At 34.5% G+C, this 72,089-nt stretch overlaps 2 protein-coding genes across 2 annotated transcripts; both read left to right on the top strand.

The window, feature by feature from the left end:
* The first annotated feature begins 8,645 nt into the window (after positions 1-8,645).
* On the top strand, positions 8,646-23,954 carry LOC138348910 (uncharacterized). The gene is made up of 5 exons (XM_069298508.1): positions 8,646-8,808; positions 10,868-10,942; positions 11,132-11,238; positions 11,298-11,750; positions 23,814-23,954. Exons 1-5 carry the CDS (start codon positions 8,646-8,648, stop codon positions 23,952-23,954), a joined length of 939 nt encoding a protein of 312 aa, XP_069154609.1.
* Positions 23,955-49,880: 25,926 nt separating this feature from the next.
* On the top strand, positions 49,881-54,869 carry LOC138348911 (uncharacterized). The gene is made up of 9 exons (XM_069298509.1): positions 49,881-50,172; positions 50,284-50,575; positions 50,643-50,718; positions 50,765-51,350; positions 51,525-52,007; positions 53,252-53,770; positions 53,918-54,129; positions 54,481-54,609; positions 54,690-54,869. Exons 1-9 carry the CDS (start codon positions 49,881-49,883, stop codon positions 54,867-54,869), a joined length of 2,769 nt encoding a protein of 922 aa, XP_069154610.1.
* The last annotated feature ends 17,220 nt before the right edge of the window (positions 54,870-72,089 follow it).

Below are 72,089 nucleotides of genomic sequence, written 5' to 3' on the forward strand. Positions count from 1 at the left end.
AAGACTTTGTTGACTACCGCACCCATTCTCACCTTGCCAGTGGAAGGTAAGAATTTCATTGTCTATTGTGATACATCTTATTCGGGTTTGGGTGCAGTGCTAATGCAAGAGAAGAATGTGATTGCTTATGCTTCAAGACAATTAAAAGTGCATGAACGTAACTATCCAACTCATGATTTGGAATTGTCCGCGGTAGTGTTTGCATTAAAGCAATGGAGACACTATTTATATGGGGTTAAGTGTGAGGTCTATACGGATCATCGTAGCCTACAGTATGTCTTTACTCAGAAAGATTTGAACTTGAGACAGAGGAGATGGATGGAACTACTGAAGGACTACTACATCACTATTTTGTATCATCCGGGGAAGGCGAATGTTGTAGCGGATGCTTTAAGTAGAAAGGCGGGAAGCATGGAAAGTCTAGCTCACTTGCAAGTTTCTAGACGCCCATTGGCTAGAGAAGTTCAGATTCTGGATAACGACCTTATGAGATTAGAAGTAAATGAAAACGGAGGATTGTTGGCTTGTGTGGAGGCAAGATCTTCCTTTCTTGACAAGATTAAGGGAAGACAGTTTGATGATGAGAAACTGCGCAGAATCCAAGATAAGGTGTTGCAAGGAGAGGCTAAGGAAGCACAAATCGATGAGGAAGGTGTTTTGAGGATCAAGGGAAGGGTATGCGTACCTCGCGTTAATGATTTGATCAACACTATTCTGACAGAGGCTCATAGTTCAAGGTATTCGATACATTTGGGTGCAACCAAGATGTACCGTGACCTAAAGCAACACTTTTGGTGGAGTAGAATTAAGCGTGATATTGTGGACTTTATTGCCAAATGTCCGAAATGTCAACAAGTAAAGTATGAACACCAAAGGCCCGGAGGAACACTTCAGAGAATGCCCATTTAGGAATGGAAATGGGAGAGAATCGCAATGGACTTCGTGGTTGGTCTTCCAAAGACAATGGGTAAGTACGACTCTATTTGGGTAATTGTTGATAGGTTAACTAAGTCTTCTCATTTTATTCCGGTTAAGGTGACTTACAATGCCGAGAAGTTAGCCAAGATTTATATCTCAGAAATTGTTCGATTGCATGGGGTTCCACTATCCATCATATCAGATAGAGGTACGCAGTTTACTTCAAAGTTTTGGAGAACATTGCATGCTGAATTAGGTTCTAGGTTGGACCTTAGTACCAGGTTCCATCCTCAGACCGATGGTCAGTCGGAGAGAACGATTCAAGTGTTGGAGGATATGCTTCACGCATGTGTGATAGTGTTTGGAGGCCATTGGGATAGCTTCTTACCCTTAGCGGAATTTTCATACAATAATAGCTATCACTCAAGCATTGATTTGGCTCCATTTGAAGCATTGTATGGTAGGAGATGTAGGTCCCCCATTGGTTGGTTTGATGCATTCGAGGTTAGACCTTGGGGTACTGATCTCTTGAGGGATTCGATGGAGAAGGTGAAATCTATTCAAGAAAAGCTTCTAGCGGCGCAAAGTAGACAAAAAGAATACGCAGATCGAAAGGTTAGAGACTTAGAGTTCATGGAGGGAGAACAAGTCTTGCTGAAGGTTTCGCCCATGAAAGGGGTGATGCGGTTTGGTAAAAGGAGTAAGCTAAGTCCAAGGTACATTGGTCCCTTTGAAGTACTTAAGCAAGTAGGGGAGGTGGCTTATGAATTAGCCTTGCCTCCAGGGCTGTCCGGAGTACATCCGGTATTCCATGTGTCGATGTTGAAAAGATACCATAGGGATGGAAACTATATTATTCGTTGGGATTCAGTCTTGCTTGATGAAAATTTGACTTATGAGGAGGAGCCTGTTGCCATTCTAGATAGAGAAATTCGAAAGTTGAGATCAAGGGAGATTGCATCCATCAAAGTTCAATAGAAGAATCGACCTGTTGAAGAAGCCACTTGGGAGAAGGAGGCAGATATGCGAGAAAGATACCCACATCTTTTTACAGATTCAGGTACTCCTTTTCGCCCTTGTCTTCCTTCTTGTGATCGTTCGGGGACGAACGACGGGTAAATTGGTATCTATTGTAACGACCTGTTTAGTCGTTTTGAGCAGCAGATTTAAATTCTGGAAAAACAGGCTGAGGCGACGGACCCCACGACGGACCGTCATTGGCACGACAGACCGTCACAGGGTCTCGTTTCAAAAAACTTAGAAAATCTGAAATTGGGTACTGAAAATTGACTCTCTGAACTTCGTGACGGAATGGCAAGACGGACCATCATAGGTGTGACGGACCATCACTGACTCTTCAAAGAAATTGAGTCTCTGAACTCTGTGACGGGCAGCAGGACGGACCGTCGCAGGCGCGACGGGCCGTCACAGACTACGAAATCCCAGTCTGGGTCGGATTTATTTTCACGTTTTAAGGGACGTTTTGGACTATTCCTACTTTAATTATAAAGTTAGAGGGTTAATGTTAATAAGTCTAATTACTTGGGGGTTAAAAGATGTAACCTTAAGTTAATTAGTGAGTCATTATTGCCACCTTTTATTCTTAATTATATACTAATTAGGGTAAAAGAAAGAGGGTTGGAAGAAGAAAAAGAAAAGAACAGAAAGAGAGAGAAGGGGAATCGATAGAGAGAGAGACGATCGAGAAGGGGAAAAACACAAAGCTTTGGGAAAAATTTGCTTGCTTGATCACGAATCTTCGGTGGAGGTAGGTTATGGTTTCTCTTATGATATTCGTAGTAAACTCTTAATAGCGAATGATATGTATTGATAATATTGTAAACCCTGCTATGTGCTTAATTGTATGCTTGCATGAATGTAATTATATAATTGTGATTATATAAGCATGATGAAGTTATTGAATCCCAAAATCTTGCAAAACCCTAATCTACTTTGTTAATGATGATGCCTTAGTATAAAAGAAGGCTTGATGAACGAAAGTAGTGAGATTAGGGGATCAGGTGCCACGTTCCGGTACCAGGATAGAATGAGGATCGGAGTGTCACGTTTCGACACCAGGATAGAATATGGATCGGGTGCCACGTTCCGATACCAGGATAGAATATGGATCGGGTGTCACGTTCCAACACCAAGATAGAATATGGATCGGATTCCACGTTCCGGTACCAGGATAGAATGAGGATCGGAGTGTCACGTTCCGACACCGGGATAGTATATGGATCGGGTGCCACGTTCTGGTACCAGAATAGAATATGGAACGGGTGTCACATTCCGACACCAGGATAGAATGAGGATCGGAGTTTCACGTTCCGACATCAGGATAGTATATTGAGGAGCGGAGTGTCATGTACCGACACGAGAGGAATAAAGATAATGAATCTTGAAAGATGTTAAAATATTCAACCTAATGAACCTAATTCCCAAATGAGTATGATGAGGAGGCGTGAGTCCTCATTGATGAGCTTGGTGTTGTAACCAAGGGTTATGGTAATTGTAAATGCTGCATGCTAAGGATATTAGTTGATTTTATGATATTATCTGATATATACTGTTTTCTATTTTGAGTTGGCCGATGATATCTACTCAGTACCCGTGTTTTGTACTGACCCCTACTTTTATGTTTTCTTCTTGTTTATTTGTGGAGTGCAGCAAACGTGCCGTCGTCTTCAACTCAACAGTAATTCTAGCCAGTCTTCGTCACACCGGATCTTCAGGGTGAGCTAATGCTTCTAGCTTGGACTGGATCTTCCTCTTGATGTCTTGATGCCTTGAAGTTCCGGCATGGACTAGCTTTTATGTATTTTTAGCTTCTTAGAAATACTCTTAGTTTAGTAATTTGATCATAGATGTTCTTGTGGTGATGACTTCCAGATTTTGGGGATAATAATAGTTATTGAATTGGTTTTTATTAATGAGTTTAAGTCTTCCGCATTATTTTATGATGATATTACATTGAAATGTTAAGGTTTAGATTGGTTTGTTCGCTCACATAGGAGGGTAAGTGTGGGTGCCAGTCGCGGCCCGGATTTGGGTCGTGACACCAATAGTAACAAATAAATCAAAAGAACTTCAAAATGAATTAAATTTGCATTAAAATTGTATCATCTAATTCAACTTTAATACATTTGCAAGACAATTTAATGTTATATTTAATTCATTTCAATGTAATATTTCTCCTACAATCAATTATAAACTTGACCAAACCCTCTTAAAATCGAGATATGAACTTCAAACGACATTTTTAATTATTTTTAGAATTACCTATTTAAAATTATCACAAATTCGTAAAATGCAAATAAATGAATTCAAAATTTGAAGCTTTATAATGACTATCATTGGTAAACTCGTACTTCTTTAATTTTAATGATTTAAAATTTTCGCTTTAAAATGTGATTTTATATAATTCTATGATTTTTTTTGTTCCTCTTTTCATCTTTTTTTGGTATAAAAATATTGACATGCACATAATGAAATATGAAAAATTAATTTGTTATATAAATAAAAATTAAAAGAAGAGGAATATTTTTTTAAAAAATAAAATAAAAGAAAATAAGAATACGAAGATATTAATGATAGATAGAGAAAGATAAGAAGAAGATCTTTAAAAAAGAAATAAAAACATTAAAAAGGCAAAAGGACCGAGAAAGGAAGCAACTATACATTTTTTTTTATTTCAAAAAATTGTTATATTTAGTATAAAAATTATATTGACATAAATGGTAAATATTTTTTAAATATAGCATATTTATGTGATTTATCCTTGAAGAAATGAGATAAAAGAAAAAAAATGATCCAATGACAATTCTAAAAAAGACATTAACAATGCGAAGTCTAGCGACATTAAAATCGTTGAAGGAGAAAGTAAGTGAAAAGTCATAAACAATGATTCAGAGGAGAGTGGATCTGCTTTATCAGAAATTAACAAATCTAGAGAATATTAGGAACATGATTTGCATGAAGTGTACACGTTATTTTCTACTTGAATCACATTTGGTACATTTATATTTATATATTTTGTTAGCTGAATACAATTTTTGATTTGAAGTTTGTACAATTTCTGTCTAAATCACATTTGTATATTGAGTTGTGTTTATACAAATTACATAAATTATATGTATATAGTGATTTGTATATTGAGTTAATATATACAAATATTGCTGAAGGTATTTGTGTATTTTGTATATTTAAGTACTATATTCACATACGCATACTCATATACATATAGATTTATATGTTATATACAATGTAAATGTAAATACAAATATAGCTTATTGATAGCTAAGATGCATAAGTACCCCCGTAGACTATGATCGAAATTCTAGAGTGTAACAACCTGTTTAGTCATTTCGAGCAGTAGAATCATCTGTGATAAAAACTGACTGGGTCGACGGATCACGCGATGGACCGTCATGGTCACGACGGACCGTGATGGCCTCCGTCGTCCCATACTTGTGAAATTTCTACTTTGGCTCCCTTCATTACCCTCAACGACAGGTGGGACGAACCGTCATAAGCACAACGGTCCGTCGAACGTTTCCGTTCCAAAACACTTCAACTCAAAAATCTGGGTACTCGGATCAACTCTCTGAACTTCATGACGGAACTGAAGCACGGGCCGTCGTAGGTATGACGAACCGTCACAAACCTCCTTACTGAATTTGACCCTCTGAACTTTGTGACGGACCTGCAGGACAGACCGCCGCAGATACGACGGGCCGTCACAAGTTGCATAACCCCAACTGGGTCGGATTTCTGCTAATAGTTTTTAAGGGGTGTTTTGGAATATTCATGATTATAATTATGAAATTAGTGGGGTAAGTTTAATAATTTATTTACTTGGGGGTTAAAGGAGATAACCTTGAAATAAATAGTGGGTTACTTTTATCATCTTTTATATTTGAGTATAGGATAATTAGGTTAAAAAGAAAAAGAATCTGCAGAGAAAAATAAAAAGAACAAGAAGAGGTGAGAACGAGCGAGAGTGACAAAACAAAGAGGAAAGCAAAGGCATTATGAAGTAACTTTCTTGATCACGATTCTTCGGTGGAGGTAGGTTATGGTTTGTTTCTATCTGATAGATAAACTCTAAATAGCGATCGATATTTGTTGGGTAGTATTGTAAAGTCTTCTATATGCTTGATTCTGTGTTTGTATGTTGTGATTGTGTAAGAGTGGTGGATTAGAATGAAGAGACTGATGAATCTTAAATCTTGGCCCTTTTTTATTAAGATAACACCTTGACATAAAAGAGGTTTGATGAACTAAAATAATGAGATAATTGGATCGGGTGTCACGTTCTGACACGTAGTATTAGGGGATTGGGTGTCACGTTCCGACACGTAGTATTAGGGGATTGGGTGTCATGTTCCGACACGTAGTATTAGGGGATCGGGTGTCACGTTCCGACATGGTAGTATTAGGGGATCGGAGTGTCACGTTCCGACACGGTAGTAATAGGGGATCGGAGTGTCACGTTCCGACACGGTAGTATTAGGGGATCGGAGTGTCACGTTACGACACGATAATAATGAAGAGGAGTAATCTTGAATTATGTTAATATAATCAATTCGAAGAACCGATTTCCCAAATGAGTATGGTGTGGAGGCTTGAGTCCTCATAGGTGTGCTTGGTGTTGTTGCCAATGGTTGTTGTACTTGTTGCTGTCACAAGTTAAGTATTGTAGTTGATTTTATATTATTATTCGATATATTTTTCTTTCTATTTTGAGTTGGCCGATGATACCTACTCAGTACGTGTTCCTTGTACTGACCCCTATTTGTATTTTTCTCTTTGTTATTTGTGGAGTGCAGAAAACGTGCCATCGACTTCGACTCGTCCGCAACTCTAGCTAGTCTCCAACATATCAGATTTCAGGGTGAGCTATTATTCCTAGCTTGGACTGGATTCTCTCATTCACGTCTTGATGTCCTTGAAGTTCGGACATGGACCATCTGTTTTACTTATTTTAGCTTCTTAAATACTCTTAGATTTAGAAACTTGAGGATAGATGTTCTTGGTGTGATGACTTTCAAATTTTGGGGATAATAATTGATAAATTTTAGAAGCTTATTTATTTGGTTATATTTATAAGTTTTGGGTCTTCCTCATTATATTTTGTTCATTATAATTGATATCCGGTAAATATCGGGGTTTAGATTTGTTGGTTCGCTCACATAGGAGAATAAGTGTGGCTGCCACTCGCGACTCGTTTTGGGTCGTGACAAACTTGGTATCAGAGCGTTAGGTTCGTTGCTCTCATCACACAAGAACGAGTCTAGTAGAGTCTTGAGGAACGTTAGGGGGACGCCCTTACTTTTCTTTTTGAGGCTATAGGACTTTAGGAAAATTCCATTCTTTCTTCCTTTCGTGCTATTACTTGGATCCAATTGGTATCTAGGTGATACAAATTGGTATCTGACATCCTCACTCTATTTCGCAGATGGTTAGAACTAGAGCAAGAACTGTGCCAACACCAACACCGGCAAGACAGGGTGCATCTAAGCCAACCACTGGGGCTGTAGCTCGAGGAGGAACAGTGGCAAGAAGCCGTGGTAGGGGTCGCAGGAGGACGCCCTCTAGAGGTAGAGGATGAACCCCTGGTCCAGCTAGTGATAGGGCGGTGACTCCTCCACCGACTGATGAGGTAGTGAGAAAGGGTGAAGAAGGGGAAAATGAGCAGGTGCAAGATGAGGAATTACCACCCCAACCTACCCCAGAGATGATTAAACAGGTTCTTACTTATCTTAGCGGGCTATCTGATTAGAGCCAGACACCTCCGGTGTTTTTTGCACCAGCACCTCAGGTTTCGAGGGTACAACATGCAGCTCCTGTGGCTCCCCGCATGGATGCCTCAGTGGAAGTAGACACGTTTCCTCGGTTGACTACAGGGCCTATTATGACTAGTGAAAGGCATGAACTTTTCACTAAATAATTCAAGTTGAAACCTCCAGTCTTCAAGTGTGCTGAATTTGAGGATGCCTATGATTTTCTGGTTGATTATCATGAGCTGCTACATAATATGGACATAGTAGAACGATTTGATGTTGAGTTTCTGACCTATCAGTTTTAGGGGAATGCCAAAATATGGTGGCGGTCGTATGTTGAGTGTCAACTAGCACAGGCACCACCTATGACTTGGACATCATTCTCTAGGTTATTTATGGAGAAGTATATACCACAAACTTTGAGGGACAAGGGGAGAGATGAGTTCCTAAGCTTAGAGCAAGGCAGGATGTCTGTTACTGCTTATGAGGCTAAGTTTCGTGCACTATCCTGGTATGCCACCCAGCTTTGCTTCAGTCCACAAGAGCGGATTCGCCGTTTTGTGAAGGGATGATTTGCAGATCCCAGCTTTACAGGTAGCTACAGCAGCAAAATGCTTTCAGGAAGTGGTTGATTTTGTGATAGAGGTGGAGGGGGTGAAGCCAGACGACTTCACCCTGACGTCGACATCTAAGAAGTTCCGTAAGAGAGGCGAGTTTAGTGGTTCTTACACCAGAGGACAGAGTTCAGGAGGTTACCCAGCCCGACCACCAATTCAGTCTTCACTGCAGGCTGTAGCTGGGGGTCCATCGTAGACCAGTCAACATTTCTCTGAGTTTGGAGGTTATCCCCAGACTTCGTCGTTCTCACAGAGACCTATGCTTGACTCCAGAGATTGTTATGGATGTGGAGTGACTGGACATATTAGGAGATATTGTCCAAACATGAGTTACAGACCCCCAATAGTCAGAGGTAGAGGTGGTCATGGGAGAGGCCGCCATTCAGGAGGACGTGGTAGCCATGGTAATGGTGGTCACCAAATCAGCCGGGGTGGCGGGCGAGCTGGAGCTACTACAGCGCAACATGGTAGGGGCAACAGGCAGACAGGTGATAGGGTTGTTTGGCTTTATTGGCACATCTCAAGGATGATACTTCCCAAGTACCTTCGATTGAGTCTGTCTCGATAGTCCGTGAGTTTCTGGATGTGTTTCCTGCAGACCTTCCTCGTATGCCACCAGATAGGGATATTGATTTCTGTATTGATCTGGAGCCGGGTACTTGCCCCATTTCCATACCCCCTTATAGAATGGCCCCAGCTGAGTTAAGGGAGTTAAATGCCCAACTTCAGGAGTTGTTAGGTAAAGGTTTTATTATGCCAAGTGCATCCCCTTGGGGTGCTCCAGTTTTATTTGTGAAGAAGAAGGATGGAAGTTTTCGGATGTGCATAGACTACAGGCAACTGAATAAGGTAACTATTAAGAACAAGTATCCTCTTCCTCGCATTGATGATTTTTCGATTAGTTACATGGTGCTTGTACCTTCTCAACAATCGATTTGAGATATGGTTATCATCAATTGAAAATACGGGCAGCAGATGTGCCAAAGACTTCTTTTCGAACCAGGTATGGGCATTATGAATTCTTAGTAATGTCTTTTGGGCTTACGAATGCCCATGCTGCTTTCATGAGCGTGATGAACGGGATTTTTAAGCCATATCTGGATCTCTTTGTCATTGTATTCATTGATGATATACTGATATACTCAAAGAGCAGGAAAGAGCATGAGGAGCATTTGAGAATTGTATTGAAAGTGTTAAGGGAGAAAAGGCTTTATGCCAAATTCTCCAAGTGTGAGTTTTGACTAGATTCGGTGTCCTTCTTGGGGAATGTAGTTTATAAGGATGGAGTGATGGTAGATCCTTCTAAGATTGAAGTAGTAAAGAGTTGGGTAAGACCTACTAATGTTACAGAGGTAAGGAGATTTGTTGGTTTAGCTTGCTACTACCGTCGATTTGTCAAGGGATTTTCTTCTGTTGCTTCCCAATTGACAAATTTGACAAAGCAGAATGTTCCATTTGTATGGTCGAACGAATGTGAAGAAAGCTTCCAGAACCTCAAGACCTTGTTGACTACTGCACCAATTCTTACCTTGCCAGTGGAAGGTAAGAATTTCGTTGTTTATTGTGATGCATCTTATTCTGGTTTGGGTGCAGTGCTAATGTAGGAAAGGAATGTAATTGCTTATTCTTAGCGGCAATTAAAGGTCCATGAACGTAACTATCCGACCCATGATTTGGAGTTGGCTGCAGTCGTGTTTGCATTAAAGCAATGGAGACATTATCTATATGGGGTTAAATGTGAAGTCTATACAGATCATCGTAGTTTACAATATGTTTTTACTCAGAAAGATTTGAATTTGAGACAGAGGAGGTGGATGGAACTACTGAAGGACTATGATATTACTATTTTGTATCACCCAGGAAAAGCTAATGTTGTGGCAGATGCGTTAAGTAGAAAAGCAGGGAGCATGGGAAGTCTAGCTCACCTACAGGTTTCTAGACGCCCATTGGCTAGAGAGGTTCAGACTTTGGCTAATGACCTCATGAGGCTGGAAATACTAGAGAAAGGAGGATTTTTGGTCTGTGTGGAGGCAAGATCTTCCTTTCTTGACAAGATTAAGGGAAAACAATTTACTAATGAGAAACTGATCCGGATTCGAGATATGGTATTGCGAGGAGAGGCTAAAGAAGCAAAAATTGATGAGGAAGGTGTTTTCAGAATTAAGGGAAGGGTATGTGTGCCCCGCGTCGCTGATTTGATTCACACTATTCTTATAGAGGCTCATAGCTCAAGGTATTCTATACATCCTGGTTCAACCAAGATGTATCGTGACCTAAAGCAACATTTTTGGTGGGGTAGGATGAAGCGTGACATTGTTGATTTTGTTGCCCAATGCCCGAATTATCAGCAGGTAAAGTATGAACACCAGAGGTCTGGAGGGACACTTCAGAGAATGCCCATTCCTGAATGGAAGTGGGAGAGAATTGCAATAGATTTAGTAGTTGGTCTTTCAAAGACATTGGGTAAGTATGACTCCATTTGGGTAATTGTTGATAGGTTAACTAAGTCTGCTAAATTCATTCCGGTAAAGATGACTTACAATGCAGAGAAGTTAGCCAAACTCTATATCTCAGAAATTATTCGATTGCAAGGAGTTCCACCTTCCATCATATCAGATAGAGGTACGTAGTTTACTTCTATGTTTTGGAGAACATTGCATGCTGAATTAGGTACTAGGTTGGATCTTAGTACTGCATTTCACCCTCAGACCGATGGTCAGTCTGAGCGAACGATTCAGGTGTTGGAAGATATGCTTCGTGCATGTGTGATAGAATTTGGTGGTCATTTGGATAACTTCTTACCATTAGCAGAGTTCTCATACAATAATAATTATCACTCAAGTATTGATATGGGCCCATTTGGGGCACTGTATTGGAGGATATGTAGGTCTCCCATTGGTTGGTTTGATGCATTTGAGGTGAGACCATGGGGTACCGATCTTTTGAGGGAGTCGTTAGATAAAGTAAAATTCATCAGGAGAAGCTTCTAGCCACTCAGAATAGGCAGAAACAATATACAGATAGAAAGGTTAGGGACTTGGATTTTATGGAGGGTGAGCAAGTCTTGATGAAGGTTTTACCCATGAAAGGGGTGATGCGGTTTGGTAAGCGAGGTAATCTTAGTCCGTGGTATATTGGTCTATTTGAGGTTCCAAAGCACGTGGGGGAGGTGGCTTATGAATTGGCATTGCCTCCAGGACTCTTAGGAGTTCACCCGGTATTTCATGTGTCTATGCTGAAAAAATACCATGGGGATGGAGACTACATTATTCGTTGGGATTCAGTTCTCCTTGAAGAGAATTTATCTTATGAGGAGGAGCCTGTCGCTATTTTAGATAGAAAAGTCCGCAAGTTGAGCTCAAGCGAGATTGCATCCATCAAAGTCCAGTGGAAGAATCGACCAGTTGAAGAGTCCACTTGGGAGAAGGAGGCTGATATGCAAGAAAGATATCCACATCTTTTCACAAATTCAGGTACTCTTTCTTGCCCCTATTTTTCTTCTTGTGATCGTTCGATGACGAACGATGGGTAAATTGGTATCTATTGTAACAACCTTTTTAGTCATTTCGAGCAATAGAATCATCTGTGATAAAAGCTGATTGGATCGACGGATCACGTGATGGACCGTCATGGTCACGACGGACCGTGATGGCCTCCGTCGTTCCATACTTGTGAAATTTCTACTGTGGCTCCCTTCATTACCCTCAACAACAGGTCGGACGAACCGTCATAAGCACAACGGTCCGTCGAACATTTCCGTTCCAAAACACTTCAACTCGAAAATCTGGGTACTGGGATCAATTCTCTGAACTTCACAACGGAACTGCAACACGAGCCGTCGTAGGTACGACGGACCGTCAAAAACCTCTTTACTGAATTTGACCCTTTGAACTTTGTACCGGACCTGCAGGACGGACAGTCGCAGATACGACGGGACGTCACAAGTTGTGTAACCCCAACTGGGTCGGATGTCTGCTAAAAGTTTTTAAGTGGTGTTTTGTACTATTCATGATTATAATTATGAAATTAGTGGGGTAAGTTTAATAATTTATTAACTTGGGGGGTTAATGGAGATAACCTTGAAATAAATAGTGGGTTACTTTTATCATCTTTTATATTTATGTATAGGATAACTAGGGTAAAAAGAAAAAGAATCTGTAGATGAAAAATAAAAAGAACGAGAAGAGGGGAGAACGAGCGAGAGAGAGACAGAACGAAGAGGAAAGCAAAGGCATTGGGAAGTAACTTGCTTGATCAAGATTCTTCGGTGGAGGTAGGTTATGGTTTATTTCTATCTGATAGATAAACTCTAAATAGCAATCGATATGTGTTGGGTAGTATTGTAAAGTCTTCTATATGCTTGATTGTGTGTTTGTATGCTGTGATTGTGTAAGAGTGGTGGATTAGAATGATGAGACTGATGAATCTTAAATCTTGGCCCTCTTTATTAATATAACTCCTTGACATAAAAGAGGTTTGATGAACTAAAATAATGAGATAAATGGATCGGGTGTCAGGTTTCGACACGTAGTATTAGGGGATCGGGTGTCACGTTCCGACACGTATTATTAGGGGATTGGGTGTCACGTTCCGACACGTAGTATTAGGGGATCGGGTGTCACATTTTGACACGGTAGTATTAGGGGATCGGAGTGTCAGGTTCCGACACGGTTATATTAGGGGATCAGAGTGTCACGTACCGACACGGTAGTATTAGGGGATCGGAGTGTCACATTCCGACACGGTAGTATTAGGGGATCGGAGTGTCACGTTCCGACACAATAATAATGAAGAGGAGTAATCTTGAATTATGTTAATATACTCAATGCGAAGAACCTATTTCCCAAATGAGTATGGTGTGGAGGCTTGAGTCCTCATGGGTGTGCTTGGCGTTATTGCTAATGGTTCTTGTACTTGTTGTTGTCACCAGTTAAGTATTATAGTTGATTTTATATTATTATTCGATATATATTTCTTTTATTTTGAGTTGGCCGATGATACCTACTCAGTATGTGTTCCTTTTACTGACCCCTACTTGTATTTTTCTCTTTGTTATTTGTGGAGTGCAGCAAACGTGCCATCGACTTCGACTCGTCCGCAACTCTAGCCAGTCTCCAGCATATCAGATTTCAGGGTGAGCTATTATTCCTAGCTCGGACTGGATTCTCTCATTCACGTCTTGACGTTCTTGAAGTTCGGACATGGACCATCTGTTTTACTTATTTTAGCTTCTTAAATACTCTTAGATTTAGAAACTTGAGGATAGATGTTCTTGGTGTGATGTCTTCCAGATTTTTGGGATAATAATTGATAAATTTTAGAAGCTTATTTATTTGGTTATATTTATTAGTTTTGGGTATTCCGCATTATATTTTGTTCATTATAACTGATATCCGGTAAATGTTGGGGTTTAGATTTGTTGGTTCGCTCACATAAGAGAATAAGTGTGGGTGCCGTTCGCGGCTCGTTTTGGGTCGTGACATAGAGACACACCTAAACTTAACTAAAGAACTATTACCCCACAAATTAATTTAAACTGGAATAAATACACCACAAGCGTTGACATGTCATAGAGAGTGTGCGCACTCTCTTGAAGGCAAGTGATGAGTGCACAAATTGAACACATATCATTTTTTAATTGATAACTTTATTATTAGTTAGTACACACATTTATGTAAGATAAAGTTTATAGATATTTAATTATTTTTATTTCTTTCTTAGTAAAATATTTATTTTAATTTCTTTTCACTTTAAATTTTTTTCAATTAATTTATTATCTTTTCACTTTTATTTTTTTAATATATTGTGTGTATTTAAAAAAAATTGAAAGTGTCCTTTACTTTGAATGTTTAATGTTTTTATGCTTTATTTGATTTTCTTCACTTCTTTTGATATCGTTCAAAATTAACTTATTTTAAATACAAGAAATTCAAAATCAAATCAAAACGAAAGATAAAGAAAATAAACTCATAGAAAAATAATAGAGAAAAAATGAATATAAGTAAAAAAAAATAGTTTTGATACAAGGTAAAAAAATGTGTATCAACTTAATTTAAATAAAGATAAAAAAAATAAGACTTTTTTTTAAAAAAAAAATTTAAAAATAAAATTACGGAATAATCTTTTAACAATTAAGAAATATTTTTTTATGTTTTTTATTTTAAAAAATAATTTACACACTTGGCGGACGAGTGTGTACAAACACAACCAACTAGGTGGTTGAAGGTGCCACATCAGCACAAAAGGTGCACAAAAGTATGAATAAAATGAATTCAAAAGGTAATAGGATAATTATTAAGTTTAGGTGTGTCACTGGGATTTTGGTCATAGGCTAGGAGAGTAATTATGCATTATCTGTTATTTATCAAATGTTTTAGTTTTGTATAAAAGCATATAATAGTAAGCAACACTTAACTGAAATATTTTGTATCTTTAATTTTTTTTTTATAGTGAATTAGATTCATTCACAAACATCCAATTTTGTATATTGATATTTGTATATTTTGCTAGTTATATACAATTTTTATTTTGAAGTTTATGTATAGTTTCTTCCAAAATCATATTAGCATATTGATATGTATTTATACAAATTTTTTGAAATATATATGCATACAAATAAGTAATCATATAAAATACAAAAAATTATTCGCATTAAAGAACAAAATTGTATTCGAATTATATACAATAAAAATATATAAATCGTATCATTCAAATTTTTTTTCGAACAAAAAAATAGAATTTAATTGTTAATATATGATTTCTCTAACCTTGTATTAACAAATACATTTTTTTGTGGAATCATCAAAATCAACAAAACAAAAATTATTTGTTATTCAGAATTCTAATTATATAACATACAAATCAATTGTATACTTTCTTGCCGCTTAAAAACATGAAGTTTTCTTGAAAGAAACGATTACATGGCGTTGCATATATAAAATTATTGATTAAGGGGATACTTCAGTCATTTGAGGAGACATGATGTTATAGACTGTAAAATTCTTTTCGGAAAAGGGCCTAAAATATCCTCAAAGTATTGGAAATGGTATAAAATTACCCTCCATCCACCTATTGGCTCCAAAATACCCTTGTCATCCACCTTTTGGTTCAAAATTGACCACTTATTTAACGGTATTAAATTTAAACTATTTAAATATTTTTTTAAATATGTGGCGCTAAATTAATTATTATAATTTAACTTATTTGATAATTTATAAATCAATCCACTACCCATCCATTACTAATTAATCTTCACCAAATTAATAAACTCGCAACATTATTAATTGAGTGTTTTTAAAATTTGAGGTGAAAATATCGATAGAAGTAAACTATCATACATTCAAGTTTCTAAATAAAAATTATCGATAAACTTAAAAGTCTGACTATGTTCATCTTAACTATCCTTACGTCTCAAATATGTGATGTTACTTCATAGGTAAATTTTTTTCAAAATAATATATTAAAGGTTTTAAAATAACTCATAAATATTTATAAAATTATATTTAAAAAAGGTGCATGAATTAATTTGGGATGTATTAATTCTTTACCTTTAATCATAAATTTCTAATTCAATCTTGAAAGAGGATCCTATTAAAAGTGTCGTCCTAAATAAGCGGCTCAACCTAAATTTAATTGGGGTTTCGATTTGGACTCGAATAATTTTGGATGTCATTTTTAAGAATCTATAATTTCATCGTGTTTTAGTAGTGTTTATGGCGATTTTGATATCATAATCGAATTATTAATTGGGTGGCGTTTAGTTAGTAATGAGTGGATAGTGGGTTGATTTATAAATTATATTAATGAATTAAATTATAACCAATAGTTGAACGCCAAGTATTTTAAAATATTTAAAGAGTTTAATTTTAAAATAATTAAACAAGTGGTCAATTTTGAACCCAAAGGTAGATGACAAGGGTATTTTGGAGCCAACAAGTAAATGAGAAGGGCATTTGAAGCCAATAGGTGGATGAGAAGGGCATTTTGGAGAAAATAGGTGGATGGAGGGTAATTTTGTACCATTTTCAACACTTCAAGGGTATTTTAGGCCCTTTTCCGAATTCTTTTTTGAAAAAAATATTTAATTTTTGACATTTAGCTTAAATCATGGGATTACGTAGCACTCATGATTCAATTTACTTAAAAATTAAAATGTTGTATGAAATTTAACTTTAAAATGTTATATACAAAATAAATGCTTAATAGCATATTAAATTATACCCATAAAATGTAATTATATATATTATACCCATGGAGCATTCTTTTAAAAATCTGCTTTCCATAAACAAATCTCCCCGTCTTTTATAGCATAGGGTTTGAGAGAGAAAAAGGGCTAAAATACACCCATTTAACATTATTCATACCATTTTTTGATTTAGGACGAGGCTTGGTAAGAATGTGGATTATGTATTGGAGCTACCCCAAGAATTAGCGGCGGTTCATCCGTTTCATAATTCTATTTTGAAGAAATGTTTGGGTGATCCTTCATTCATTGTACCAACTTAGAACCTAGGGATTAAGGATAACTTATACTACGGGGAAATTTTGGGTTAGATGTTTGATCATCAAGTTCAAAAGTTGAGAACAAAGGAAGTTGCATCAGCTAAGGTCCTTCGGAGGAACCAATTCGTTGAAGAAATTACTTGGGAAGCTAAGGAGTATATGAAGAAGAGATATCTACATCACTTTGAATCTGGAGAGAATGTGAATCAAGGTACTAAATTCACTTCTTAGCACTTAAATAGACTGTGTAAACATATATTACTTGTGTTTGTTGCTTGAGTGCTGAAATGATGTTACTACCCTAGCTTAGTGAAAAGCTCTCATTCGAGGACGAATATTCCAAGGGGAAGATATTGTAACATCTCGTAACTTGAAATAATTAAAAATAAGCTAAGAAACCATGAATAATCATTTTTTGAAATAAATAGTGATATATGAAAAATTTCTAAGTGTAAAAGTGAGTTTTTGGTCATTTTCAAACGGTTAGAACTCCCAGCTCAGGAAGATTTAGTGTGAGTTCTTTATATGATTGTAAATCTCTTGGAAGATCTTACCAATGGAACCCAGCTTGCGCATTTTCAACGTTGTATAAGGGATATATGCCTTTCGGAAGTTGGAATGCTGGACTGAGGAAAGTCCAATCCGGATTTTAGTAAGGGTAAAGTAGTCTTTTTATCCTACGATTTCCTAATTTTTTTTAAAGGTTTGATAGGGGTAAAATACTTTAACGCTTAGGGTTTGGGATAAAAGAGAAGAGAAGAAGGAAAAGGGAGAAAAGAGCAAGATTTCACCAAGAACACCAAGAGATTCTAGTGGAATGCATGGGGGGTGATCTCTATCAAGGTATGTGAAATCTTTTTGTGTTGGGTTCGTTCACCCACACACCAACATGTTTAATTCAGCACATTTTTTATTGATTGAATTATAAATCTTGAAGTTCTTGATGAACAATTGTTGAATCCTTGTTGGTAGAGTTGTAATGTACCTTTAGTGACTTCGGTTCATATTTCAGGACTATTTTATGAGTCTAAACTATTCAGTATATTAGGGAACCTAAGTATTTGAGGGAATATCCATGGAAATTTGGGAGGTTTAGAGTTTGAAATTGGAGAAGAAAAACCCGTCTGACAAGCCCTAGGGTGCCACGCCTACTAGAGCCTCTTAGGACAAAATCTGTTCATTAGGCTCTGGCGCGCCGCGCTAGCCAGAGCGCCTGAGGAAAATGTCCGTTAAGCTATGGTGCCCTGCACCTCTCTGAGCGCCAAGGTCAGATGGAGTTCCCATTTCTTCCCTATCTTTTAGTACTAGTTCCTAAGTGATGTACCTATAATTCCTAGTTGATTCTAACACTCTAAAAAAGTACATATAAACATCATAAAATCATTCATAAACATGAGATCATGATCCTTGAATCCATAATCCAAATCAAGGAAAGTTAAGATCAAAGTCAAAGAAGGTAAGAGTCAAGTCTAAAAATCAAGAAGCAAGTCAAAGTGAGTTCTTAATGTTTCCAACAATTTTCAACAAACCATTTTAACTTTGTTTAAAGACTCAAGTTACAAGTTAAGTGAGAGTAAAGAGTTGAGTTCATTCTCAAAAGTTATAAGGGTACTAAGTTATCCCTAAGAGTTACAAATGTTTTCACATTTAACAAGCAAAGAGGCTTTCTGCTAGTTTTAATACAGAAGTAATTGTTTTTATGAAATGAAACAAGCAGGGAAACTATGATATCCAAGAGAGATTTTTAAATCTAAGTTTAGATAACTAATTTCAAATCACAGAATTAGTATGTTTTAAAAACATAAGATCCAGTATATATTTTTAAGAGTACTATTGAGCACTTATGTGGGTATGCGAGTTCATTGTAACTCATGTCTCCATGTTAACCATTTAGTCATCATGGGTAGAAAGGGGTCATACTTTTTAGATGAACCCTTTTCATAGTATACTAGTGGATCCATTAGGCTGTTCAGATCCTATACTCTGGCAAGGTTAGGATGACCGGACAGCATGGACCGAGTAACACTGTATCATCATATAGCTCTTAAGTCATGATTGTCTATTACAAAAACTCCCACAGAAGTATTGTATATTCATATACACCAATTATATTGTATTTTTAGTTACATTTCAGCCATTATTTGTATACTTGTATACATTCAGAATCTACAACATGTTTCAATCAGTCTTTCTTTATGTTGCATTTACTTTTAAACCGCATATGTAGAATAAGAATTAGTAAATAATGAGTTGAACAAAGCCAAGGTAAATTTTCTTTCTTACTCATTTTCAAGCTTAAGTGTCCTTTATCATTCATACTCGCGTACTCGTACATTCAATGAAGTTATGTAAGTTGTCCTGCATCGTATAATGATCTAGTTGCGCATCCCAGAGTCCGTTGGTGAGCCTCCTTGTTTTTCGGAGGACATTTTTATTGCTTTCTAGTTAGTTCAATAGAACGTTGTGATGTTTGTCCCAACATTCATATCATTCAGTTTAGAGGCTTCATAGATAGATATAAGATCGGTAATCTTCAACTTTTCATTCTTATATTAAAGACACGTGTTGCAATTTTTTCCAAACTAAATTTCCAAAGTTATAAAACATTCCAGATAGTATTACTAATCAGTTCAATTAATTTCTTTTATCCTTATAAGTGTGATTGTTGTCTTCCGCTAAGTTAAGTAATCCATGCCAAAGGTTTGCTCGAGGACAATAATGGTCACCGAGTGTCAGTTGCGCCCAGGGTGTAGGCTCGTGGAGTGACAAGAAACTCAATAGATGTAATTTGGAAATTCTTAATCACGTATTTCATACTCCGTAAACCTTTCCCGATTATAATCGTGAATTTTATTCATCTTAGCATGGGAAGTACTCCTCAGCTAGAGATTCTTCCTCTACTCTATAAACTTTGTGTGGTTAGCGCAAAAAAGTAAAATATTACTTTTATTATGTGCCCTAGTATAAAATTTTAAATGAGATTGGAAAGATGAGGGAGGAGAAGGAGAAGGAGGAGGAAACAACTCAAATGTTGACATATTCTTTTGGAGAAATTTGTTAAGGATTCGAAGAATTTTCAAGTCCAAAAGTGGTAGTACCATAAAACTGATCGTGTGGTGGTGGTTGTAGTTGAGGGTTACAAGTAATAATTATCCAATTACCATCAGACCGATTTGAGAGTCCTCCCTTCCTACACGATCCAATATAAATTGTTTCTTTCCTATTTAAAAAAAATTCCTAATACTCCCTCCATCCACTATTGTTTGTCAGGATAAATCATGTACAACTCTTAAGAAAAAATTAATATAAGGTGTAATTTGATTAATATAGACCTACTATCAATCATTATTAAAATGGTTTGTACCTTTTGAGAACTGTAAAAATAACTTTTTTCACATTAAAGTTTGCAACTTTAAAATAACTACTTTTTGAAATCATTAGTAAGGTGATTATGAGGATAGAACTAGAAAAAGTGACTAATCATGAAAAAAAAGTGACTAATCATTTCTTAATTGTTTAAATTTGACAAATAATTTTGAGACAACAATTTTTAGTACACCTGACAAACAATAGTGGACAGAGAGAGTATCATTTAAGGGCAAAGGACAAAAAAAACAAACTTTTAGGGAAAAATGATCATTTGTCCCTTATAAGTTTTTAAAGTAAAAAATCCCTCAAGAATATAAAAAACGAATATAATAATAATAGGTACTGATACATTAAAAAAGATGGGGCAGATACATTATTAATCAAAGTCGGCATATAAAAATGGAAACTCAAAAATTGAATCCCTTAAATCATGCCAATCAATTTCACTAACGTGATTCCCAATCTTCATTTTCTTCTCTGTTCCAACAGATCAAATAAAAATTGAAAGATTGAAATCGTGTTCATCTTCTTCTCTCTTTAAACAAAGAGAACTTCGACAGAGAATCTTGTTGTTCTAAGTTTAATCGGATAGTTAATGAATATATCAATTTTTTTTGGAATTCTTGAGTTTGGGAGAGTGAGAGATTAAATATGAATGATACAAGATTGGGATATTAGTTGGTGAACATGTTTCATTCATGAATCTAGTTTTAACAATTGCGACTGAGTTGAATATTGATGAGTCAAGAAAAAAATTTGAAATAAGATACATTGTAGATGGAAACTCCTCTCCGAGTAGTATAAGGACTGATATGGAAGCAATATTGTATGTAGAGGTGAAGAAACGCGAGATTGGATTGGGAACGTATCCCTTTGTATTGATACAATTGATAAGGATGTTGGTTGATGTATCAATTGGTTCAATTGTATGTGTTCAAGGTGCTAAACATGATACACTCGCTTTAAACTTGGTAGAATAAAAAATGGTGATTTGTCTTATTAACAGTGTTAGAGGTGATGAATTACATATCTGATACAAAAGTACTGACGTGAAAGTGGATCAATTGTACAAAGTTAAATTCATTTTGATATTTGTAATGGCAAAATACAAGACAAAACATGCTTCAGTTTCAGAGTAAAGAGATCTGATAACATAAGGTATGTAACTTTGTCTCGTTTATTTGATATGTTAATGTATCAATATATGATTGTTCTGATTAATGTATCACTACAATTTGTTGAAACATTATGGATACATTACAACCTAAATTTATAATATAATAATTTTTTCTAGTTTATTTGATGTGCTAATGTATCAACATATGATTGTTCTGATTAATATATGACTGTGATTTGTTGAAACAGTAAGAACACATTACTGGCTAGAATTATGATACAATAATTGTGTCTAGATTATTTCATGTGTTAATGTATCAACATATCATTGTTTTGATTAATGTATCACAAGCAATTTGTTGAAACCATAAGGGTATATTATTGGCTAAAATTATGATACAATAACTTTTTCTAGTTTATTTGATGTGTTAATGTATCAATATATGATTATTCTAATTAATGTATCACTGTAATTTGTTGAAACAGTAAAGACACATTATTGTATAGAATTATGATACAATAATTGTGTCTAGATTATTTCATGTGTTAATGTATCATCATATGATTGTTTTGATTAAAGTATCATTTGTTGAAACGGTAAGGATACCTTACTGGCTACAATTATGATACAATAATATTTCCTAATTTACTTTATGTGTTGATGTAACAATATATGATTGTTCTGATTAATGTATTCCTAAAATTTTTTGAAACTATAGGACACATTACTGACTAGAATTATGATACAATAATTGTCTCTAGATTATTTCATGTGTTAACGTTTCAGTATATAATTGTTCTGATTAATGTATTGCTGCAATTTGTTGATACATTAAGGACACATTACTGGCTAGAATTATGGTACAATAATTGTGTCTAAAGGATTTCATATGTTAACGTATCAACATATGATTGTTTTGATTAATGTATCAGCATAAAGTAACTGACACATTTTATTACTCTTTGTTGATGTTTGATATGTGTATAATAATGATGATACATTATCGTAGTAAAATTGATACAAGTATGCATTCTTCTTATGTATTTGGATAAATACAGCTACAAGTTATTCTGTTCATCGGATGATTGTTGTTGGAGATTCAATTCAACTGTTGGAAGAAATTGGATTTATTTAAAGTGAGGTACTTCAATAGTGAGTATACATGTCCGATAAAGTATAGGTTATTAACAAATTTTCAAGCTACAGTTGGGTTTATAAGTCCTATGACATCGCCTAAACTGCACAATCATAAAAAATTAATATAGGAAATGGTGTTATTGAGGATATAAGAGCACTGTATGGGATTTATATTTCATACAAGCAAGCATGGCATGACAAGGAGCGCGTATTAGAGATGATACGAGGGAAATCAGTGAATGGATATAGACAGTTGCCTAAATATCTATATATGTTGGAAACCATATATCCAAATTATTTTATACAGATGCACAAGTCGGAGGAAAATATGTTCATGAATCTATTCATATCATTAAGGCCACTAATATGGGGGTTTGACTAGTGTAGACCAGTAGTTGTTGTTGATGGTGCACATTTTTGTGGAGGTTACAAAGGAACTTTCTTATCAGCAAGTACGCTTGATGGTGCATGTATGATTTCAGTATTAGAATTTATATGTGGAAATTTGTGTACATAAAAGTAACAAACTTGTGCACTATTTCTGAGTAGAATGAATATTGTCGTTAGCTTATGAAGTGGTGGACAGTGAAAATGATTGTTCATAGACATGATTATTTCAACAGTTTAAAAGTGCATTTGGGGAGAGGGAACAAATGTTTATTGTATCAGGTATAAATGAAAGCATAATTAATACTGTTAGAACTATTTTTCCAAATGTTCTTCATTTTTCATGCATTTGGAACCTTTGGAAAAATATCTGTACAAGATTCAAGAGAAGCAAAAACAAACGTACAAAGTGATGTGTTCTATTCAATGGCCAAGTCTTATAGGAAAGAGGATTTTGAGAAATTGATGGCTAAAGTCCTTAAAATTGACAATCGGGTTAAGATGTATCTTGAGATTGTTAGGTTATTAAAGTGGTCAATTGTTCATGCAACAGTAAACAGGGGGAGAATGATGACTTCTAAATAGCAGAATGTATCAATGGTTACCTTGTTGAAGCGCGACTACTATATATAATACAATTTTGGAAGAAGTCAGAGTTCTATTCGATTGTTGGAACTCAAAAAATAGAGAAATAACATCCTATACAAAGGAAACATTGGATAAGAGATTTGAAGAGTTGTTGATTATCAATGCTTCTAAATATTAAAAATAGAGGTATATGCCTACATATAAACTATAATGTATCTGCAATTTTTTGTTCTTTGGTTGTTTATGAGTATAAAGTTGATTTAATTGATATGTGGTGAGCGTCTTGCATAATGTTGACAGGTTGTGCAATCTACAAAATTTATAGTTTTTGAATGTGGGTGAAAACACATTGTTTGCCTTGAAAGAAAGATATGTAACTGTGGGAGATTTCAGGTAGACGAGATACCTTGTGCACATGCATTTGCTGTTTTCAAGAAGAAAAACATTATAGATATACATCCCTACTATAAACCAGTTGCATTGGCAAACACATATGAAGTTCTAATGATTCCAATGCCTGATAGGGAGGATTGATCAGCACAAGAGGTTGTTTTGGATGAAATCGTGTTGCCACCAAGATACAAAAGGCTAGCTGGAAGATAAAGGAAAAAGAGAAAGAAAAATCTAGGTAAAAAGATAAGTAAAAACACAAATCATTGTGAAAATTATGGATAGGAAGGTCATAACAAAATGACTTGTACTTTTTTCCCAAAAGAAGACTGATGGAATTCTTTGTTAGAGCTGCTTTTATGTTTCTGATACATTATGTTTTAGATTACTATAATTTCGCTATGCTTTTAATTTTTCAAATTAACCTTGATATAACATTACAATTCTATTATTAGCCGGTGAAATCTCGTTATAATAATTTGAATGTTACGATTTTCTACATTGTGTATGATTTTATAAAAGATTATGTTCCAATATACGTATTGAAATAATGTATCATCACTTGTTTGTTAATAATGTACAATGTATTCTTATTATGGAAATTGTATTAATCTACGTATTTCAAATTGTAAGAACCTGTTTAGTCGTTTCGAGCAGTAGAGTTATTTTGATAAAAACTGACTGGGTCGACGGATCACGCGACGGACCGTCATAGTCGTGACGGACCGTGATGGACACCGTTTCCCATACTTGTTTAATTTTTCCTTTGGCTCCCTTTATTACCTTGAAAGACAAGTTGGACGAACCGTCATAAGCACAACGGTCCGTCGAGCGTTTCCGTTCTAAAACACTTCGACTCGAAAATCTGGGTGCTGGGATCAACTCTCTGAACTTCACGACGAAACTGCAGCACGGACCGTCGCAGATGTGACGGACCTGTAGGACGGACCGTCACAGGTACGACGAGCCGTCACAAGTTGCATAACCCTAACTTGGTCGGATTTCTTCTAAAAGTTTTAAAGGTGTGTTTTGGACCATTCATGACAAACTTTATGAAATTAGTGGGGTAAGTTTAATAATTTATTTACTTGGGTTTAAAGGAGATAACCTTAAAATAAATAATGGGTTACTTTTGTCATATTGAATTATTTGATAATTAGGGTAAAAGAAAAAGAATTTGGAGAAGGAAAATTAAAAAGAACAGAGAGAGTGAGAACGAGCGAGAAAAAGGAGAAGCGAAGAGGAAAGAAAAGGCATTGAGAAGTAGCTTGCTTGATCACGATTCTTCGGTGGAGGTAGGTTATGGTTTATGCTAGTTCATAGTAAACTCTTAATAGTGATTTATATGTATTGGGTGGTATTGTAAAGTCTTCTATATGCTTAATTGTGTGGTTGCATGATGTGATTATGTATTTGTGATGGATTAGAATGATGAGGCTGTTGAATCTTAAACCTTAAATCCCTTCCATTAAGATGATGCCTTGAAATAAAGAAGACTTGATGAACTAAAGCAATGAGATAAATGGATCGGGTGTCACGTTCTGACACGTAGTATTAAGGGATCGGGTGTCACGTTTCGACATATAGTATTAGGGGATCGGGTGTCACATTCCGACACGTAGTATAAGGGGATCGGGTGTCACATTTCGACAGTTAGTAGTAGGGGATCGGAGTGTCACGTTCCAAAACGATAATAATAAAGAGAAGTAATCTTGAATTATGTTAATGTACTCAAATTCAAAGAACCTATTTGCCAAGTGAGTATGGTGTGGAGGCTTGAGTCCTCATATGTGTGCTTGGTGTTGTTGCCAATGGTTCTTGTACTTGTTGTTGTCACCTGTTAAGTATTGTGTTGATTTTATACTATTATTCAATATATATACCTTTCTATTTTGAGTTGGCCGATGATACCTACTCAGTACGTGTTCCTTGTACTGACCCCTACTCGTATTTTTCTTTTTGTTATTTGTGGAGTGCAGCAAACGTGCCATCGACTTCAACTCGTCCGCAACTCTGGCCAGTCTCCAGCATATCAGATTTCAGGGTGAGCTATTATTCCTAGCTCGGACTAGATTCTCTCCTTCACGTCTTAATGTCTTGAAGTTCGGACATGGACCACCCCTTTTACTTATTTTAGCTTCTTAAATACTCGTAGATTTAGACATTTTAGGATAGATGTTCTTGGTCTGATGACTTCCAGATTTTGGGGATGATAATTGATAAGCTTTAGAAGCTTATTTACTGGTTATATTAATAAGATTTTGAGTCTTCCGCATTATATTTTGTTCTGTATGGTTGAAATATTGGTAATTGTTGAGGTTTATATTTTTTGGTTCGCTCACATAGTAGGATAACTGTGGGTGCCACTCGCGGTCCGTTTTGGGTCGTGAAAAACTTGGTATCAGAGCATTAGGTTCGTTGGTCTCATCACACAAGAACGAGTCTAGTAGAGTCTTGAGGAACAGTAGGGGGACGCCCCTACTTTTCTTTGAGACGCTATAGGACTTTAGGAAAAATTTCATTCTTTCTTCCTTTCGTGCTATTACTTGGATCCAATTTGTATCTAGGTGATACAAATTGGTATCTGACATACTCACTCTATTTCGCAGATGGCTAGAACTAGAGCAACAACTGTGCCAACACCAACACCGGCGAGACAGGGTGCGTCTGAGCCAGCCAGTGGGGCTGTAGCTCGAAGAGGAGCAATGGCAAGAGGTCGTGGTACCGCGACCTCTAGAGGTAGAGGACAAACACCTGGTCCAGCTAGTACTAGGGCAGTGACTCCTCCACAGACTGATGAGGTAGTAAGAAAGGGTGAGGAAGGGGAAAATGAGCAAGTGCAGGATTTGGAATACCACCCTAACCTACCCCAGAGATGATTAACCAGGTTATTACTTATCTTAGCGGGCTATCCGATCAGGGCCAGACACCTCCAGTGTTTTCTGCACCAGCATCTCAGGTTCCGGGGGTACAACATGCAGCTGTTGTGGCTCCCCGCATGGATGCCTCATTGGAAGTAGGCACGTTTCCTCGGTTGACTACAGGGCCTATAATGAAAAGTGATCAGCATGAACTTTTCACTAAATTGTTGAAGTTGAAACCTCCAGTTTTCAAGGGTGCTGAATCTGAGGATGCCTATGATTTTCTGGTTGATTGTCATGAGCTGCTACATAAGATGGACATAGTTGAACGATTCGGGGTTGAGTTTGTGACCTATCAGTTTCAGGGAAATGCAAAATTGTGGTGGCGGTCGTATGTTGAGTGTCAACCAGCACAGGCACCACTTATGAATTGGGCATCATTCTCTAGCCTATTTATAGAGAAGTATATACCCCAGACTTTGAGGGATAGAAGGAGAGATGAGTTCCTGAGCCTAGAGCAAGAAAGGATGTCTGTTACTGCTTATGAGGCTAAATTTCGTGCACTATCCAGGTATGCCACCCAGCTTTGCTTCAGTCCACATGAGCGGATTCGCCGTTTTGTGAAGGGATTAAGGTCAGATTTGCAGATCCCAGCCTTACAGGTAGCTGCTGCAGCAAAATCCTTTCAGGAAGTGGTAGATTTTGTGATAGAGGTGGAGGGGTTGAAGCCAAACGACTTCACCATGGCATCGACATCTAAAAAGTTTCGTAAGGGAGGTGAGTTTAGTGGTTCATACTCCAGAGGGCAGAGTTCAGGAGGTTACCCAGCCCGACCTATTCAGTATTCACTGCAGGCTGTAGCTGGGGGTCGATCGCAGACCAGTCAACATTTCCCTGAGTTTGGTGGTTATCCCCATACTTCGTCATTCTAGCAGAGACCTATGTTTGACTCCAGAGATTGTTATGGATGTGGAGAGACTGGACATATTAGGAGATATTGTCCAAAACAGAGTTACAGACCCCCAATAGTTAGAGGTAGAGGTGGTCATGGGAGAGACCGTCATTTTGGAGGACGTGGTGGAAAAGGTAATGGTGGTCACCAAATCAGCCGGGGTGGTGGGCAAGCTGGAGCTAGTGCAGCACAACATGTTAGGGGCAACGGGCAAACAGGTGATAGGGCCCATTGTTATGCTTTCCTCGGGAGGTCTGAAGCAGAGACATCTGATGCTGTTATCACAGGTAATCTTTTGGTTTGTGATTGCATGGCTTCTGTATTATTTGATCCTGGATCCTCATTTTCATATGTATCTTCCTCATTTGCTAGTGGTCTTGATTCACATTGCGATTTGCTTGACATGCCTATTCGTGTCTCTACTCCTGTGGGTGAGTCTGTTATAGTTGAGAAGGTGTGTAGGTCTTGTCTTGTGACTTTTGTATTGATCTCGAGCCGAGTACTCGCCCCATTTCAATACCCCCTTATAGAATGACTCCAGCTGAGTTAAGGGAGTGAAAGGCCCAACTTCAAGAGTTGTTAGGTAAAGGCTTTATTAGACCAAGTGCATCCCCTTGGGTTGCTCCTGTTTTATTTGTGAAGAAGAAGGATGGAAGTTTTCAGATGTGCATAGACTACAGGCAACTGAATAAGGTAACTATTAAGAACAAGTATCCCCTTCCTCGCATTGATGATTTGTTCAATCAGTTACAAGGTGCTTGTACCTTCTCAAAAATTGATTTGAGATCTCGTTATCATCAATTGAAAATACGGGCAACGGATGTGCCAAAGACTGCTTTTCGAACCAGGTATGGGAATTATGAAATTTAGTAATGTCTTTTGGGCTTACGAATGCCCCTGCTGCTTTCATGAGCCTGATGAACGGGATTTTTAAGCCATATCTGGATCTCTTTGTCATTGTATTCATTTATGATATACTGATATACTCAAAGAGCAGGAAAGAACATGAAGAGCATTTGAGAATGGTATTGGAAGTGTTGAGGGAGAAAAAGCTTTATGCAAAATTCTCCAAGTGTGAGTTTTGGCTAGATTCAGTGTCCTTCTTGGGGCACGTAGTTTCTAATGATGCAGTGATGGTGGATCCTTCTAAGATTGAAGCAGTGAAGAGTTGGGTAAGACCTACTAACGTTACAAAGGTAAGGAGCTTTGTTTGTTTAGCTAGCTACTACCGTCGATTTGTCAAGGGATTTTCTTCAGTTGCTTCCCAATTGACAAATCTGACAAAGCAGAATGTTCCATTTGTATGGTCGGACGAATGTGAAGAAAGCTTCCAGAACCTCAAGACCTTGTTGACTACTGCACCAATTCTTACCCTGCCAGTGGAAGGTAAGAATTTCATTGTTTATTGTGATGCATCTTATTCTGGGTTGGGTGTAGTGTTAATGCAAGAGAGGAATGTAATTGCTTATGCTTCGAGGCAATTAAAAGTGCATGAACGTAACTATCCGACCCATGATTTGGAGTTGGCTGCAGTCGTGTTTGCATTAAAGCAATGGAGGCATTATCTATATGGGGTTAAGTGTGAAGTCTATACAGATCATCGTAGTTTACAATACGTCTTTACTCTGAAAGATTTGAATTTGAGACAGAGGAGATGGATGGAACTAGTGAAGCACTATGATATTACTATCTTGTATCACCCAGGAAAAGCTAATGTTGTGGCGGATGCTTTATGTAGAAAAACAGGGAGCATGGGAAGTTTAGCCCACCTACAGATTTCTAGACGCCCATTGGCTAGAGAGGTTCAGACTTTGGCTAATGACCTCATGAGGCTGGAAGTACTAGAGAAAGGAGGATTTTTGGCCTGCGTGGAGGCAAGATCTTCTTTTCTTGACAAGGTTAAGGGGAAACAGTTTACTGATGAGAAACTGATCCGAATTCGAGATATGATATGATGAGGAGAGGCTAAAGAGGCAAAAATTTATGAGGAAGGCGTTTTGAGAATTAAGGGGAGGGTATGTGTGCCCCGTGTTAATGATTTGATTCACACTATTCTTACAGAGGCTCATAGTTCAAGTATTCTATACATCCTGGTGCAACCAAGATGTATCGTGACCTAAAGCAACATTTCTGGTGGAGTAGGATGAAGCGTGACATTGCTGATTTTGTTGTCCAATGCCCGAATTGTCAGCAGGTAAAGTATGAACACCAGAGGCCCAGAGGAATACTTCAGAAAATGCCCATTCCTGAATGGAAATGGGAAAGAATTGCAATGGATTTTGTGGTTGGTCTTCCAAAGACATTGGGTAATATTGATTCTATTTGGGTAATTGTTGACACGCTAACTAAGTCTGCTCACTTCTTTCTGGTTAAGGTGACATACAATGCAGAGAAGTTAGCCAAACTCTATATCTCAGAAATTATTTGATTGCATAGAGTTCCACTTACCATCATATCAGATAGAGGTACGCAATTTACTTCTAAATTTTGGAGAACATTGCATGCTGAATTAGGTACTAGGTTTGATCTTAGTACTGCATTTCACACTCAGAGCGATGGTCAGTCTGAGAGAACGATTCAGGTTTTGGAGGATATGCTTCGTGAATGTGTGATAGAATTTGGTGGTCATTGGGATAACTTCTTACCCTTAGCAGAGTTCTCATACAATAATAGCTATCACTCAAGTATTGATATGGCCCCATTTGAGGCACTGTATGGGAGGAGATGTAGGTCTCCCATTGGTTGGTTTGATGCATTTGAGGTGAGACCATGGGAGACCGATCTTTTGAGGGAATCATTAGATAAAGTAAAATTTATTCAGAAGAAGCTTCTAGCAGCTCAGAACAGGCAGAAAGTATATGCAGATCGAAAGGTTAGGGACTTGGATTTTATGGAGGGTGAACAAGTCTTGCTGAAGGTTTCACCGATGAAATGGGTGATGCGGTTTGGTAAGCGAGGTAAGCTTAGTCCAAGGTATATTTGTCCATTTGAAGTTCTGAAGAACGTGGGGGAGGTGGCTTATGAATTGGCATTGCCTCCAGGACTCTCAGGAGTGCACCCGTTATTTCATGTGTCTATGCTTAATACATACCATGGGGATGGAAACTACATTATTCGTTGGGATTCAGTTCTTCTTGATGAGAATTTGTCTTATGAGGAGGAGCTTGTTGCTATTTTAGATAGAGAAATCCGCAAGTTGAGATCAAGGGAGATTGCATCCATCAAGGTTCAATGGAAGAATCGGCCAGTTGAAGAGTCCACTTGGGAGAAGGAGGCTGACATGCAAGAAAGATATCCACATCTTTTTACAGATTCATGTACTCTTTCTCGCCATTGTTTTCTTCTTGTGATCGTTTGAGGGCGAACGATGGGAAAATTGGTATCTATTGTAACAACCTGTTTAGTCGTTTCGAGCAGTAGAATTATTTTGATAAAAACTGACTGGGTCAACGGATCACGCGACGGACCGTATAGTCGTGACGGACCGTGATGGACGCCGGCGTCTCATACATGTGTAATTTCTCCTTTGGCTCCCTTCATTACCCTCAAAGACAAGTAGGACGAACCATCATAAGCACAACGATCTGTCGAGCGTTTCCGTTCCAAAACACTTCAACTCAAAAATCTAGGTGCTGGGATCAACACTCTGAACTTCACGACGGAACTACAACACGGACCATCGCAGATACGACGGACCGTCACAAACCCCTTTACTGAATTTGGCTCTCAGAACTTTGTGACGAACCTGCAGGACGAACCGTTGCAGGTACGACGGACCGTCACGAGTTGCGTAACCCCGACTGGGTCGGATTTCTACTAAGTTTTAAAGGGGTGTTTTGGACCATTCATGACAAACTTTATGAAATTAGTGGGGTAAGTTTAACAATTTATTTACTTGGGGATTAAAGGAGATAATCTTGAAATAAATAATGGGTTACTTTTGTCATAATGAATTATATGATAATTAGGGTAAAATAAAAAGAATCTGGAGAAGGAAAAATAAAAAGAACTGAGAGAGGGAGAACGAGCGAGAAAAGGGAGAAGCGAAGAGGAAAGCAAAGGCATTGAGAAGTAGCTTGCTTGATCATTATTCTTCGGTGGAGGTAGGTTATGATTTATGCTAGTTCATAGTAAACTCTTAATAGTGATTGATATGTATTGGGTGGTATTGTAAAGTCTTCTATATGCTTAATTGTGTGGTTGCATGATGTGATTATGTAATTGTGATGGATTAGAATGATGAGGTTGTTGAATCTTAAACCTTAAATCCCCTCCATTAAAATGACGCCTTGACATAAAGAACACTTGATAAACTAAAGCAATGAGATAAATGGATCGGGTGCCACGTTTCGACACGTAGTATTAGGGGATCGGGTGTCACGTTCCGACATGTAGTATTAGGGGATCGGGTGTCACGTTCCGACACGTAGTATTAGGGGATCGGGTGTCACGTTCCGACACGTAGTAGTAGGGGATCGGAGTGTCACGTTCGAACACGATAATAATAAAGAGAAGTAATTTTGAATTATGTTAACGTACTCAAATTCAAAGAACCTATTTCCCAAATGAGTATGGTGTGGAGGCTTGAGTCCTCATAGGTGTGCTTGGTGTTGTTGCCAATGGTTCTTGTACTTGTTGTTGTCACCTGTTATGTATTGTGTTGATTTTATACTATTATTCAATATATATCCCTTTCTATTTTGAGTTGGCCGATGATACCTACTCAGTACGTCTTCCTTGTACTGACCCCTACTTGTATTTTTCTTTTTGTTATTTGTGGAGTGCAGCAAACGTTCCATCGACTTCAACTCATCCGCAACTCTAGCCTGTCTCCAGCATATCAGATTTCAGGGTGAGCTATTATTCCTAGCGCAGACTGGATTCTCTCCTTCACGTCTTGATGTCTTGAAGTTCGGACATGGACCACCCTATTTACTTATTTTAGCTTCTTAAATATTATTAGATTTAGATATTTGAGGATAGATGTTCTTGGTGTGATGACTTCCAGATTTTGGGGATGATAGTTGATAAACTTTAGAAGCTTATTTAGTTGTTATATTAATATGATTTTGAGTCTTCCGCATTATATTTTGTTCAGTATGGTTGAAATATTGGTAAATATTGGGGTTTAGATTTGTTGGTTCGCTCACATAGTAGGACAAGTGTGGGTGCCACTCGCGGTCCGTTTTGAGTCATGACACAAATTTACAATTATTAATGTATCACAAGTTAAATGAATGAGCCAACAAGAAATTAGAATAAATTGATATAAACAACCCCCATAGTAAAGTTGTGTTTCCTTATAAATTATTGAATCTGATACGTTGAATTATTAAAGTGCAAAGGAATCAAATGATAAGTTTGAGCAGAAAATATCAGAGCATGAAAAAAGTGCCAAAGTATAAGTTCCTAAAAGAAATAATGAGCATAAATGTTATAGTGTGTTTAAGGATTAATAAAACTAATACATGAATGCTATCTAATATTTATATCAAATTATATACGACAAGATTGTACATAATTGTGTTTCACATATAACACGTAAAAAATTGAAAGTTGATGTCAAAAGAACAAGTTTTAAGATAAATAGTAATGCTCTGGTGCAAACATTTCGAAAAAATAAAAATAAAAAAAGTTTAAAGCTAAAGTTAATATATCTCAAAAACAATAACACTATAAAAAAATGTCTAAGATCTAATCAACATTGACCAAATCTTCTTGAGTTGGTCACTTGAAATGACTTCTAGGCCATGTGAGATCATCATTTTCACTAATGTATCCTGCCTTAGCCTTTTCAGTACCATATTGCCACAAATTGGCTCCATATCTTGTACACAGATAGTCTGAAGGGAAACCAATTTTGGGAACAGGGATCCCATCGCTAAGGTACTCAGCAAAGACTTCAACAGACATTTCACAAATCCTTAAAAAAGTGGGAAATATACATTATAAATAGAAATTATATACATTATAACTTTAATAAAAGACATGCTAATACTTACAAGTTATCGCGTTGTTGTTGCATGATTTTTTATGTGAATTCAATTTAAAATATGATGTTTGGTTACAAAAGCATTCCAGTTTGAGTGTCTTTGTAAGCATCCAATGATGACCATCCAGTTCGCTCAGTTTGATCGAAAAAACCACTATCGTGAAGGAAAAATGACAACGTAATCGCCAACTTTTTATCTCACCACGAGAATCTTTTACTCTTGTACCCATTAATAAATTATAGATGCGAATGAGCCTCTCTTTTAAAACAACAAAAACCAACTTATAATAGAACTCGGCATCTAAGTTCACCAGGATGCATATGTTGACACCCAATTTTGACCCTCCCTGACATAAATTAATTAACGAGCTTCTTATTTTCCAAAATATTTTTAAAAAAATTAATTGTATAAATTTTAAAAATTTAAAGATTGCGTTATTTTGAATAGTTTTGACATTTCTTATAATTTTAGATATTACATGTGACCTACATAATTATGTATATAACTAATATATTTTATGATTATTCTAAATTCATCTCAACAGATTTTATTTTGTTTAAATTTTACTAATTAGTTTAGTTATATAATGGTTTACTTTTTTATAATTAGGTCAATTGTTTTATTTCGTTAAAATTAAGAAGCTTGCTTAATTAATTTATATTAATTCATGTTATCTAGTTACCAAATATTTTAGATATATTTGGAAAGAATGAATTTCGGGCTGTGGATTAATATGGAATTTTTACCCAACACTCCAATTTTATACCTCAGCCCGTTATGCAATTCCTGTCCCTGCCCAAAACAGAAGTACCCATCAAAAGCCTAAGCCTTAAACCCAAGTCCCACGTTCGTTCAGCCCACTCCAAATAAATTAGCATCCCCTAATTCGCAAATCAATTAGCCCAATAACTATTTCCAAATAACCGAGAAACCCAACCCGTCCATCCCACCTTATTCTGCTATCTCGACCAAATACTTTTTTCCCAAAAAGAAGCCATTCAACGTTGTTTCAACTTTCCAACATCAAAACCTCAGAAACTCACCGCGTAAAGCAACGACAACACACGTGAGCAACCACCAAACCTCCATATTTCGGGACGCTCCTCATCACTGTCACGCGGTGTCAACTTCAACGGCGATAGACAGAAAAGTAGCAAGGGGGCATAAGCCTATGCGCTGGAGTTTGTCTTCTTCCTCCGCGTTCTTCTCTGTTTCATACGATTTCCAGCAGCCTACAACCTTCGAATCGTCCTTCATCCTCCAGGTGTCGCAATCCCAAGCCGCCTTTGTCCTTGCCTCGAGATCGAATGGTTTCCCTATTTTTCCCGTTGCATTTGTGAGGATAGATGAATTCGCACTGTAGGCTCTTATCAATTAAGAGTTTGACTTTTGAAAGGGAATCGAGATTTTTTCATTTTTTCCCTCCGCTTTTCCCCCCAGATTCAACCCTTATTTTCTAGTATATAATATCCTTTTATTTACCGTCAAGGGGGTCCTTTTTATGGTATTCTGGAAATTCTTAGAGCAAGAGTACAGAAAAATAGAGAACAATATTTATATATTCTTTAAGGAATACAGTAAGGTTTTGAAGTGGATGTGGGTTTTGGAGTTTATTTCCATAAGATATTAGATTAAGGAGTCTTATTTGTGAGTCGACACGAGTATTTCCGGTACTCTGCTTTCCCTAAGCTTGAAGATCTAGATCTTTTCTCTTGGTGTGAAGCCGTGGTATATTCCTCGCTCTCCATCTCTATTTGCTGCTTCAGAATAGGTAGAAATCCTTTCTTCCAATATTTTTGTGTGCGTTGATTGAATGGAAGTGACGTGACCCCCTTTTTCCTTTGTTTGTCCCTATTTTCTTTCTCTTTATTTGTGATGCTCGTTGGTATATTGTTTCAATCCAAGTTGGATAAGTCTTGATACTTTGAAGTCTAAGAAATTTTCTTGTGTGTACTGCTGTATGTTGGCATATGTCCCTGCTTGGTCGTAGGGCAAATTCCATATTTGGCGATCTTAAGGTTGGAGCATGTTGATCCATTCTTTTTTGGCGTTTGAACTAGTTTGACCTTAGTCTCGTACGCTTGATATTCCCATTGTGTTAAGTTCTTCTCATTTTGTTAAGTAACAACCTTCATTTGACATGTATATTATTGCAAGTGCGACGGCTAAATTAGCATTTTGTTTCATTTTCAGTAAGGCCTTATGCAAATCTGTTTATATTTGTTCCATGTAAGTTATTCCTCACCAAAGATGTTATAATCTTTTATTGTTGATTCTTATGTTCGAACCAATGAGTGTGTCGCTTAATATTCTCCAATCACTGAAGCATGCTATAATAAACAAGGTTTATTTATCTCTTTTGCTTTTCATTTTTGTCACTAAATTTGTGTGTCATTGACCGGTAGAGTTATCTAAATGCATATTGTGATTTCCTTTATTTTTACTTCAGGTGATTTGCTGCCCCATTATCTTTGTTAGATTCTCTAGAATTAGATTATGTGTTAATCTCCATCTTCTAGTTAAAATTCATATATACTAATAGATTAGTTTACATCAATTGGTATTAGCTTTTCTTATTTGTTGCATGTGATACCCTTCAAGTTTATCATATTAGGTGTTTTATTAACCCTCGAAGACCATGCATACCTAAATTATTGCTTGCATTTGGTTTTACCGACATACGATTATTTCCTATCTTAATTTTCCTATCCGACTTAATTTTCTTCCCATTAGAGTTTTTGCAAGTTTCGCGGCTACTTCAGATAGATACTAATTTTAGTTCTCTTTATTTTGCATATAAAATATCTCCGAGTTTGTCTTGAACTCCTCTCTCGCATTCTTGAGAGTCGTAAAGGCTCAACATCCCTTTGTCTGAGTCAAGCCCCCTCCAAAATTGACGTTACAGGCTCCGGAGTTTAAAGAATTGAAGTGGAAGAAGAGGAAGAGATTGAGCCTTGAAAACCCAAATTTTATTTTCAGAAATTTGTATTCCGTTGTTGTAGGACCTAATCTCATGTAATTATTTTATTTCGTTGCATCTTTAGAAGAGGACATGTACAAGGAAATTGGGCCTAAAATCCCAAAACAATGAAATGGGCTAAAAAACCAAAATCAAAATGGGTCCAAATACCGATCCAAGCGAACAGATAATCCGAATTGGGACCCTACTCTCTCTCTCTCTCTCTGTCTAACTTTGTTTGTTTATTTGCTTTATTTTCTGTTAGTTGTAAGGTTAATGAATCCATATCCCCGCAAATATCGTAAACGTTTTATCGACTTAAAATTAATTTCAAACCGATTAATTACTTTGTTTCAAACCACTCTAAACAATATTTTATTTCAAACAAGTTTAGCCAAATGGTTAGTTGTTGGGTAACCGCGTGTTAGCGGAAGTATTAGGTGCTTTCATAACCTTCCTAAGACTATAATAGGAATTCCCGAACCCTTAAAGTACTTTCAGTTGATTTTTCTGTTATGTCTTTTGAAAATAGAAGTTAGTGGCGACTCAAAAAATTCAAAAAATTGCAAAAATAGTTTTTCGATTAAAACAGTATACCTCATTAACTAGATTTCATAGTAAACAAGACAAGATGGAAAATCCTTTGAGTATGTTCTTAATTGACCCCTCGATTCAAGATACAACAGCACCACACTTTTGTGTACTTAAATTATCATCAATAGGGCCGCAATAGTACCTATTGTATACATCATTAATAAATGTCTTAAATAAACAATTGATTGCAGTGAATCTGTACTCATTAGGGTTCTGTAGTTTTGACTTCTTCCTTAAGTAATACAAAACTACATCGATGTTCTTGAACATAAATTTAAAAATGTTAGACAATATGATAAATGTATGTGATATGATTTTATATCATATACACATTTAAGATAATGTATATGGTACAAAATAACAATGTATCATAGATATGATAATGTATTTTTCTATCATACCTGATCTGTCCAACATTGTTTTAGCTGAGATAAGACATAAAACCAATTTTTATTGCTAGTAAAGGCAACTACAGAGTCCATGTGTTCAAATCCAAAAAAAGTTGCTTTGACTCTGTATTAATTATCCATTGGTTTCATATCTAGAAAAGTGAAACAGTCTGATATTTTACTTTGTGACAATAGTAAATTGGTACGCACATGTTGGCATGAGATTTAAGGAGACCTTTAGAAAACCAATTGGAATATTCATCCAATAAATTAAATGGAAGTTGGTAAGAAATACCAAATCAATCAAATGGGAAGATCGGACGAACTTTTTCTTCAACCTTCTGTTTTCTTTTGTCACTAGAATCTCATTACCCAATATTTCAGTGGGTGACATATTGTCAGGTACAAAGTGATGTGTACGGTTAATGGGTGTGACTTGACAACACTAGATGGTTGAACACACAAAGGAGTGAATGCCTGCAATCAGTACGCCTATAGCTTCTTGGGTTTTATCAGAAATGGATGTCGATGTGGTAGAATCCTATATTTTTAAATCGATAATAAAAAATTTGTATCATTCAATAACCAGTAACCAACCAAAGAAAAAATTTAGAATTTACGAATGTATCAATGTTTACTGGAACTTCGTCTGGAAGAGGGATGTTATGTTGTGATTTGTCAGAAATATCTTGAACCGAAGATGATCGCTCAGTTTTTTTGGTTCTAATATCTACTACATCACCCTGATAAGCAACATGATATTTATACGTAAGATTATACTTACAATAACTTCCTTGGATGCATCCTCACCAGTTCTTTGATCCTTTATTTTATCAACATAATATAAATATTACTTAATTACAAAAATAAATGTATCAAAATGGAACAAATACTACATTATATGTGAATAAATTATTATATGAATAAACTAATATATTTATACATAAACGTATACTTACAACTTCATCATTTACTTCCTCACCAGCTTGTGGATCCTTTACTGTATCAACAAACTATGAGATGAAAACAGGTAACTAATTCAAACAATAATATATCAAGATCAATAACTTAAACTAAATGATCAATTTATGATACATTAAATGATTAAACTATGTCATATACTTAAACTTAAACTTACAGAAATTTTGGCTGATACAATTCCTGCAAGAGGAACCTCTACTGTAGATGATGCTTCAAATATATCATTGTTGCCTCTTTTATCCTTTTATATATCATCATCCTATGTTTATTAGAATATCAGTCAAATAAAATGATTCAACAATCGAAATTAATCTTAAACTTGAAATTAAAACATAATTTTACTACTACACTTATAAATATTTCACAAATTCTTGGTTGTAATTGTATCAGTTATAATAATATATCATCTGGTGTTAGATACTTTGTTGAATACTAAATATTTTAACGAATCTATACGATTCATACCTCTAAGACCTCATATTGTTGTATATGTGTTTCTTCTTCAACCTCTACATCAAGGTTATCAACAAGGACATTGTTTACAAACTCCATATCAATTGGAGAACTAAGTTCAACAAATTGATTAGCAGTTTTGGGTTGATTGAAATTGTCTTCTTCAATTACCTCTTCATCCGAGATTGAAAATGATATGGTACATTTTTTCTTCCAGCTAAAAAAAAAACAATATAATTAGAATAATATACCTTCCATTTTAGCTTTTGTTTTATCTTCCGGACTGATTTCATCAAAATGTTGAGATTATCTTTGATAAAGACTTTAAGATAACCAAACTTATTGCCCACCTTTAAAAATATGTAAGTACCTAATAATGATTGATTATGGATCAATTGAGATCATTCAATAATAACTATGAATTACTTACATATTTCGTGATATATTGCTTAACTCCTTCGATTTCTTAAAAATCATTCTTTTCTTTGGGTTCAAATGAAGAACAGGCTGAATCTAAAATAGACAATGGTTCTTTTTGTATCACGGGGGACTGCTCAAATGAAGGACCTAGTGAATTTAGAATAGACAATGGTTTTTTTATATCTCAAGGGACTACTCACATGAACGGCTGACTGAATCTGGAATAGACAATGGTTCTTTTTTTATCACAGGGAATCTGGAATAGACAATGATTCTTTTTGTATCACAGGGAACAACTCAGATGAAGGACCTACTGAATCTGGAATAGACAATGGTTCTTTTTGTATCATGGGTTTTGATTGTTCCACTGCAATACTTTATGTTTGGTCAAAACAACTTTCTTTCTTCTGTTTGGAGGGGGGAGGTGTAGATGATACACCAGATATGCGTTGTTCTATTGAAATATTTTTTTTTGGATCAAAACAATTTTCTTTCTTCTATTTGGGGGAGTGGGGGATGGGGATGGGGTGTAGATGATGTACAAGATACGGGTCCACTCCTCTAACAATCTGATTTGGTGTTTTAGAGGAGGAATCCTCAAACCCAGGAATGTCATCCTCTTTGAAATCTGTAGGTTTGTCAGTAGACAAAGAATTTTCGAGATAAAAGACAACCAGATTGTCCGGCAACTAACGTAGAGAAAATTCTTTAGGAGTTTGTTGTATGTTGTTACATGCATTCTAAATTTTTTTTTGATCATTTAGCATACGAAAAATAATTAGAACTTGAAATATTTTTAAAAAATATAGATACCTCAGTAAAAATAGTAGAAATAAACATTTCAAATTTACGCTTGACACCAATAACTCATAAATTTAATATTTTTGGGATGCAGTCTCCCTCCTTGAAAACAATTTCCTCATTTAGAACTGATGCACATTCATACACCCACACATTTAAAGCATAAGGGATGCCACTTAAACGATACAACTACTTTACTTTGGTTCTATTTTTCCTTCATGATATCATTAACTTGGAAAATGCACGTTGTCCCCAATAAAAATGTCTATATGTACCGTCTTCGGCTATCAAGAAGTCTGTAACATGGATAGGTGAATCATGTTTTTGTGAGAGAACAAACAAATGTGTTGATGAAGTAGATAATTCCCATGTGGAAAGCATCCTGATCGTTATCCCAATTACCTTGAAGAAAATGGTGAACAAGTCGTCCCTTGCTCACATTGTTAGAATTAACTAAATCAAGAGAGTATCTCTCAATAAGGGTGCTCTTACAGGTATTCAAGTATTGAAAGTCGTTGGGATATCCAATGCATTTCAATCCTGTTATTATTGCAAATTCCTTTATAGTTAAGCGCAAAATTTTCCTATTTGCATGACAAATATGAAGTTCATTACAGTTATCCTGCTCAACCTCAAGAAGCAACAAACATTTGGATATTTGACCTTGTTAGTTGCAAGTATGAGTGTTAACATACGGCCCAAAAATAAAATTTGTAAACAATTCGAAAGCCTCGACATTCATATACTTTTTCAACTGTTGTACAAAATCATTGATGTATGATGCACCAAACTTCAAATAATGGGTTGGAATTTGTTTGATAACATAGCTCATAGACTGTAATGATAACAAAAATAAAACATAATATCATGCAAAAATAACATCTTAGTAGGTGGTAAAAAATATAACACTTTGTTAAGACAGACACATTAATGACTGAGATCCAAAAAATAATAGATACATATACAGCCCATAAATAAAACACGAGCGATACACATAAATACCCATAAACAAAAAAGATTATATGTAACTTATACAACATTTACTATGAAAAAGACATTATATGTTGATATACATTTACTACACAATATTTACTATTGTAATACCAGATACATATACAACCCCATAAACAAAACACATTTTATGTACTTGATATAACATTTACTGTGAAAGGCGCATTATATGTAACTGATACAACATTTACTATTTGAAACACCGTACAGACCCATCAACAAAACACATTATATGTAACTTATATAACATTTACTATGAAAAGATAAATTATATATAACTAATGCAACATTTATTATGAAATTTAAAAAATACCAGATAAACATACAAACTCATAAACAAAACACGAATGATACATGAATGACTATCTAGGAAACGATGCATATTATAAAACATGATACAAAATACATTATAACTTGACTTAGGGTTAGTGTATCAATTGATTAAAGAGAATAACGATACATTGAACATGAGATCTCAATTTGTTTATTTTTGTATCATGAATTGAATAACTAACAATAAAAATTACAAAATTTGAAAGAAGAGAATTAAAAACTAACCTCAGGTAATGCTGGTCGAGAAATTGCAGGAGCAACTTTTCGATCCCTTCTTTGGGGGGTATTAGGAACCTGGGTTTTTGAAGATGAAGCACCATCATTTTTCTTTTTTCCATCTTTTACATTCGCCATTAACAATGGGTCGTGTAGCCTTTTGGATTTGTTCTCCGCCAACAAATATCTTCATAGTCATATATCCGATTAGTGTTAGCATCATCCATTTGATTAAACCGTCAGAACATAAAACAAAGAATATTTCAAAAGTATAAGAAGAAACAAAAAGAGTATTTCAAGAGAAGTAAAGAAATTAGCAAGAATATGCAATAGAGAGACTTGAGTTTGAAAAACATTGGAGAAATCAATTATTGTATGCGGCGATATTTTTGACTTAAAAAATCTAGAAAATAAAAAGGAAGAACTGTTGATTTAGCAGGACGCCCAATATTGTATCCGGCGAGATTTTTTACTTAAAAAGAAAATGAGGGATTTTAGGTATTTTTGAAACTAATGAGGATAAGAGTAATTATTTAACTTAAGGGACAATTTTTTGTTATTTTTCCATCAATTAAAGGAAAAATGCTTGCTTCTAAATCTTTTTAACACTTACATCATTTTTTTGTATTATATATTGCATAAACAACTATTTTATTTTTGGCTTCTCAGTTGTAGGGTCGTTTGTGGATCAATATATTACTATTTGTAGATGTTTTGATCCAATAGATTGGACATACAATTTTAAAAAGGTTTTAGTCTAATATAAATAATCAATTTATCACCTGTTTTTATTTAAATTTATTTGAGACTTCGTGATGTCATTGTTGATTGTTTTTGGTATCACACATCCCAAAATTAATTGCTTTAAGCCGCTTCCCCCATCACTCCTCACACACACCGAGATAAAAACCATTTTTTAATAAATTTCTAATACCATCTAAAGAAAACATATGTGTTTCTAATTCTTTTAATGCTTACATATTATTTAGTATTAAATATCACACAAATAATGGTATTGTTTTGTCCTTCTCACATGTAGGGGTGTTCATAGGTCTCTATTGTATAATTTTAGGTGTTTATATTTGATAGATTTTTTAAATGCTATATTAATATCATATATAACTAAATTTAATAGGATTCAAACTTTTTTCTCTTTAATTTGTTCGATTTGATATCTTCAATTTGGATATGAACTTCTTTGGTTTAGATGTAAATAAAAAAACTAAAACTTCATTTGTTTGTACTTAATAGGGTTTAAATCTTAATGATTCAAAAATTAGCCCATTAAGTGCGTTTTTTTGGATAAATTAGCAATTAAGTCACAATTATTAACAAGTGCGTTTGTTTTTTTGAATAAATTAGCAATTAAGTCACAATTATTAACATAATTAATCAAATAATAACAATTTAAAATATTTATTCAATGTGGTAGAATGACAATATTTTTATAAAATAATATGTATTCCTATTTTAGTATATTTTAGTATTTTAAATTAATTTTATATATGAAAAGAGTCATTTATTGGACGAAAATACAAACTCATAACCGTTTTAAGTTGAAAAAAATAAACTAATACTATTTATCTTTTATCATTATCATTCACCTTTCTTCCCCACATTTCATGTTTCCTCACCATATTTTACCTTTTTAAGTTTAGATTCCTTCAAGGTGCTAAATTGTTGCTCATCGAGAAATTCTTTATAGTTAAACTAAAACTATTTACTAATTAAAGAAGATTTCTCGATTGGCAAGGTAATTTGCGTCATCCAAAATTATTTTTTTTATTTGATGTTTAAAGCACCGATTATATACATTACGGATTTTCAGTCAAAATTTTCAATTTTCAGTTGATTTTGTTTAAATATTCATCATATATTTATAATTTTCAATCTTTTTTTAATTCTCTTTTAATTTTTTGTGATTTTGTAGAATCTAGAATTTCATATATATGTTTATTTTTTTAATGTTGAATAATTTAATATTTTGAATATATTTTTTTTAAATATGATGTTGAATACATTTATATCATAATACAAAATACAATATGAAAACTAGAATAAACACAAATACAAATAATATATCTATTAGAATGAATACAACTTAGGAAAGAAAACATAATTTTGAAGAGAAAAATAAAATACACAATAAAAAAAAAAGAATACAAATATGTTTTTTTAAATAACTACAGATTCATTTGACATATCTATTTGAATGAATACTAACTAATAAAGAAATACAAGTTTAATTCTACAAAATAGAACATGAAAACTATAATGAATACAAATAAAAATGGCATACATATTCAAATGTATATGAATCAAGAAATGACACAAAATTCTGCTAAATAAAATAAATACATTGTGAGAAAAGTATGTCAAGTAACATATAAAAATACAACATGAAAACTAGAATGAATACAAATACAAATGACATACATTATTGGAATGAATATAATTTAAGAAAGGATGCAAAATCTAGTAAATAAAATAAATACACTGAGAAAAGTATGCGAAATAACATACAAAACTATAGGTGTTCAAATTTGTAAATTTAAAAAAACAACATTTTTTTAATTCGTAGAACTCTAAGGTTATAATAATAATAACTAATTTTGAAAGACAAGGACAAATATGGTCTTTATGAAGAAGGAAGAGACCACCTATTTTAGGTCTCGTAACTTAATTTAATTTGAAATATTGTTTCCTGATTTTTCTCTAGTTTGTCATTTCTTAATTATATTATGTTTAATTAAATATAAAAAAAAAATACATAAGTCAACTCATAACAAACTACAATATTGTCATTTGTAATAATAGTGAAAGTTTGTTAACAAATCCTATTAAATGTCAAAATATTGTTATTTTGAAAATTTTCCCTTTTTTTTAGTTGTAAGTCTCTTACTCAGTCTGAATAAATTAAATTTGTGATGGAGTCTTATTCTCATTCAGACCCTATTAAAGACACTTTTATTTTCAGAATAAGGAATTGTGATTCATATGATCTCCTTTAAAAATATCAAGTATCTTTCATTCTCCAACTTTATTAATTATACAAATTATTTTCCTTAAACTTTTGATTTTTTTCTTTCTACTTGTTATTAAGAACTAATAAAATTTGTTATAATTCTTTTATTCGATTAAAGTGTAAAATAACTTCATAAATATGTGTTGTTGTCACGACCCAAAACGGCTCGTGAATGGCACCCACACTTACCTCCTTAGGTGGGCGAACCAACACATCTAAACACCAACATATACCAATTGTTCAACTATAAATAATATGAATAATGTGGAAGCTCCAAAAGATACTAAGCAACCAATTTAAATAAGTTTCTAAAGTTTAATACTTATCATCCAAAAATCTGATAGTAATCACATCAAGGATATCTAATATCCAATACTAAGTCTAAGAATATCGAATACACTAAAATAAAGAATAAAATGGTATGTGTACGAAAGTATAGGACATCATGTCGTGACCGAGAGAATCCAATACGATCTTGAATGTATAGCTCACCCTGTAACTTGATATGCGGGAGGCTGGCTAGAGCTGAGGGAAATCAGAAGTCATAGGTACACTCGCTCCATTTCATAAAAGGAAAACAAAGAAGAAAACAAGAAGGACTCAAAACGAGGCAACGTGTACTGAGTAAGTATCATCGGTCAACCCAAAATAGTAACTAATATACAAAGAATAATAGTATGAACTCAACTATAGCACTTAACATGTGATAAGCAACAAACAACATGAACAAGTGTCAATAACAATAAAGTAAGCACGTATTAAGTCAATGGTATCATGATCACACATGAGTACTCATGCCTCCAAACCAAACCATTTTGGGAGTTGAGTTCTTTGAGATTGAATATCTTCCATTAATTCAACATATTTTTTCTTTAATATTATCATGTCGGAACGTGACACTCCGATCCAATAATACAGTGTCGGAATGTGACACTCCGATCCAAGAATACCGTGTCGGAATGTGCCACTCCGATCCAAAAATAACGTTTCGGAACGTGACACTCCGATCCAAGAATACCGTGTCGGAACGTGACACTCCGATACAATTATACTATTAATTTATCCTTTATAATCACCACTTTCAATTCATTGTTATATTATTTTCATCAAGCCTTCTTTATTCAAGGCATCATTTCGATAGATAGGATTAGAGAATATAAATTCTACGGTCTCAGGATTTCTGACCAATCACAAACCACACAACCAAATCATACAATCACACAGTCAAGTACATAGAGAACTTCACAATATCATTCAAGGCATATCAATCACTATTAAGAGTTTACTATCAAATAGCATAAACCAAAACCTACCTCCACCGAAGAACCGAATTCAAGCAAGCTCCAATACTTTTCCTTTCCTCAATGCTTTCGAACCTTTCCAATCTATCAATTATATATACATAATTTGTAAGTTTAAAAGCCTATTATCACTCATGTTATTCTATGTTTAGCTTAGACCCAAAAATTCACCTAATTCTATTATCAATTTCCTAAATTCAAATCCAAGGATAAGTCTTAAATCCTCTCATTAGCATAATTTTAATGTACTTTATATAATGTACTACACCTTATATTTATTTACGTATTAAAATATGCTAAAATTTAAACCATTACGAACTACAAAATTTTACATGTCCAATAGAATCAATGACATTCTCTTTTATACGATTCATTGTAATCTATACAACATATAATTTGTAAAACTAATTAAATCAAACAACCTATCACTATTTGGGTATAAAAAAAGACTCATATACTAATATTCAAGCCCACGTGATTGGCCAGCAAGTTTCAACCCAAGTTATTTTATAAAATTAACAAATAACGTCAATCCTACATTCGCCAATCAGTGTAAGCGCCAATCCTTTAAAATAATAATTTCCTACACTACAAATTCTAATCATTAACTTCTAATTCTTGGCCAAATTTCATGCCATAATTATTCCTACCATTAATTAACAATAACTAGGAGAATTGGGTTCATGCTCTTTCAATTCAATATCATTCCAATTTGTTTACACATTAATGATTAATGGCTGCCTAACTTTTTCAATCAACAATTTGTACTTAAACCTATCTCATAGCAATTTAGCATACACCTGAACATTTATAGTTTTACAAGAACTAATATATTCTTTCCACCAATCTGCATGTTACGAATTCATAAAGAATCTTACCGCTAAACGAATCCACGCTTATTCTTTAATGTAGCTGCACAGGTAAGCCATCTTTCTCACTGTTCTTCTTTTTTCCTCTTTTCTTGTAACGACCCGCTAGGTCGTTTTGAGAACTAGGACTAGTTTGACTCCTTTTGAAAATTTAAAGGGGTATTTTTAAACTATTAGATAACTATGAGTACCCAATTGATCAAACTTTTATTAAATCAATAATTAGATAATAGGTTAGTGGAGTTTCACGGTTAATAATTTCTTATTTAGAAGAAAAGGAAAACGAAAAGTGGGGAGGCGAAACCTTACCACAGGCGACCAGCGAGAGGGAGAAAAATCATATCCATTGTTCAGGTAAAGATATGAGATATTCGTTCTTTTCAATTCTATATATAGTAATATATTGTCGGAGTGCTTGGGATTATGTTATTATTTTAAGCTATATTGATAATGGGTGATAAGAAATAATGGGTAAGTTGGTGATGATTACTAAATTATATTACATTGTTAGCAATTGGGTTAGTATTCAAATATATATATATATATATATATATATATATATATATATATATATATAAATCAATCGAAGTCGAATAGTTGAATGGCTGCAGGTTAATGTTTTCTCTGATTTTGTCAAAAGAATTTATTATATATATTGTTAGTTTCAGAATGGTAGGAATAAGATTAAGCCAATCATTGTCAATAATTGCCAATGATTGGAATTTGATAAATATTCTAGAAAATTGGCACTTGTTTACAAATGGATTTCTGCAAAAAAAAAAATAATGTATACAATGATAATAGATTTTTTTAATTGGAAATTAATGGTGGAAGTTTTTTTTTTGTGTTTTTATGTTTGGATTATATAGTGGGGGTGATAAAAATGGATGCCAATCATTGGGCAACCATATGCCAATGATTGCCATGGGAGATGTTTGAAATGGGCAGTGCCAACGAAGAAAGAAAAAAAAACGTGAAAAGGGGGGAGGGGCGTTTCACTTCTGCCAATGGGTGGGAAGTTGGTTCGTGTTCTATTCGTATATTAAAATGCTAGTTTTTAATATATATTGGGATTGGTAATTAATTATTTGGTGTTATTTTATATGATCTAACAATGAATTTTAGTCCATTTGAAGAGGTTAGAGTTAAGTTCTTGGCTTGAAATTTAGCAAGTATGAAAAATTTGGCATGCCAATATATATCAAGATTTGGAGTTTGTTGAAAAAAATGAGTGAGTGTTAGCGTCTATGATAGACATATAATAATTTGAATGTCTAAAAAAATTGCTTACTTACGAATATTGCAAAATTGGTAGATTGGGAACGTTCCGAAACCTTGCGAAAAAGAAAAGAAAAATCTTTAAAGACTCGTGGCACAAGCTCGGCATCTAAGGTATGTTAAGACTTATTAGACTTGTTGAAGGACGTTTTCCTAATTAAAGATTAAAAATAAAAATAGACAAAGGGGTAAGGGGAAAATATGGTGGTCTCGTATCAATGGTGTGACGGGCATTGGTACGAGTACCGGTGTTATAAAACGGAAAATTTCTATTATAGAATGTGGGTTGAAACTTGAGAATGCCAAAGCATATGGGCATTAGCTGATATATTATTGACTTGAATTCATTGTGTGATTGTGGTTTATTTATTTCACCCGTATAGTTGAGATAATTGAGGTGGTTATGTATTATATTCAAATTGATTGATTGAGATGCATCATCATTCCCTCTATTGAAACAATATTGTGCACATGAATAGAGATGAGACTGAGTATAAGTTGGGCACGTGGAGATCGTCCGTGCTGGGGATGGTGAGATGTTAAGATTGTAATTTCGGCACGTGGAGACCGTCCGTGCGAAAATTGTTTGATATTATGATAGTGCGGTGAGATCGTTCGCACAGACACGTGGAGATCATCCGTGTCGGTATATGGACCTCGTGAGTCCCCCATGGGTCATGAACTCTCGATGTATTTCCGAGGAGTATCATGCATATACGGTAGAGTGAGTACTGGGTATTCTGAGACATATCATTACATGGCATCATATTGCATTGCATTTCATCCCATCATTCATTCTTGATGACTATATGTTTCGTTTGGTGTTTGGAAAATATTAAATGTTGATTTTCTTTATTGATGAAACTTAAATAGTAAGTGTAATATATATATATATATATATATACTTGTACAATCTAATAATTTATTTTCTTATATAACTCCCGTCACTACTTCTTCGTTGTCGGTCAATGAGACCTATTGGGTACACGTGGTTTCGTACTCATACTACGCTTGTTGCACTCTTTGTGGTGCAGATTCGATTCCGAGTAGAAGCACATCTCGTGGAGCAATTTGAGTCCGAGCTTGGAGTTGTGGTGAGCAGCTTGGCTGTTCCGTGGCCCACACCTCCCTCTATCTTTTATTTATTCTGTTATTAGTATTCAAACAGGATATCCCTTATGTTAGATTTGTCATTTAGTTTCAGACTTGCATCGAATTTTAGAAGCTCTTGTACTTAAGACACCAATTCTTGGGGTGATATATTTTATCTTCCGCATTTTGTACTTATAAGAAACTCAAGGTTGGAGATTCTTGCTAAGCGTTGGTCTTTTTTACTCATTTGTTGGTTTAGTTGGGTTAATATGTTGGGTTGGCTTACCTATTGGTTGGGAACATAGGTGCCATCACGACTTGAAAAATTTGGGTCGTGATAAATTTGGTATGAGAGCGCTAGGTTCATCGGTCTCAAAAGTACAAGAGCAATGTCTAGTAGAGTCTTGCGGATCGGTATGAAGACGTCCATACCTATCTTCGAGAGGCTATAGGACATTTAGGAAATATTTTGTTATTTTATTCCTTATCGTGCACACTTGAACTTGTAGAAATTATAATCTTGATTTCTCATTCTCTATCAGATGGCGAGGAATCGTACATCGGCAAGTGGTGGTCAGGATCCTATTCCTGCGCCTGCTTCTGGGAACACTGTCCGAGGTAGAGGTAGGAGACGAGCTCGATGTCTGGGTAGGGGCCGTGTTGCAGCACCTGTGGATGTTCAAGTACCAGTAGCTACTCAGGGTCGTGATAGGACCGTACCTCGTGATGCAGAGGTTATTCATGGGGATGTGCAAGATCATGTCGAGGGGGATGGGTCAGCTCAAGCTCCAACCAGTACTATTGTCCCCCCAGTGCTTCAAGATACCTTGGCTCGTATGTTAGGAATCCTAGAGGGGATGGCCCAGGCAGGAGCTTTGCCTGTCACTTCTGATGGCTCACAGACCCGTGTTGAAGGTCAAACTCCAGATCCGATAGTTGCTCCAGATTCTCAAACTCCCAGGACTCAGCCAGCTGCTGCTGTAGCTCCTCGTTTGGATAGTATGGAGTTTCCAGATATGACATTACATTTGGTGAACATGCCTTCTATGACTATTGATGAGCAAAAGATGTTTGGGAGGTTCAGACTAATGAATCCTCCTACTTATACTGGTGACTTAGCTAAGGATGCATATGAATTCATAGTTAGTTGTCATGAGAGGTTGCATAATATTGGATTAGTCGAGTCTCATGGAGTTGACTACACAGCGTTTCAGATGACTGGCTCTGCTAAGCAGTGGTGGAGGGATTATATTAGTAGTAGGCCAGCTGGATCCCATCCACTATCCTGGACTGAGTTTACTCAGGTATTTCTATCCAAATTTGTTCCACGCAGTGAGAGGGAGCGCAAGAGTGCCGAGTTTGAGGGTTAGCAGCAAAATGGTATGTCAGTTGCAGAGTATGAGGGTAAATTTCATGCCTTGGCTAGGCATGCTTCGATGATACTCCCACAGAGGATGAGAGAGTGAGAAGGTTTGTTAAGGGGCTGATTATTCCGATCCGTCTAGGAGTTTCTCAGGTTGCTGCTTCTGGTGTTCCATTCCAGAAAGTGGTAGATGCTGCTAAGGAGTTGGAGATGATTCGACGTGAGGGATTTGAGCAGCGAGAGGGCAAAAGGACTCGTTATTCAAGTGATTATGGTGGTGCTCCGCCTATGAGTCGGGGTTACTTGGGCAGAGGTTATCACCCTCAGTCCAACAGACCCATTCATGCTGCTATACCAGCGTATGAGGCGGGTTACGCTAGGCATAACTCTTCGAGCTCGGTACATACTTCGCAGGGTTCATCTTCTAGACCTGTAGTTTGTGGAGGGTATTTTGTTCATTCCGGTTCCTCTCATCAGCCGGCTTCTCGTAGGGGTTGCTTTGAGTGTGGTGATATGGGACACTTTGTGAGAGACTGCCCTAGGACCAGACGTGGTGGCTTACATCAGGGTTCTCAGGTTTCGACTTCCAGGGTTGCACAACCTCCAGCTAGGGGTGGTGCACAGAATGGTAGAGGTGGTTCTCATTCAGGTAGAGGTGGTTCTCCTTCTGGTCGAGGTGGTGGTCGTGGAGGTTCACAATCTGATGGAGGTCGTTCTCACTGTTATGCTTTTCCAGGTAGGCCAGAGGTTGAAGCCTCAGATGCTGTTATCACAGGTATTATTCCGGTTTGTCATCGACCAACTACTATATTATTTGATCCAGGCTCTACTTATTCTTATGTGTCCACATATTTTGCTCCTAGTTTGGATATATTCTGTGAGTCTCTTGATTTGCCCATACGTATTTCTACTCCTGTCGGGGATTCTGTAGTTGTAGATCAAGTGTATCGTTTATGTACTGTTACTTTGATGGGGTATGACACTCATGCAAATTTAAAGGTCTTAGAAATGATAGATTTTGATGTGATTCTTGGTATGGATTGGTTATCTTCTTACCACGCAATTTTAAATTGTCATGCCAAGACCATCATTTTACCTATGCCTGGAATTCCTATAGTAGAATGGAGAGTTACTCTTAGTCATCCTTCTAAGGGTGTGATATCATTCCTTAAGGCTCGTCAGTTGGTACAGAGAGGATGTTTGGCTTACTTGGTCCACATTCGAGATACCAGTATTGAGACTCCAATGCTTGAGTCTATTCCAGTAGTGAGTGAATTTTCAGAAGTATTTCGGACCGATTTGCCAGGTCTTCCACCAGATCGAGATATTGATTTTTGTATTGATGTGGAGCCAGGCACTCGGCCTATTTCCATTCCTCCTTATCGTATGGCACCAGCTGAATTGAAAGAGTTGAAGGAGCAGCTGCAGGATTTGTTGAGCAAAGGTTTTATTAGACAAAGTGTATCTCCTTGGGGTGCTCCAGTGTTATTTGTGAAGAAGAAAGATGGATCTATGTGTATGTGTATTGACTATCGGCATATGAACAAGGTAACCATCAGAAATAAGTATCCGATACCTCGTATTGATGATTAGTTGCAGGGTGCTTCAGTTTTCTCCAAAATTGACTTAAGATCTGGCTATCATCAGCTGAAGGTTAGGGCGGAGGATATCCCTAAGATGTCTTTTCGAACACGTTATGGTCATTACGACTTTTTGGTGATGTCTTTCGGACTGACTAATGCCCCAGCAGCTTTTATGGACTTGATGAATGGAGTGTTCAGACCGTATTTAGATTCCTTTGTTATTTTCTTCATAGATGATATATTGATATACTCACGCACTAAGGATGATCATGAGCATCATTTGAGGATTGTTCTTGGGATTCTAAAGGAGAAGAAGCTTTATGCAAAGTTTTCAAAGTGTGAGTTTTGGCTTAGTTCGGTAGCATTCTTGGGACATGTTGTGTCCAAGGAGGGTATCATGGTGGATCCTAAGAAGATTGAGGCGGTTAGAGATTGGGTCAGACCTACTTCAGTTACTGAGATTCGGAGTTTCTTGGGCCTTGCAGGTTATTATCGACGGTTTGTTGAGGGTTTCTCATCCATTGCATCTCCATTAACTAGATTGACACAGAAGGGGTGACTTTTCAGTGGTTTGACGAATGTGAGGTTAGTTTCCAAAAGCTCAAGACTTTATTGACTACTGCTCTGATTTTGACCCTACCCGTGGAGGGAGAGGGTTTTGTCGTATATTGTGATGCTTCTAGGGTTGGTCTTGGTTGTGTGTTGATGCAGAAGGGAAGGGTGATAGCTTATGCTTCGAGGCAGTTAAAAGTTCATGAGAAGAACTACCCTATTCATGATTTAGAATTGGCGGCTGTGGTGTTTGCATTAAAGATTTGGAGGCATTATCTTTATGGTGTGCATTGTGAGGTGTTCACGGATCATCGTAGTCTCCAGTATATATTCAATCAGAGGGATCTAAATTTGAGGCAGAGGAGATGGTTGGAGGTTCTCAAAGACTACGATATGACTATTCTTTATCACCCAGGCAAAGCAAATATTGTAGCAGATGCCTTGAGTCGGAAGGCGGTAAGTATGGGTAGCCTAGCCATGTTACCGGTTGGCGAGCATCCCCTAGCTAGGGATGTCCAATCCCTGGTCAATAGCTTTGTGAGACTTGATATTTCAGAATCTGGTAAGGTATTGGCTTATATGGAGGCTAGGTCATCCTTGTTGGAGCGAATTCGAGCTCAACAGTTTGATGATGGAGATTTATGTAAGATTAGGGACAAGGTTTTAAAAGGAGAAGTCAGGGATGCAATTCTTGATAGTGAGGGAGTTTTGAGGATTAAGGGTCGTATATGTGTTCCTCGTACAGGTGATTTGACTAGATTGATCATGGAGGAGGCTCATAGTTTGAGGTACTCTATTCATCCGGGGGCTACTAAGATGTATATTGACTTGAAGAAACACTATTGGTGGTGTCGTATGAAGAGGTACATGGTAGATTTTGTATCTCGATGTTTGAATTGTCAGCAAGTGAAGTATGAACACCAAAAGCCTGGAGGTCTGACTCAGAGGATGCCCATACCTGAGTGGAAGTGGGAGCGCATTGCGATGGACTTTGTGGTAGGGTTGCCCCGTACCTTGGGTAAGTTTGATGCTATATGGGTCATCGTGGATCGACTGACTAAGTCTGCACACTTTGTACCAGTTCAGACTACCTATAACTCAGAGAAGTTAGCCAAGATCTATATTCAAGAGATAGATCGTTTGCATGGGGTTCCTATATCTATTATTTCTGATCGTGGCACCCAATTTACCTCTCATTTCTGGCGGTCTATGCAGAAAGAGTTGGGCACTCGGGTGGATCTTAGTACAGCCTTTCACCCTCAGACTGATGGTCAATCTAAGCGTACTATTCAGGTTCTCGAGGATATGTTGCGGGCGTGTGTGATTGACTTTGGTGGTCAGTGGGACCAGTTCTTGCCTCTAGCGGAGTTGTCTTACAATAATAGTTTTCACTCGAGCATTGAGATGGCACCATTTGAGGCTCTGTATGGCAGGAGATGTCGATCTCCAATTGGCTGGTTTGATGCATTTGAGGTTAAACCATGGGGTACAGATTTGTTGAGGAAGTCCTTGGACAAGGTCAAGTTGATCCAATATAGACTTCTCATGGCTCAGAGTAGGCACAAGAGTTATGCAGATCGAAAGATTCGTGATTTAGAGTTTATGGTTGGAGAGAGGGTTCTACTTAAGGTTTCACCCATGAAGGCTGTGATGAGATTTGGAAAGAAGGGCAAGTTGAGTCCAAGGTACATTGGTCCTTTTGAGGTTGTGGAGCGTATTGGTGAGGTGACATATCAGTTTGCTTTGCCACCTGGGTTGTCAGGTGTCCATCCTGTATTTCATATTTCAATGCTTAAGAAGTATCATAGGGTGGTGATCACGTGATTCAATGGGATTCAGTGTTACTTGATCAGAATTTGACTTTTGAGGAAGAGCGGATCACCATTTATGATAAGCAAATTCGGAAGCTAAGGTCCAAAGAGATTGCTTTAGTAGAGGTTCAGTGGAAGCATCGTCCAGTGGAGGAGGCTACATGGGAGACAGAGGCACACATGATGAGTAAATATCCTCATCTTTTTGAGCGTCCAGGTTAGCTCTTTTCTTTTTCCATTCGAGGACGAACATTTCTTTAAGTGGTAGGTGATGTAACGACCCGGTAGGTCGTTTTGAGAACTAGGACTAGTTTTACTCCTTTTGAAAATTTAAAGGGGTATTTTTAAACTATTAGATAACTATGAGTACCCAATTGATGAAACTTTTATTAAATAAATAATTATATAATAGGTTGGTGGAGTTTCACGGTTAATAATTTCTTATTTAGAAGAAAAGGAAAACGAAAAGTGGGGAGGCGAAACCTTACCACATGCGATCAGCGAGATGGAGAAAAATCATATCAATTTTTCAGGTAAAGATATGAGATATTCGTTCTTTTCAATTCTATATATAGTAATATATTGTCGGTGTGCTTGGGATTATGTTATTATTTTATGCTATATTGATAATGGGTGATAAGAAATAATGGGTAAGTTGGTGATGATTACTAAATTATATTACATTGTTAGCAATTGAGTTAGTATTCAAAATATATATATATATATATATATATATATATATATATATATATATATATATATATATATATATATATATATATATAAAAATTGATTGAAGTCGAATAGTTGAATGGCTGCAGGTTAATGTTTTCTCTGATTTTGTCAAAAGAATTTATTATATATATTGTTAGTTTCACAATGGTAGGAATAAGATTGAGCCAATCATTGTCAATGATTGCCAATGATTGGAATTTGATAAATATTCTAGAAAATTGGCACTTGTTTACAAATGGATTTCTGCAAAAAAAGAATAATAATGTATACAATGATAATAGATTTTTTAATTGGAAATTAATGGTGGAAGTTTTTTTTTATGTTTTTATGTTTGGATTATATAGTGGAGGTGATAAAAATTGATGCCAATCATTGGGCAACCATATGCCAATGATTGGCATGGGAGATATTTGAAATGGGCAGTGCCAACGAAGAAAGAAAAAAAAACGTGAAAAGGGGGGAGGGGCGTTTCACTTCTGCCAATGGGTGGGAAGTTGGTTCGTGTTCTATTCGTATATTAAAATGCTAGTTTTTAATGTATATTGAGATTGGTAATTAATTATTTGGTGTTATTTTATATGATCTAACATTGAATTTTAGTCCATTTGAAGAGGTTAGAGTTAAGTTCTTGGCTTGAAATTTAGCAAGTATGAAAAATTTGGCATGCCAATATATATCAAGATTTGGAGTTTGTTGAAAAAAATGAGTGAGTGTTAGCGTCTATGATAGACATATAATAATTTGAATGTCTACAAAAATTGCTTATTTACGAATATTGCAAAATTGGTAGATTGGGAACGTTCCGAAACCTTGCGAAAAGGAAAGGAAAAATCTTAAAAGACTCGTGGCACAAGCTCGACATCTAAGGTATGTTAAGACTTGTTAGACTTGTTGAAGGACGTTTTCCTAATTAAAGATTAAAAATAAAAATAGACAAAGGGGTAAGGGGAAAATATGGTGGTCTCGTATCAATGGTGTGACGGGCATTGGTACGAGTACCGGTGTAATAAAACGGAAAATTTCTATTATAGAATGTGGGTTGAAATTTGAGAATGCCAAAGCATATGGGCATTAGCTGATATATTATTGACTTGAATTCCTTGTGTGATTGTGTTTATTTATTTCACCCGTATAGTTGAGATAATTGAGGTGGTTATGTATTATATTCATATTGATTGATTGAGATGCATCATCATTCCCTCTATTGAAACAATATTGTGCACATGAATAGAGATGAGACTGAGTATAAGTTGGGCACGTGGAGATCGTCTGTGCTGGGGATGATGAGATGTTAAGATTGTAATTTGGGCACGTGGAGACCGTCCGTGCGAAAATTGTTTGATATTATGATAGTGCATTGAGATCGTCTGCACAGACACGTGGAGATCCTCCGTGTCGGTATATGGACCTCGCGAGTCCCCCATGGGTCATGAACTCTCGATGTATTTCCGAGGAGTATCATGTATATACGGTTGAGTGAGTACTGGGTATTCTGAGACATATCATTACATGGCATCATATTGCATTGCATTTCATGCCATCATTCATTCTTGATGACTATATGTTTCGTTTGGTGTTTGGAAAATATTAAATGTTTATTTCCTTTATTGATGAAACTTAAATAGTAAGTGTTATATATATATATATATATATACTTGTACAATCTAAGAATTTATTTTCTTATATAACTCCCGTCACTACTTCTTCATTGTCGGTCAATGAGACATATTGGGTACACGTGGTTTCGTACTCATACTACGCTTGTTGCACTCTTTGTGGTGCAGATTCGATTCTGAGTAGAAGCACATCTCGTGGAGCAATTTGAGTCCGAGCTTGGAGTTGTGGTGAGCTGCTTGGATGTTCCGTGGCCCACACCTCCCTCTATGTTTTATTTATTCTGTTAGTAGTATTCAAACAGGATATCCCTTATGTTAGATTTGTCATTTATTTTCAGACTTGAATCGAATTTTAGAAGCTCTTGTACTTAAGACACCAATTCTTGGGGTGATATATTTTATCTTCCGCATTTCGTACTTATAAGGAACTCAAGGTTGGAGATTCTTGCTAAGCGTTGGTCTTTTTTACTCATTTGTTGGTTTAGTTGGGTTAATATGTTGGGTTGGCTTACCTATTGGTTGGGAACATAGGTGCCATCACGACTTGAAAAATTTGGGTCGTGACATTTCTTTTCGTCTACAGATTATTTGTTACCCTAATTATTATACTCATATAATTATAATAGTGATAAAAGTAACCCACTATTAATTATAATATTATTTCTTAACCATTAACTAAATAAATTAGTAAAACTACCCCACTAATTTTATAATTATAATTATGAATAGTCCAAAACTCCCAATTAAATCTATCAGAAAGTATTTTTCTGACATAAAAATTTCTAGTGCCCAAACCTACTACACGGGTTGTTACAATAGATACCAATTTACCCATCGTTCATCCTCGAACAATCAAAGGAAGGCAAGGCAAGAAAGGATAGTTATCACAATGATTATTCCAAAATATTAATACCCATTGTCTCATCTCAATAGTATCAAAAACTAGTGATCTACACCTTCCCTCATAGAATGTCACTAATATAAATGCCCACATACTTGGTTTATCAAACTCCACATTCATTGAAGTCAACACTCTTAATATTAACAAAACGCATAACTACATCGATCATCTACCTTACTCTCAAACCTTCGTTAGTATCAAAGTATGCTTATCAAATACATGTTCAAACTATGGCTATCTCTTTCTATTTAAGCATTTCCTGACAGATATGAGTCCCAAATAAGGCCTATAGCACTAATTTCAAATGTGATAGTACCTTTTCATTGAAACAAAACTATTAAATCACACCCAAAGTCAACTCTACACCACTTTAACATACCATGCTTAAGGTACCATTTTAAACCATTATATATATTATGCCAACAATTAGGAAAATTCTTTGTCACTCAAACTATTCTGTGTACTATAAGCTCATAACCTCTATTAACCATCAAATGTCCATGTAACACACCTTAACATTCTATGAAGTCCCATCAATAGAGTAGTATTAACCCAACTTTATTCTTAATAACCATGTAGAATTATATCTCACCTTTTATATCATTCTTAAGTCTGCTATCCTAATTTGAGCAATCTAACCTCATTGTAAAATACTAAAATTTTCATACCTCATTATTTGTCACCTAAACCAAAACTCATTTTTTTTGAAGTCGATGATAAACTCCTAGAAAGTCTGTACCGAACTAGTTCACATCTCACAATTATATCTAAACTCATAGGCAAAAATTAAAACAACCATCAACTACACCCCATGGATTTATACGAGAGGTCTTATTCTTTCACTCTTCTCAAATTCTTTTCATGGTGCAAATTCTAAATATCTCGCTCCTTCAATATATCAAACTCTTATTTATCTAGATTGCTTACCGATCTCATGTTTTACTAATAATCCATGACATTTTACTTCACACTCTAAATCAAAACTCTGAGGGTAAATCCTTCCTTAGATCCTTTAACAATCAAAAGTAACAACTTTATGGTCCAAAGCATGCATAAATTCTTTCACGTGCTCAATAACGATGCAATCGGTCGTTTCTCATCTTACTAATTCATATCTTGACAAAATATACCACCAGAAATTCAGACTTATAACAAAAAAAAATAATTTGAATTATAAGTCCAATTGTGTAACACAATGCCCTTAATTATCTACAGTTGCTTATACTTTGAAGATTTTTACGAATCACCTTATCATAGCTTATCATTGATTGCCTCTCCACCAACCATACCATATGCTTCACTAAAAATCCAACCCTACTCATTTCTAAATTCAACAAAACAACAGAACCTATCATCTCACTCAAGTTGAACGTCTGTACACTCCTCTCTTAAGTTCAATTCAGTAGCTTTTAACCAAGCTGATTAACCTGTTTTGCTATTACCTTAACCAAAACAAAATAGATGAAATCACGCAATTTTGAACCCAATTCTCAATCCCTTCGAAGATACATTTTTAGTTCTTACAATCAGAGAAAATAATTCTGCTCTCACTTATTTTTCTTAAGGCTACACATCCCACAAGTTTTATCTTATTTTAGTTATGATTCCAGCTCCTTTAAATTATATTCGAGTGTGCCCTAAATCTCCTAAAATTTATCATACAACCACATTACTCACTAAATAGTAGAAATATCAACCTTAGATACTCGCATGTTTTTATCACCATACAAAATTTATTTGCCTAATAATTTGTATTCTATAATTTGCATCTCCGTCACCATCCATCACTTACTCCTATCACCATCATGTATTTGTAAGCCCTTTTCATCACCACAAAGTCAAATTTTTTTTTCTCGACATGACACCTTAAACTCAGATATAGTAATCAAAATGAAGGGACTAACAAATTTTATATTCACTTTCTTACTAAAATCTTCATTTTACTTCACCCAAAGTATACCCACTAGGATTTTATTTCCCTATAAGTCTGTCATGTTAGTATCAATCTACCTTTTGAAGCTAAAGATAAAACCACCAGTCCTCACTCAAAACCCTCAAGATACATTGCATAGTTTAAGTTGTGTTAATATTTGTAGCAAAGATCCACCACAAAAGATTTTATTTAAAATAATGCTCAACCACTAAAATTTTCCTTCAAAATAATGCTCTATCTAAGTTCGTGTAGTAATAAATTAGTTGGTTTCTCAAATGTGAATGCAACACTAAATATTATTATCTGACCATGTCGTACAACTTGTAACTCCTTTAGTAATTAGTATTCATACTTGACAATCGACGTACCTGTTTCCACATAACCCTAGTACTGCCACACCGTGAAAGTACATTAGATACCTTACTAGAACACATCATACCTGTCCATAATATCGTACCCAAATAGCCCACATATTTCTACCCATTGAATAATTGCAAAACATTATCGAATATGTTCTCTCTCTAGACCAAACAAATTTGTTTTACTTCTTAGATCAATTCAATAAAAAAATAACACACTTCCTTATTCTAACCAAGTAAGCATCGATGAATTTCTCGAATATACCCTCCTTCTATGAAGTCATAGTAGTATTTTTATTAACTGACACTCGACAAGAGACTACCACCACATTTTGCGATCGAGAAAATATATCTATTTCTAAAGACATATTTTTTTTCTTTCTGTTGTTGATATTTCAACTTCAAATACTCTAGTAGTACCCATATTTCAAAAAGAGTGAAAAAGTTCAGATACCAATTTTTATCACCTAGATAACAATTGGATTCAAGTAGTAGCACGAAAGAAAGAAAGAATGAGCTTCCTAATGTCCTATAGCTTCTCGAAGAAAAGTAAAGGCGTCCCCTTACCATTCCTCAAGATTCTACTAGACTTGTCCTTGTGTGATGAGATCAACGAACCTAACGCTCTGATACCAAGTTTGTCACGACCCAAAATGGGTCGTGAATGGCACCCACACTTACCTCCTTAGGTGGGCGAACCAACACATCTAAACCCCAACATATACCAATAGTTCAACTATAAATAATATAAATAATTCGGAAGCTCCAAAAGATACTAAGCAACCAATTTAAATAAGTTTCTAAAGTTTAATACTTATCATCCCAAAATCTGATAGTGATCACATCAAAGACATCTACTCTCCAACACTAAGTCTAAGAATATCGAATACACAAAAACAAAGAATAAAATGGTATGTGTCCGAAAGTATAGGACATCATGACGTGACCGAGAGAATCCAACACGAGCTTGAATGGATAGCTTACCCTGTAACTTGATATGCGGGAGGCTGGCTAGAGCTGAGGGAAATCAGGAGTCATAGGTACACTCGCTGCATTTCATAAAAGGAAACCAAAGAAGAAAACAAGTAGGACTCAGTACGAGGCAACATGTACTGAGTAAGTATCATCGGTCAACCCAAAAATAGTAACTAATATACAAAGAATAATAGTATGAACTCAACAATAGCACTTAACATGTGATAAGCAACAAACAACATGAACAATTGTCAATAATAATAAGGTAAGCACGTTTTAAGTCAACGGTATCAAGATCACACATGAGGACTCATGCCTCAAAACCAAACCATTTTTGGAGTTGAGTTCTTTGAGATTGAATATCTTCCATTAATTCAACATATTTTTCCTTCAATATTATCGTGTCGGAATGTGACACTCCGATCAAAAAATACCGTGTCGGAATGTGACACTCTGATCCAAGAATACCGTGTGGGAACGTGACACTCCGATCCAAAAAGAACGTGTCGGAACGTGACACTCGATCCAAGAATACCGTGTCGGAACATGACACTCCGATCCAATTATACTATTAATTTATACTTTATTATCACCGCTTTCAATTCATTGTTATATTATTTTCATCAAGCCTTCTTTATTAAAGGCATCACTTCGATAGATAGGATTAGAGAATATAAATTCTACGGTCTCAGGATTTCAGACCAATCACAAACCACACAACCAAATCACACAATCACACAGTCAAGTACATAGAGAACTTCACAATATAATTCAAGGCATATCAATCACTATTAAGAGTTTACTATCAAATAGCATAAACCATAAACTACCTCCACCGAAGAGCCGAATTCAAGCAAGCTCCAGTACTTTTCCTTTCCTCAATGCTTTCGAACCTTTCCAATCTATCAATTATATATAAATAATTTGTAAGTTTAAAAGCCTATAATCACTCATGTTATTCTATGTTTAGCTTAGACCCAAAAATTCACTTACATCTATGATCAATTTCCTAATTTAAATCCAAGGATTAGCCTTAATTCCTCCCATTAGCATAATTTTAATGTACTACACCTTATATTTAATTACATATTAAAATATGTTAAAACTTGAACCATTACGAACTACAAAATTTTACATGTCCAATAGAATCAGTGACATTCTCATTTATACAATTCATTTTAATCTATACAACATATAATTTGTAAAACTAATTAAATCAAACCACCTATCACTATTTGGGTATTAAAAAAAGACTCATATACTAATATTCAAACCCACGTGATTGGCCAGCAAGTTTCAACCCGTATTATTTTATAAAATTAATAAATAACGTCAATCCTACATTCCCCAATCACTGTAAGCTCCAATTCTTTAAAATAATAATTTCCTACACTACATATTCTAATCATTAACTTCTAATTCTTGGCCAAATTTCATGCCATAATTATTCCTACCATTAATTAATAATAACTAGGAGAATTGGGTTCATGCTCTTTCAATTCAATATCATTCCAATTTGTTTACACATTAATGATTAATGGCTGCCTAACTTTTTCAATCAACAATTTGTACTTAAACCTATCTCGTAGCAATTTAGCATACACCTGAACATTTATAGTTTTACAAGAACTAATATATTCTTTCCACCAATCTGCATGTTACGAATTCATAAAGAAACTTACCACTAAACGAATCCACGCTTAACCTTTAATGTAGTTGCACAGGTAAGCCATCTTTCTCACTGTTCTTCTTTTTTCCTCTTTTCTTTTCGTCTACAGATTATTTGTTACCCTAATTATTATACTCATATAATTATAATAGTGATAAAATTAACCCACTATTAATTATAATATTATTTCTTAACCATTAATTAAATAAATTAGTAAAACCACCCCCACTAATTTCATAATTATAATTATGAATAGTCCAAAACACCCACTTAAATCTATCAGAAAGTATTTTCTAACATAAATATTTCTAGTGCCCAAACCGACTACACGGTTTGTTATAGTTGTTGAAATAAAAGAAATGATTACATTTTTTTATAATAATCGTTTTTATTATTATAATTTATATAAGAAGTCCACCAAGTTCCATTTCATATATATACATACATACACACACACACACACATATATATACACGCACACACACACATACACACTTATATCTACTGAGCAGATCTATAGACAGGATCTTAATCATTCAGATGTGTATTTAGATGTCCTAATATTAATGAAAACAAACGAGACTTTGTATCAATTTTTTGTTACACAAATAATTTAATGGTAATACCATGTTTAAATATAGACAAATTAAAAAAATAATAAACTTTTAAGCTAAAATTACAATTTATCCCTTAAAAATTATAATTACAAAAATACCTCAAAACGGATACAATAATATAGCGTTGATACATTAATCTAATGTGTGAGATACATTAATTTGATGCACGAGTCACTAAATATGATGCGCGACATACACTAACCTGATGCTCGAGGTACATTTTATATATGATACACTAATCTGATGTGCGAGATACATTAATTTGATGAGCGAGATACACTAATCTGAGGTGCGAGGTACAATATGAACATAATACACTAATCTGATGTGCGAGATACACTAATTTGATGCGCGAGATACATTAATGTGATGCGTGAAAATGAAAGATTTTGAAAATTTGTAAAACTTATACATGTAAATGGTAATAACTAAACTAAAAGGTAAGATTTCCGTAATTAATCTTTTAATTATTGTTTCCCCCTAAAATAAGTATATAATTATACCTTTTTCTACTAATATCTGGATTTTTTTATATACACTATGTATATCAGTTTTTTTTAACATATATACAACTTGATAATTGATATATCTATTTTTTTGATACACAAATATATTTTATAAGATGTAGTTTTTTTATATATCGATACAATTAGCTGTAATAAATTTTATCAATACATAAATACAATACGTTTCATGTTTATCAATGGTGGAAAATCGTATCATGAAACTAAATCAAATACATTCATTGAAATATAATTTTCTACAAGAATCATGATACAAAAGAGAGTCTTTTGATCAAGCAAATCGAGGTTTCTAATCCTTGTCTAAATAGTAAATGTCGTAATAACATTGACCAACTTAGATAAATTATTGAATTTCTTTTTGGGTTCTCATTCTTTGATTGAGAGAATGAGAGTAATGTTCATCTTATCATCCGATACATTTTGTTATTTTTTGGTTATATTTGTCGATTTTTGGAAAAATCTTTTTGGGGCCTTTGTTTCTTTTTTCTTTTTTTTTTTGTTCTGGTTGTGGTGGGCCTTTATGCTCCAAGACTATTTTCATTTATATATAGTCTTTCAGATTTTATCTATCAAAAAAATTATGAGATTTGTGCCTTCTTGTTGGTCGATGAATTTTTTAGACAACAAGGGTAGATCTTATACAAACAAAAGTGATTGATATATCACATAGTTAAGTTTTAATTTATATAAGGCTCTGTGATAACATTTGTTCAACTTTTTTATAAACTACATAAGTACACATACATCACTATCATATACACTATATTTACCTCTAGTTTAAAATAATTACATATACTACCACTTTTAAATTTTATATCATATATTATTAACATTTAATCAGACACACAAATCCGTTAAATAACAAATTGAATGATTATCTTATATCTAATCTCCTTAATTAATGGTCAGTTAACAAGTCAAATTTTTCTCACATCTGTTGTTTCATCCTTATCCTCATCACTTCCACCAACCCTCCTTCTTGCTTTATAATTAATCTTCTACCTCTTTTTCCTTATCCATTCAGTACATGTTTGCATATTCAAATTAATATTACACATATAGGTTTGTTTCTATTATTTTATTATTCTCATCTATTTTGATTTTGTATCTAAGGTAGACTTCATAACAATCTTAAGTTCAATTTTAAATAGTTTTATAAATTAGGTTTTATATTTTTTGATCTGAGGTAGACTTCATAACATTAATAGTTGAACATTCTTATGATAAGATATTCGCGTTAAAGGTACAACACATTAATAATATTATACTAAATCAAGCAACTATTATTTGCTCATTTTCACTCATGAATTTCTCATTGCAGTGACTGACTCTTCATCTGTTATAATTCAAGTCGAGAATATATCTAAGTATAGGAACGACCCAATCAAGTTATAAGAATTACACCAAACTTTAATCAAAAGAAAAAATATACCATTAGATGCACATCAAGTGAACAATTTTAGATACACATCAAGTGTACATGTATCTAGGTAAGAGTTCATGTATCTGATTTATTATTATATATGTATCTATGAGAAAAAAATTCAGATCCTCAAAAAATGGGAGAATTTTAAAATTTTAAACTTTTTTTTTGATTAACGATAAGACAAATATTCATTTTCATGATTTGTTCCTGAATTCGTATGTTCAATTTCACTTCATATTTTGATGCACGTAATCATATGTGTGTTTACTACTTATCCGAGATATATGATTTTGAATATAATGTATGAAATTGATAACTGATACATCAAATTAATAATCGATATATATAAAAGATACATGAAATTAAAATTAGATCATATAAATAGATACATGAAATTAATTTTGTATTTTGTAAATATATATTTGAAACTAATACTGGGCACATATAACGAATACAAAAAATTTAATATTAGATACTTTTATGAAATATCTGAATCTACTTGTATGATACTCATGTATCTAAGTGTTTTGTTTGTTGAATACATCATATGATGATAATAAATATGTCAAATTAATCAATTATATTATTTTAAAAGTAATAAAATGAAATTAATCAAATTACATGACCAAAATATGCATATTTATGTGTTTTATTAATAATATTAAGAAATTAATTATTTCAAATAATAATAAAATGAAATTAATTAAATATAGATACACTCCTTGATTTCCACTTTATATTAAGGAAATCAGTAACAACAATTAATTTAAACCAAAAAATATATATATCTCAATTATAAAATTCTCCATCTACATGTATCTCATTGATTCAAACTCATGTATCCTAAGTATGAAATATAGTAGAGGAAGTCATATTTAAAACTATCGGGAATATGAGTAATTAGGACCTAAACTAGTGGGATTTATGTAGTTTTTCCAACTTTATTATCATCATATAATTCAATATTAATCGATTTGAGACCCTTCCATTCATATACGACTAAAGATAAATAATTTCTCTCCCTTTTCTTTAAAAATTCTAATACTCCCTCCATTCACTATTGTTTATCAGGATAAAATCATGCATAACCCCTAATAAAAGTTTAATATAAGATACAATTTGACTAATATAACCCCACTATTACTCATTATTAAAATGGTTTGTACTTTTAAAATGACAAGTGTTTGAAATCATTAGTTAGGTAATTATTAAGGATGGAACTGAAAAAAAGTGACAAATTATTTCTTGAATGTTTAAACTGACAATTAATTTTGGACAACTTTTTTGGTATGCCTGACAAACAATAGTGGACGGAGGGAGTACCATCTGGACAAATCTTTGCTTGTAACTCTTTTTAACACTTACATCATGTTTTTGTATTATATATTATAGAAACAACTGTTTTATTTTTGGCTTCTTACACGTAGGGGTGTTTGCGAATCGGTGTATTACTATTTTTAGATGTTTTAGTTCAATAGATCTGATATACAAATTTTAAAATGTTATACTAATATAAATAATTAATTTATGACCTATTTTTATTTAAATTTATTTGAGACTTCGTGATGACATTATTGACTGTTTTTGTTATCATACAAACAAAAATTAACCGCTTTAAGCCCCCTCCCCCTCCCCCACCCCCACCCCCACCCCACACACACCCAGACAAAAATTGTTTCTCTCTTGTTCTTTTTTAGTTATTTTTAATACCATCTAAAGGAAACAATATGTGTTTCTAATTCTTTTAATGCTTACATATTATTTGATATTAAATTTCATACAAATAATTGTATTATTATCTCCTTCTTACATGTAGGGGTATTCGTAGGTTAACATCGTATGATTTTTACGTGCTTTGATTTGATAGATTTTTTAAATTCTATGATAATATCATACATAATTAAATTTGATATGTTTCAATCTTTTTCTTTTTAATTTGTTAGATTTGATATCTTCAATTTGGATATTAACTTCTTTAGTTCAGATGTAAATAAAAATTTAACAAGACCCTGATTTAACTAAAACGTCATTTGGGTGCACTTAATGGAAGTTCAAATCTTAATAATAGACTAGCTCATTAAGTGTGTTTATATTCACTTGAATGTCTATTGATAAGTTTAAATAAATTAGATCAGTGATAAAGTCTTATTATTCTTATTCGGACCTTTTTAAAGACAATTTTATTTTATCAGAAAAAATAATTGTGCTCCATATTTTTCTCTTAAAAAACAAGTCTCTTTCATTCTCCAACTTATTAATTATACAAATTTTTTTTCTTAAATTTTTAATTTTTTTTCTTGCTACTTATTATCAAGAACTAATAAAATTTATTATAACTATTTTATTTGATTAAAGTGCAAAATAACTGCATAAATATGTCTTATTGAAATAAAAAAAAGATGATTAGATTTTATCTAACAATCATTATTATTATTATAATTTATATAAGTAATCCACTTGGTTCCATTTCATTTTCATCAAAATTAAAATATTTATTTATGATTTAAATATCTTAACACACACACACGCAAGTACAAGCGCATACACAATTATATTTAGTGAGTAAATCTATAGACAAGATCTTTATCATTCAGCTGTGTATTAAGATGTCTTAATCTTAATGAAATAAACAAGGCTTGATACTAAAAAGGGAATTTACCACCAAGCCAGTATCCCTCGAGTCCTAGCCATGGTTACCAAGACATCAAATTCTTATAACTAAATCTTTTATTTTAAATGACTACTAGCAATAAATGTGATGAAATAAATATATAAGATCTTTTTACCTTAACGTTTCGTTTGATTCCTCAGAATGAAAAATTAGAAAACAATGCTTTTCATTTTGAGTTTTACATGATGCAAATCCCAATCGACCAAACTAATAGGTTTGGATACATCTCATTATAATAAAATACAATTAATAAGGGAAGGACACATGGATGATATATTTTTATGGTACATTTATATAAAATACTTGAAACATCAATATTAACGTTAGATACATATAAAGACAGAAATGAAAAATGACAGAAAGAGAGGTAGAAATAGTTAACAGCTTCATAAAAATGATTTCAAATTAATAATCTGTTTGAACATAAATTATGAATTACTATCACTCATCATGTATAAAATATTTATAATCAATTGATGTTTGAAAATTTTTGATCCCGCAACTCATTATCCACCGGCCTTTTATCCGTATCATCATATATTTCATATATTTTATTCATCTTAGCATGAGAAGTACTCCCAAGCTTAAGATTCTTCATCTCCTCAATCAACTTTGCGTGGTTTGCTGAAAAAAGTGAAAAATAACTCTCATTTTGAACATTATGGACAAATTTTGGCAGAGCTGAGAAGATGAATGAGGAGGTTGAGCAAACAACCCAAAATTTGACGTATTTTTCGAACGAAGTTGTTGGGGATTAGGAGAATTTTCATGTCCAAAACAAGTAGTATTGTAATAGTGATTATGTGGTGGTGGTTGTAGTTGAGGGTTGCAAGAAACAATCATCCAATTACCATATGGACCATTTTCAATGATAATGTCTGGATATGATTGGATGTATATAGGGTATTGATAAACAAAGGACCAATTGTACTTCATCTCACGACGAAGCTCATTTAGTGTATGTGCGAAGAAACAGACTGGTCTGTTACACGACGTACCAGCTTGGCACGGACTGGTCCTGTACTTCGCAGGGTGTAACCAGTACTCGAAAACTCCATGGTATAATTCACAATTATCTCCCTTTATACAAGATGCGAATTTATAACCAGGGCAAGGAATTGGCAAATAGTTGTATTTCCTTGGGTCACGTTGGCGTGCTTTTTCCCCTTCATGGGTAAAAGGGAAAGATGTCCAATCGTGACTGTAAAAGTTTGAGCACTTTTGTACCTTGTACATGTACATCCGAAAATTATCAGACTCATATAAATCTTGAGTAATAAATTTCTGAAATCTTTGAGAATTTGCCTCTTGCCCCACAAATTCTTTGTGAAATGGGGAAGATGCAGAATAATAACTGAAGTATCGACTATTTGTATAATCCATTTACTGGGATGGTACAATTGAAGAAATATATAATTAAAATGCAAAGAAAAAAGAAAAATATACTTGGAAACCAATGATATATTCTACACAAATATAAAATCAGTTTCCCAAAAATAGAATAAAGAAAAACTTTCTAATGTACCTAATATAGAAACTTTAGATTTTTTTTCCAAGAATATAATTTCTTGTAGAATAGGAGAGTGAGTGTGGAATTGGTTCTTCAATAATGAGGTTATATATATCTAGAAGAACCAAATGTTATGTACTCTAAGTATACAATAATGTACGTCTAGTTAGTATTTTATCCATCTAAATTTATGTGACACATTTTTTGATAGATTAAATTGTAAATTCACTTTTTATATATATATATATATATATATACACTTTTCCTTTCTTTTTCGGCTTTCAAACTTTTAGAAGCACCAAATATATTACTAAACTGTCTTGCTAATTTTGGTACTTCCATATTATCAATGTTAGACATATAGGTAATTATTAGGATTTAACTTATATCTATCATATATCTATATAGTATAACTATATTTCGTAAACAATTATGATGGGTACATCAGTGATTTCGATCGAGTATTTGTGTGAAAATTTCTATCAAAAATAAGATCCATTCTTTTATATATTATTGTACATATTCTAGTTATAGCTACTACCTACCTTAAAAATTTCAAGTATTTGAAATTATATCATGAAAAATCCTAATAAAAAAGAAGAGAGAAAATTAGCTTCTTCTCATGTGGATTCTGAACCGATAAATCTTAATCGGTTAAGTGCTGGATTATATGACGTAAAAGTCTGATAAATCTTAATCGATTAAGTGCTGGATTATATGACATAAAAGCTTTAAATGGGGATAAGAAATTAGGTTACAAAATAACAATAAATAATTTGTCATGTTTTGGAAGAAAGAAGCAAAACTCTACAAAGATTAGCATCCCAAAAAGAAGAAAAGGTAATTCAAACATCAAAGAGTTTTTAAAATTGTTTTGAAAGAATTGGTATTATTGATTACCTAAAATATATTTACTGTGACATTTCTTGATAAGTGGAATCAGTAATTAGAAAAATAAAAAAATATAATATGTTATAACAAGCTAAATTACATTGATAATATAAATACTTCTTATAAAATAGCATCAATATATAAAAAATAAATTTATCATCTAAAAATGATCTTGACTAGGACAAAATCAATTCTAGATCTAGAGAAAGACAAAAGTAAGAAAATTGATTTTTTGTCCTTGAAATTTTAAAAATATTGATTTGGATCCTTACAATAGCTAGATCAATACATATAAGTTTTTATTAATTGAACTGTGCACTTTTGATTCTTCAGCTAATTGTCAATCTTCACAAGTTCAATGAATTATTAACTAACAAAAATAAATATCCATGTGTTGGGTTAAGTTGTTATTCTTTGTTTGAGGCAATATGATTATTACAATTATAATATTTTAAATAAAACATATATTTTTTTCTATATAAGGAGATCATAGACATATATTTTTTATTTTAGTTAAGGTCAAAATTCTCAATGAAAAATGACAAAGATCAAAATCATTATTTATCGAATAGTCAAGATTATAATTATTCAATAGTAGTGAAATTTCATTTGATGAGGGTAAATTTTGATTATAAATTTATAATGGAACATTAACTGGGTTAGGCCGGAATTTAGGATACCATGCGTAGGTTTGTGGGGTCCAATTCCTTCTATGGTTAAAATAGAATTATCTCAATCTTATGAGGCCTTTATAAAATGTATAAGTAATTATACACTCTATATATTCATGTATAATGTTAGGTTAATGATTCATACAGATCTGTACTTGTGGATTTTTATTTCAGTTTCAAAGATAATATGTGTATTTATGTTTGATTTATGATTAGTAGATATGTGTTTAGTGTATCTGATATGCATAGATCAAGAACAATCGAAGAGAAGAAGATTTAGAAGAGAAAAAGAAGTTTTGATACCAAATTGATGAAACATAAATGAATTAAGACATAAAACTTACCAACAATGGGTGTGAAGGAATCATTGAAATCCCTTTCACTATTAACCAGAGGTCTCGAGTCCGAGCTATGAGTTGATGAATTTCATCATAGACATGCTTTATCCAGCCAGTAAATTTATTCAACCTTAATCTATATAATTATGCAAATAAATTTTAAATATCGAATAACTTAAAAAGCATAGAATTATATTTAAACTAAAACACATAATTTTTTTAATGCAGACTTGATTTTCTATGAATAAATATAAAGAGATGTGATTTTGATTTTATTTTATTTCCTACAAGTTTCGTTTAAACATAAGTAACTTTTATGCCTTTAATAAACTCAACATGACATATTCAGAATTAAATCTTTAATTGATGTAAGAAAAAAGAAAAAGAAAGCAAAACAAAGTGAATTGTCAAGATTGGTGAAGATAAAATATTTGTGTGATTTATTATATTATTATTGTAAAAACAAGAAAGAGCGATTAGCTCATGAGACATTAAATGGTATGAGGCATATATCAAAAAATTAATTTTAGAAAACATAAAAGGAATGAACAAATTCAACAATATAATAAAAAACTTTTTCCAAATTTGAAAAAAAGAAATTCTATC

The sequence above is a fragment of the Solanum lycopersicum genome, chromosome 5 (assembly GCF_036512215.1).
Source record: "Solanum lycopersicum chromosome 5, SLM_r2.1".
In the NCBI taxonomy this organism is placed as follows: domain Eukaryota; kingdom Viridiplantae; phylum Streptophyta; class Magnoliopsida; order Solanales; family Solanaceae; genus Solanum; species Solanum lycopersicum.

Excerpts from the sequence above, each read along its gene's own strand:
- LOC138348910 (XM_069298508.1), top strand. The coding sequence starts at position 8,646 with ATGAGTTACAGACCCCCAATAGTCAGAGGTAGAGGTGGTCATGGGAGA. Across the intron at positions 8,809-10,867 it reads TAGGGGCAACAGGCAGACAG|AGAAGTTAGCCAAACTCTAT; the intron begins GTGATAGGGTTG and ends CTTACAATGCAG. Across the intron at positions 10,943-11,131 it reads TTCCATCATATCAGATAGAG|AGTTCTCATACAATAATAAT; the intron begins GTACGTAGTTTA and ends TACCATTAGCAG.
- LOC138348911 (XM_069298509.1), top strand. The coding sequence starts at position 49,881 with ATGGCGAGGAATCGTACATCGGCAAGTGGTGGTCAGGATCCTATTCCT. Across the intron at positions 50,576-50,642 it reads ACTGGCTCTGCTAAGCAGTG|GTATTTCTATCCAAATTTGT; the intron begins GTGGAGGGATTA and ends GAGTTTACTCAG. Across the intron at positions 53,771-53,917 it reads TGAACACCAAAAGCCTGGAG|TTCAGACTACCTATAACTCA; the intron begins GTCTGACTCAGA and ends ACTTTGTACCAG.